This window comes from Seriola lalandi, unplaced genomic scaffold (genome assembly GCF_002814215.2).
Source record: "Seriola lalandi dorsalis isolate HSWRI2012SDOR001 ecotype SW California unplaced genomic scaffold, Sedor1 jcf7180002054544, whole genome shotgun sequence".
Taxonomy (NCBI): domain Eukaryota; kingdom Metazoa; phylum Chordata; class Actinopteri; order Carangiformes; family Carangidae; genus Seriola; species Seriola lalandi.
Genome location: NW_019525097.1, coordinates 2,930,276 through 3,000,074, shown reverse-complemented (window position 1 = coordinate 3,000,074; position 69,799 = coordinate 2,930,276). Strand labels below are relative to the sequence as shown.

General features: G+C 40.5%; 6 protein-coding genes across 7 annotated transcripts in view; 2 read left to right on the top strand and 4 right to left on the bottom strand.

Moving 5' to 3' along the window:
* fmn1 (formin 1) overlaps window positions 1-26,395 on the top strand; it is a 27,625-nt gene extending 1,230 nt beyond the window's left edge. Inside the window, exons 1-20 of one of the 2 annotated variants that reach the window (XM_087176263.1) lie at window positions 1-646; window positions 3,214-3,248; window positions 3,753-3,765; window positions 4,126-4,304; window positions 10,514-10,622; window positions 12,832-12,893; window positions 13,345-14,057; window positions 14,938-15,079; window positions 16,020-16,107; window positions 17,350-17,411; window positions 17,504-17,592; window positions 17,725-17,854; window positions 18,035-18,181; window positions 18,729-18,788; window positions 19,548-19,668; window positions 22,539-22,631; window positions 24,023-24,074; window positions 24,489-24,638; window positions 25,579-25,660; window positions 25,937-26,395. The exon at window positions 1-646 is cut by the window's left edge and continues 1,230 nt beyond it. In XM_087176263.1, coding sequence (XP_087032389.1) covers window positions 1-646; window positions 3,214-3,248; window positions 3,753-3,765; window positions 4,126-4,304; window positions 10,514-10,622; window positions 12,832-12,893; window positions 13,345-14,057; window positions 14,938-15,079; window positions 16,020-16,107; window positions 17,350-17,411; window positions 17,504-17,592; window positions 17,725-17,854; window positions 18,035-18,181; window positions 18,729-18,788; window positions 19,548-19,668; window positions 22,539-22,631; window positions 24,023-24,074; window positions 24,489-24,638; window positions 25,579-25,660; window positions 25,937-25,981 — 3,018 coding nt within the window. In that variant the 3' untranslated portion in view covers window positions 25,982-26,395. Of the gene's footprint in view, window positions 647-3,213; window positions 3,249-3,752; window positions 3,766-4,125; window positions 4,305-7,521; window positions 9,920-10,513; window positions 10,623-12,831; window positions 12,894-13,344; window positions 14,058-14,937; window positions 15,080-16,019; window positions 16,108-17,349; window positions 17,412-17,503; window positions 17,593-17,724; window positions 17,855-18,034; window positions 18,182-18,728; window positions 18,789-19,547; window positions 19,669-22,538; window positions 22,632-24,022; window positions 24,075-24,488; window positions 24,639-25,578; window positions 25,661-25,936 lie in introns of those variants that run through there. The other variant, XM_023414881.2, reaches the window with a different exon arrangement.
* Window positions 26,396-26,397: 2 nt separating this feature from the next.
* grem1a (gremlin 1a, DAN family BMP antagonist) lies at window positions 26,398-27,979 on the bottom strand. The gene is made up of 2 exons (XM_023415200.2): window positions 27,873-27,979; window positions 26,398-27,708 (listed from the first exon to the last, which is right to left on the bottom strand). The coding sequence occupies exon 2, from the start codon at window positions 27,698-27,700 to the stop codon at window positions 27,161-27,163; it is 540 nt and encodes a 179-aa protein (XP_023270968.1). The 5' UTR covers window positions 27,701-27,708; window positions 27,873-27,979; the 3' UTR covers window positions 26,398-27,160.
* A 117-nt stretch (window positions 27,980-28,096) lies between these two features.
* Window positions 28,097-32,489, bottom strand: scg5 (secretogranin V). Its single transcript, XM_023415199.2, has 6 exons — window positions 32,412-32,489; window positions 31,774-31,999; window positions 31,023-31,172; window positions 30,680-30,792; window positions 30,171-30,224; window positions 28,097-29,904 (listed from the first exon to the last, which is right to left on the bottom strand). The coding sequence occupies exons 2-6, from the start codon at window positions 31,997-31,999 to the stop codon at window positions 29,773-29,775; spliced, it is 675 nt and encodes a 224-aa protein (XP_023270967.1). The 5' UTR covers window positions 32,412-32,489; the 3' UTR covers window positions 28,097-29,772.
* A 731-nt stretch (window positions 32,490-33,220) lies between these two features.
* LOC111661347 (inactive Rho GTPase-activating protein 11B) lies at window positions 33,221-35,847 on the bottom strand. Its single transcript, XM_023414870.2, has 8 exons — window positions 35,556-35,847; window positions 35,365-35,461; window positions 34,845-35,101; window positions 34,332-34,483; window positions 34,145-34,237; window positions 33,841-34,014; window positions 33,652-33,742; window positions 33,221-33,551 (listed from the first exon to the last, which is right to left on the bottom strand). Exons 1-8 carry the CDS (start codon window positions 35,729-35,731, stop codon window positions 33,431-33,433), a joined length of 1,161 nt encoding a protein of 386 aa, XP_023270638.1. The 5' UTR covers window positions 35,732-35,847; the 3' UTR covers window positions 33,221-33,430.
* An 882-nt stretch (window positions 35,848-36,729) lies between these two features.
* actc1a (actin alpha cardiac muscle 1a) lies at window positions 36,730-41,237 on the bottom strand. The gene is made up of 8 exons (XM_023415031.2): window positions 41,152-41,237; window positions 39,189-39,342; window positions 38,946-39,074; window positions 38,626-38,821; window positions 38,343-38,504; window positions 37,939-38,130; window positions 37,107-37,288; window positions 36,730-37,001 (listed from the first exon to the last, which is right to left on the bottom strand). The coding sequence occupies exons 2-8, from the start codon at window positions 39,315-39,317 to the stop codon at window positions 36,858-36,860; spliced, it is 1,134 nt and encodes a 377-aa protein (XP_023270799.1). The 5' UTR covers window positions 39,318-39,342; window positions 41,152-41,237; the 3' UTR covers window positions 36,730-36,857.
* Window positions 41,238-45,605: 4,368 nt separating this feature from the next.
* LOC111661436 (adenylate kinase 7-like) lies at window positions 45,606-52,354 on the top strand. Its single transcript, XM_023414998.2, has 18 exons — window positions 45,606-45,752; window positions 45,843-45,983; window positions 46,610-46,724; window positions 46,905-46,999; window positions 47,085-47,195; window positions 47,454-47,537; window positions 47,650-47,738; window positions 47,897-47,987; window positions 48,152-48,229; window positions 48,902-49,051; window positions 49,394-49,522; window positions 49,668-49,773; window positions 50,231-50,359; window positions 50,446-50,511; window positions 50,625-50,822; window positions 51,043-51,260; window positions 51,741-51,899; window positions 51,990-52,354. The coding sequence occupies exons 1-18, from the start codon at window positions 45,669-45,671 to the stop codon at window positions 52,023-52,025; spliced, it is 2,079 nt and encodes a 692-aa protein (XP_023270766.1). The 5' UTR covers window positions 45,606-45,668; the 3' UTR covers window positions 52,026-52,354.
* The last annotated feature ends 17,445 nt before the right edge of the window (window positions 52,355-69,799 follow it).

The following is a 69,799-nucleotide window of genomic DNA, read 5'->3' as shown; positions in this document are numbered from 1 at the left end:
TTACTGGTTGAAGAACTTCGTGTCCTGGGTGAAGCTCTGAGCCAGAGCCTCCATCAGGCCCTGATGATGGAGGGAGCAAAAGCAGAGATTGAAGTCTTCGAAGAGGATAAACAGACTTTTTGTGAGCAGAGCCCAGTAGGATCAAAAAGGAGTCTACCGTCACATCCTTACCACTTCATCTTTAACTCTTCAACGCTGTCAAACAATTCGTCACCCTCTCTCTCAGCTGGTGGAGACACCTCCCCCGTACCCTCGCCGTCTCTGTCTGCAATCCTGGATGCTTCTCCGAGAACATCTAGCAGCTTTGAAGGCATGTCCCCGATTCTGTCGCCTTTATTCACGTCCACGCTGTCCAGCCCCAGGCCCAGCCAGCACTCTCTGCCTCTGAACTTGACTGATCAGTATGAAGAAGATGTCTCTGGGAGTCACAAAGAGTGGACAGGCTCAGCGGAAGACAGTTTATTCTCTTGGGAGGCCGGAGGCTGCGGGAATGCCATCACAGTCACTGGTGTGACAGAAAAGGATCAGTGGAGTCCAAAAAGGAAGTTGGCGTGGGCGAACTCCGGGCTGAATGAGCAGAATCAGATGCAGACATACAGATGCACCAATGTGACAGAGGCCGGCCAAGATTATCTGCTCTCTTCAGGTAAAAAAATAAAACAATTATGTTGTTCCAAAAGCAGTTGCTAGCAAGTCATATAGGCTCAACTTTCAGCGATATCATATTGTGAATGTTTCTAATAAACCAAAGTTATTGAGATTTGTCTGAGTTAATGCATATCCGTACGCACACATTTGCCATGTGAAAGTTGGCACAATGGACACATTTAGGTTAAAAGATATTGAGCTACTTGAAACCAGGTAGTGTCAACAGTTATGAAAAGGGTAAATAACAGTAAACATACAGAAAAAAGTTACAGCAATATTTTTATTATATCTTATACCAACAGGATGTTGCAAAAGATCTGTTTATGTCCAGAATTCACTGTATCGCTTCATGTCACATTCTGTCCACCGTCATGGAGGAGCATGTGAGATATTTTAAAGAATTTCGTAGCATAGCTGAGACACTAATCAGCAATCTCTCAGCATTGCTTTACAGATGCAGACACGCCTCCACCTTCTTCATCATGCAACACGTGCGTCATAGCCATTTAGCATATGGCGGATTGAAGATGGTGGCGTTGAAATGCCTGTAGAGAGTTCTCAGAGTAGCGGGGTGGAATGTATGTGTGTGTGCACAACAGTGTGACATTGACTTTTAGTGGTTGGTTAGTGAGCAGAGGAGGACGAGCAGACGGCTTCAGAGCTGGTACTGGCTGAGTCCAGACTGTCAGACTGTAGTCTCCCCCGGGTCGATGAACACAGACACACGCTTCCTCTCTCTCTCTCTCTCTCTCTCTCTCTCACCCACCACAGCAGCTGAATCAGATGCGAAGGATGTGTGGTAGTCTGTAAATAATGGCCCCCTCCTGGTTTGACATACCACTATGTTTCAGTGTGTGTATGTGTGTGCATGTGCGTGTGTGTGTGGGCGTGTGCGTGTGTTTGCTCAGGCATGAAGTACTAGGAGCACCTGATGTGGATAACCTTGTAGTCCTGGATTGGCACTCATCTGAGACAAACAGTTTCCCTTTAAGCAACAGAAAAAAAGGATGTGTGTGTGTGTGTGTGTGTGTGTGTGTGTGTGTGTGTAGATGATTGCAAACATAAAACACCACTCTAGCTCAATTAATTCTGTAGTGTTAAAAAGAAAATAAAACGTCTCCTGTGTGTGCTGCAGTTGCACATAACTTGCTATGCTGCTTATTTAATGGTTATGTTAAAGGCTTTATAGAGCCCAGCCAATAAATCCTCCAGGTTGATGTATTGGTCGATATCAGATCCTTTCAGATATATTGGTATCCATCTAAATGACAAAAAACTGAAATGCAGAAAAGATATGTTTTGAAACGGTGTTACCGTTCTTCATTATGCTGATGTAAAAAATATTATGGAATAAAATCTTTTTGCTTGGATTTACTTTTAGAAAAAAACGTTTCCTGTAATCCTTCAGTGACCTGCCGGTGGTTCAGTCATTACAAACTCTTGCTGTGCAGCCAAACTTTGATGAAACCCATGGAGTATTTTATTTATTAGAGATCACAGAATATTGAAACAATTATTTAAGACTGGATTTATTTTTTATATTTTTTTTAAATTATACATAAGGTTGCACAACATTTCATAGAGTCTTGGACTGGAATAGTTTGTTCTGTTCAAACATCATCTAGTTTATATCAAGAGCTGGAAGATAATATCCAATCTACTGTATATGAGACTGTCAGACAGTGTAGAATAAGCAGCTGCGTCAGGGGAAATAAAAAGCGAAAACTATATATGAAATATTTAAACTGGCTGTATTTCCTGATAAATCGTTTTGAAGCAGCAGAATCTGTTTTTCACTTGGATCAGTAGTCTGATGACTCTTCTTGCCTCTCAGTCTGTGCATCCGGACGCCCGCCTGTCCAAACTGGATAAATGCTCTGAGCTTTGTGATATACAACAAATCATTAGAGGATGATGATTAGGGTGAGAGGAAGAAAGACATTCAGAGCCTTCTGAGGGTTATTCTCAAAATCCAATGCTCTGTTCAGTGTGGTCAAACTGAGGACAGATAACACATTTCCATAAGCTCTTTAATCTGGCTTTGAGAGCGGTTATGTGTCCACTGGAAGTTACACAACTGGCATCTCTGCTGGCGCTCCTATCTGAAATGATACTGACAGATTTACTGTAGAGCAGCTCACGAAAGCAGACACACACTTCTCCCCTCAAGGTTGAGCTGCCTTTGTCACCCCATCTGGTGTTAGCTAGATGTTTTTATTTATCTATTTATTTTAAGCAAAGTTTACCCAATTAATTATACATCCAGACACATTTTCAAACATATTCTGTGTGACAATCACATCTACTAGTTTTTCAATTAGCACATTTGGCAGTAGGTGTCACCATTGCAACAGCGTGCATTAATCAATCACCCTTCATCACATATGGGTTGAACAATATATGTAATTGATAAGCATGATAATGATTCAAAATATTATTTAGTTTTATTATTTACTATATGATCTTTGTGTTGTGTCCTTGATAAACTTCAATAGCAGCATATTAATCGCACCAGGACTCCGACCGAACGTTATCATGTATCAGTATCATGGCTAATAACAACAGAGCAGAGCATGTCGGTTACCCATAACCCTTCTGGGGTGCTCCTACTACAGGAGTCATGTAAGCCCAAAAAACACAACACTTTAGATTGTGATATGTGTGTTTTTACTTTAAAGTTAATTGGAATATTTGAAAAAAAAAATCAAATTATTGCAGGATCTCATTCCTGAACATTTGCTCAACCACACTTGATTGAGAATCATTTAGAAGTTGAATAATTTTGGATACTGGAAAACTAATGGCGTCTTGAGAAGGAGTATGATTAAAAGAAAGAGGAAGGCACGGGTGCTAGTAGCAGAATACACTGTGTTTTATTTTGGCTTTCGCACTGTTTCTCTATGACATTATCTTATGTCATATCTTCCATTAGCATGACGTTACATACGCATTAAAAACTCATCACAACAAGCAACAGGTGCCCATTTACTATGACCCAAGACAACTGAGTATTTGTATTCAGAGGACAGGGAAGTGATCATCACCCACAAGTGAAACAATATGACAAAACTAAAAAACAGTCAAATAAATCAACATATGACAAGCAGGATGCTGGAGGTTGTTTTTCTTTTCTTCTTGAACTGAAAAAGCTTAATGGAGAGCTTTAGCTTTTGTTTTTGTGTGTTTGTAGCTAATGTTGTGTCTTATATCCTCACAGCGGTCGTAAAGTGTAACACACAAGATTTACAATGGGGATAAAGAGTCAGTCAGCCTTTTAAAGAACTCTGTTGATTAATTTGGCACTCAGTCTGTTTAAAGGCAAGTTTACAGACACAGCTTTGAGCAGCTCCCTCAGAGGCAGCGTGCACCTGATGCTGCGACACTGCGACATTGAAATGCACTTGCATTTCGCAGTGTTTGATGCCATGGTGACGACGATTCTGCTCTAATTGTGTTTGGACTCTCCTTTTCTCCCAGATGAAGCTCTCCGGAGACAGGAGGAGATCTGGCAGCAGGAGGTCGAAGAGTCTCTCTCCTTCTGTGGGTCACTCTCTCATCCGTCCAGACCCAAGCACGTCGACTTCTTACGCATCACTGCTCCGGAGGATGACATCACTGATACGCCTCCGCTCACACCCCTCCCCCCGGAGTTTAGGGTGAGTAGCATGGAAGACTTGAAGTGAAGGAGAGTGTCTCACTGTCTCATACTGTCTAGACTAGTGGGTTTAAAATATTTACTACCGCGGCCTTAAAAGTCTGTGGTTTTCATTTCATCTCCTGCTGAGCATGATACCTAACCTTTATCTGATGAAGGCTCACTGCCAAACACAGGGCCAACACTAGGAAGAGTGTCATGGCGGCATGATGGTTAGCTCTGTCAACTCACAGCAACTAGGTCCTGGGTTAAAAAAATCAGTTTTGTTTTAATTGTGGGTGGAGTTTGGAGAATTCTGGCTAAAAAAAAATCTCAATAACACAAAAATCTAGATGAAAATCTGAATTTAAAATTTATATTTGCATCGCAGAAACCTTATATTTTAACCATTCATTGATTTTGAGAATGACTCTTATCTGAGGATCATTTGCCTTTCCAAAACTACATGCCATTATCTGAATGTCAACATAACTTTTAAAATCATTTAAAATGAACCTGGAATTTTTATTTGGTAAAATTAGCAACAAAAATAACAAGATGACACATCTTTGCATCCGTCCTTTATTTATAACTTTTCTTTTGCATGTGTGATAATGGAAAAGTTTGAAAGCAGGAAATCGAATGCACTTTTCCTGTGGGAAGACAAACTTCTCCATGGTTCTAATGACAATAACAATACAACAATATTCTTTTAATGGCTGCTGTATATAATCAGGACTGGAAACCATATTGAAGTATCTGAACCTCGTCTGCATTTCCAATAATGCTGCATCATCATCATCATCATCATCACATTGACTTTCATGTATTTTACATCACAGTGGAGTCTGGTCTCTCGGGACCTTTGCGCCACAGTCCTGTAGGCGCAGGTTCAAACAGTGGCCTCATGGCACCGGTGCTGGGCAACAAAGAGCGCTGTGTTCCCTGTGGTTACATAATGGAAAGGATTTAATGCAACTCTGTAGGTGCATTGTATGAGGAATGGTATCTGTATAAGCATGAATTAGTGCTTTATTACTGTTTTTTTTATTGTCCTTTTCCCCTCTGTCTCTGTGTGTGCTTGCATAAATGTAGCTGCTCAAACAAATGACACAAATCAGAGCATTTTATGAGCATTTTGTTTGACACCAAGGCAGCGCAATGCATGAATAATATAGGAGGATAATATAAATGGAAAGAAATAGTGTGATAATAATAACAATAAAATTATATTTTAAAAAAAAAACATCTTTCGTGCATCACAACATGATTTAAAAAGGAAAGCAAAGCAGTGTTTCATAATGATAAGAAAACCCCTATGACCAGGACAGAGTTTAAAGTTTAGATATAACAAACAATAAAAAGAGGAAAACTGAGGATTCATTATGAGCCCCAATTAAAAGATGAAAAAAAGATACTTTCCTTTTTTCTCTTTTAATTTTTTTAAAAGAAATACTCATTTAATTTTTAGATCAATATTTTCAGGGCCAGAAAATACAAAGTTGCATCACCAGATTTCCAAGGTTCAGTTTCAGAGTTTAATCGTAATTTCAACAGAATTTATCAACTTTCACAGTTTAATATGATGGAGAATCAGTTCCAAATCAGTTCGATCAATACAAGTTAACATCTTATGGAGTTGTACCCTTCCCATGTTCCCCATGTGTATGAGACAGGATTGAATGTCCTCTAATGTAGAAGAAGTTTTAGAGATGCAAAGTGACATCAAGCGTCTCTAATGGAGGCAAGTAAGAAATTAAGCTAGATACATTAAATACCGACCATTTTTAATACAGTCACAGTGAATTATATCCTGGTAATCTTTAAATTCAGCTCATGTTGTATTTCTGCTGCCTGGTGCTGGATACAGTCCAGCATGTTTTTTCAGGAGTGTGTGTGCGCTCTGAGTCTAATGCTATTTCATGGGATTATCTGGATTCATTCTTATTACATAAACACAGCTCACATAAAGGCCACAGTGTCCCTCCCTGGGAATGCAAAAGCACTTTATTAGTATTCATAAGATTTAAGTGTCGCCAGTTAAGACGCAGCGACAGGGTGCAGGCATGTCTCATAGGACAAGAATTGTCAGAGAAAGTTACACAATGTAATGCCACACAGTAAAAAATGTTATCTGTCACTTACCTGCTGGCTGTGATAACGTTAGAGCAAACAAGGGTGGAACCTGAGAACTAAGAATAACACATATCTGAAGCAGTGAAGGAGGAAGTTTACGCTAGAGTCTCATTTAGATGTTTTTTTATTTTTTTTTATTCTGAAATCCATAAAAAACACAATGAACAAAGCCTTTGATTCTGGGTCAGTAATACACTTTGAAGTTTGGAGCTGCTCCTCAGGCAGCAGCTTGAAACAGAGCAGAGCAGCTTTCAGTCCAAACCTTTGTCTGTCTTCTGTCTTCTACCTCTGCACATACTCATAAAAAATGTGCTTACTATTTGCATCAAGGAAATTATTTATTTTGCTTATGTTAGAACTTATTTTGTGTGTTTATTTTTGTATAATTGTGTATTTCTGATTTTATACGTATTTTGATTCTGATTTTGTTTTTAACCCTTTTTTTTTTAAAAGACAAAATTCTTCCTGTTTTCATGTTGATCAGTGTCACCAGCTTGACAATGATCCTATTGTCACCTTTTACTTTGAAAAATCTATTTACTTAATAGATTTGTGTATTTATTTTGAAATTATTTTCACATTATTCATCAGATTTTATTGCCAGATTTTACTTTCTTTTGGATTGATGCACATCTTGAACCTGACTTTTTCTTGGCCAGTAGTTGTTTTTTCTTTGTTTCATTGTTACCTTTGCTTACCTTTTCTGCCCAGCATTTCTTACCATATTTTCCCTTCCTTTTTGTTGATCTTTGTCACCAACTCATATGCGATGTAATTTCAAACTTTATACTCAAAATTTATTTATTTATTTATTTGTTTGTTTGATTGTTTGTTGTTTATATTAAGCACAAAAACAAAGGAAAGCATGCCAAGTTTATTTACAGAGCAGGTTTCACACACAAAGGCAATTCAAAGTGCTTTACATGTTACATTAAAAACATTAAAATACAAATTAATTAAGCTAATAAAATTGTCACTAAACCAAGTAAGAGCTTCTCTGTGTATCAGGAGTGTATGTTAGATTGAATGTGAGCTGATCAACAGTGTGGTGTAGGTGGGGTTAGACCTAAGACGCCCAGATTAGCCGGGTGTTGCTCAGTACCTTCAGGGGAGCTGAGTCCTCTCTGTCACTGTGGATTTACAGGCCAAAACGTTTAACAAGTGATCCTTGGCAGGCCTATTTACCCTCCTTCAGCTCTGGGTGTGGTGCCCCTCCATCTGCTCTGGGTGGCTTCCTTCGCCTTATGGCTCACGGATCTGTCAGGGTGTTGTCACAAACAGTGGCTGAAGACGCCATCTGCTTCCAATTACACTGTGACAATCTGCAGGGACGACGTCCAAGGTGCTGTTCCGTAAACTGTAACAGCAGGTTTAGCGGAGCTGTAAGGAAAAGGAGGCTGAATTTGGAAGCTGCAGCCTGGACTTGGATCTGACTTTACTGAGGTTGAGCTGAGTCACTGCAGCCAGCAGCGCCGTGGAGCCAGCCTTGGATTCCTCCACTTTTCCATTACTTTGTGGATTTCTCTCCTGTCATTGGCTGCTCGGAGTGCATAACAGCAGCTTCCAGTTTTAGGTTTGGAAAATTAGTTCTCTGGTAAGACATGAGGGAGCAGTTGAAACAGTGAAAGGATACATTTATTTCTTTTCAACAAACTGGAGCGGAAACAGGTTGGATTTTCAGAAATAATGATATGACTATTTTTTTTTTTTACTTGCATGCATTTATCGATCGTAAGCAGAAGCTGCATTATCCAAATTAGTGCATGCCATACAGATGCCAAAACACCACTTACACCTTTTTACACTGCATTTTTCTGATGCAAGATAACACAATGTTGCACTGAAGTCTCAGATATGAGCAGTATAAACAGCAGCAACAATGCTGACGTTGTGGGAAAAGCCTCTCAAAAACTTTCTGCTCCCTCTAATCTGGATGATTTTACCACTTTCTTCATGAGCAACTGTGACTCGTGGAAAATGGAGGAGCAAAAAGCCATTCTAAGATTTTTCAGGACCTTGTCAGACGAGCAAAATGAGGATATGATGCAGGAAGAGCTGAGTTTTAATCTGAAGAAAAATGGTGATGTGAACTTTAAAGATGCTCTTGAGCATTCTACAGATTCACTTTTTTATGTTATATTGCCTCATGAAGGTGAGAAGACGACCTCTAACTCCATGGCACTCGTAACTGTGAGAGAAGAAGGAAATGACTCAGAGAAAACAGAGCATGAGAGGAATAATTTTAGCCCAACAGAGCCGCAAAGCAAGGCTGTAAACACTGACGATGTCTCCGAGAAACAGACCTCCGCAACAAATCAAGACCAGAATAAGATGTCAGACAAAAACTGTGACAAAGATAATGGTTGTCACATACTAGAGAAGTCACTGGATGAATGTGCCTTGAACACATCTCTGCAATCAAAATGTCAACACATTTCAACTGACTGCACAAACACAGACTGTGACAGTGTCAAGCAGGATGACGATGAAGAAGCCAACCAGGATGTAAAAAAAGCCCATGAAAATGGTCAAATTGCAGATTTTCATGAAGATTTTGTCACAAACACAGACAATTCATACGTGCATTTCGGCCCTGAGGAGTCGGAAAAAACCGAACGTGAACTGATAACAGTGAGTCGGACAGAACCCGATGTTGAGGAAGAGGCTGAACCAACACTGGAGGAAGCTGAAGAGCAAACTGGTGAGCCATGCTCTAAAACTGAAGATGATGAAAAGGAGGTTAAAGGTGCAGAGGAAGATGAGGGAGAAGAAGAGAAAAGAGATTTATTCCCTGACTTCTCCACTGAGCTTCACCAACACCCTCTAAGCCCAAAAAGTAAGTTTGGGCCAAACATTTCCATAACATCAGCAGCCGCAGCCAATAACCCTCCACCTGGATCCACCTTCACCAGAGCCACCTTCTCCCCGGGGTCCCCCACCGACAAGCAGATCCAGCTGCCGGCCCTCTTCAGCGGCCTGAAGGTCCTGAGGAAGACGGTGGTTGGACCCGAGCATGACGCCGCGGCCCAGATCAAACCTCCCTCTCAGGGAGCAAAGAGGGACATTTTCCAAGAGAAGCACGGGGACGCTAAGGTTCATGGGGGTTTCCTGGATCAGATCTCTCAGTTTCTGAGTCGGGAAAAGAAAGAAGATGAGAAAGAGGAGAAGAAGGAGATGGAGGGTGAAGTAGATCAAAATGAAACGGGGGGGATGAATGAAAACGATGAAAGCCAAGAGAGTCCTGAGAAGGAAGACGTTGAGGAGGATGTAGAAGCTTCAGGGTCATTTGACTCTACCAGACCTCCGGTGTCCAGTGCAGAGGCAGCGTTTGATGCCTTCAAGGCTTTTTTCACCCCAAAGCCTTTGAAGAAGGACCCGTCAGATAAGGTGGACCTGGAGGCAGTGAGGAAGAAGATAAGAAGTGAAAAAGATGTGTTAAAAGCCCTTTTTGAGAGAACTTCCAATAAGACGCCCGAGAAGAAAGACTCATCTGATGGCAAAGTATGCACCGTGTTATCGAAAAGGGAGAATCAAAACTTAAATTGTAACAGCATACGTATATTATCTAAGTGATTGATTACAATATTTCACAGTCATTAATTCTTTCTGTGGGAAAACATCCTTTATTTTATTGTTTACTATGATTTATTTGACCTTTTAAAACACATTGACCTACACTCAGGACGTATTGATCTGGGTAGAGGTACCTCAGGTGTGTTTTGGTCTGTACCTGACTCAGTCTTCACACAAGCTTAACAAGTTATACTGACTGCTGATCTGTCTGAAGCATTTTCAGAGAAAAAGCAAAACAACTTACATTTTGATAATGTTTGTGTCTCTGTGAGTTACTTTTTAAAGGACATTACAGCTGTAATCAAACGGGGTGAAGAACAGTTACCTTTTTATTTTGGGTGAATTACTTGGAGACTATAATGGGCAATGGACAATAATGTGGGTGTATAGAAAAATCAAACAAAAGGTGTGGAGCAAGTCTTTAGGTAAACAGTAATTATTGGTGTGATGTAAATATCTAGAAATGTACAAGCTGTGTTTTGGAAGTCAAAAATCTCTGTTGTCCACCTTCTCTCACTCTAGTCTGAAGCTTCCACGCCAGGGGAGGGAGAGGAACGAACTCCTGGTCGTTTACAAGCCGTCTGGCCGCCACTCAAGGAGGAAAAAGTCGGGCTCAAGTATACAGAAGCAGGTACTGGTTCATTCATGCATATTGATATTTTGTCAGAAGACATTGGCTTTTCTAACCTCGTAGTTTGGTGCCCCACAGACCCTGCTGCTATATGTGTAAAACAATACAAATAATAATTGCAAAAATGAACCAGTTTTCCCCTTCAAATATGATTTTTATTTGCTTCTGATCTTATTAAAATCCAATGTCAGGACAGGAAAGTAAACAAAGCCCAAAGTATTGAAGTTGTAACCATTTCCTTTGTCACAAACTCAAACTCCAGTGATGTTACTCACATTATTCGGGATTTGGGAGTGGAAATACTACTACATACTACAGATAAAAAAATCATGTGAAAATCCATTGCATTTTACAATGTTTCAAAAAGTCTGTGACACCCAAACAGAAGTAACATTTCATTTACTGCAGCAGACTACTGACACATGTCATCAGGTAGTCTTAATGAGCTGCAGTGGGTTGTTAAAGTGGGGCTGGGGTCTCCAGGATGAGAGGAAGTTGTTCTAAAATAAATGCAGTCTATGACTTACAGTAGATATCACCACCCTACTCATTATGTCTGATTATTCATGTTAGACAGGAGGAGAGTTTGCTCTGTGATATCATGCGGTGGATGTTAAATAGAAGCTCCACTGCTAAAGCAAACACAACTCCACCCTGTGTGTGTCCACAGGCTGTAAGACTCCGCCTGCAGTGTGTTAAAGCGTCTACTGCACACTGCACTGTGGCACTGCCTCTTGTTCATCTGTTCTGTTGAGAAAGTGATTTTGAAACTTTTGTGGTTGAAACCACTTTGTTTATGATTTAAAATCTTTCAACTTTGGTGCCACCTAGTGGTAAAAAAAAATAATGCAAGTGATACAAAAAAATCTTTTGCCAACAGGATAGTGTATGTAAGTCAAGGTTATATGAAAACACAAGCATATTTAAGTCATTTTTTACTTATATAGCCCAATATCATAAATCACAAATTTGCACATGACTGACTGATTCAACATCTTGAACCACTCAGTTTATATACTGCAGCAGAACATTTTTGTCATTTGGTGCTACTGCTTATTTATTCTTACCATGTGTTTGTTACCATGACAACATCGGCCTCAGAACAGAGTAAATCTGAGAGTAGAGCGGCAAATGTTTTAGGCTTAAAATAAGTTTTTATATTTTGCGAAATTGCTTAATTAGTGTTAGACTAATCAAAGAGCAAAGTTGAGACAGACATAACACATTTTGAATTGTGGTCTGTGCTTATTCTGACTTGCATAAAACTACTTTTTAAAAAGAAACACATGGTCAAACACTCGGTGAGTCATAGCTAATAACACGTTGTTCATCGCACTTTACTCATCACTTTTTAAAGCCATGAAAGTGGTCCTGCTTCCTTTGGCATTTAAATGGATGAGTGCTCAAAAATAAAAATAATTACGCCTCACTTGTAAAACATTTCCGGCTGTTCATCATCAGGATTGTCAAAGGTTGGACTGTTTGAACATGGATTGAAACTGTGCTCCATGTGTACACACCTACTTCCCTGACAACACAGCGCTTGTAAATACTGTCGAGAAGGTGACAGTAAATACACTTTGTACTGGACCATTCAAAACATTCAGGCATCCATTAGTCATATATTTCTTATTTTATTTCCATAGGACATTTCATACACAGGATGAAACAACGTGCTTTACATAAGAAATTAACACAACATCAACAAGATGCACAAGAAATACATACAAGAAATCACATACACACAAATATATAAAATAAATACATAAAATGGACAAGATGTACAACACAAGCACTAAAACAACCCTACAGAAATGTTTGCTTAAATAGTTTGTTCAAGATGGCACCTGCAGGCAGTGCGCTGTCAGTCAAGGTGTGTGTGTTTTTGTGACACGTGAGGCTCTACTGCCCTCACCTGATGGCGTTTTACACTGTTTTTGACCCAGTCTGTCCCACAACATATCCTCAAACACCCCTCACCCTCAGCCACAATGGCAAAACATTTGATTTGTTCTGCAAAATTAGTTCCAGCTCTCACGTGTCTCACTGTTGTAATTTGTTTGTCTGCGGCTTGCACCCAGCCACATCATTAACGTGTCCATCGAGGTAAAGAAAGCACTCTCTGGCACCACAGCTGTAGTAATGAACATCTGTTGTGGTGCAGGAAACAACACAAAGCCATTGTTTTTTCTGCTCTGTTTCCTCTCAGAGCATCAGGCCGCGCTGCTGCAGCTGAAGAGAGAATGCAAAGAGGAGCTGGAGAAGTTACAGGTCAGTATGACGGATCGAGATGAAGTGTTGAACCAGGTGTTGTCAAATTCATGTATGATTATTTAAAAATTAGCATCTTTTAAGCAGGGCGTAATCCAAAAATGTGAACAGGCAAGCATACAATTCAGCACAGAGAATACATTTTCCAATTATACACTGTAAATTAATCATGACTGAACATTTACATATTTCATTTGAGCTTTTCTCCTGAGAACATGCCTATTTCCCTATAATTACTACCAATGTACATCATAACTCATCTGACATTAATCTAAGATTACACACACACATTATATTATTTTTTTCCTGAATAACAGAAGAGCCCTCGAGGATTTTTGAAATATCTTAAAAACTGCATATTAGTGATGTTAAATGATTTTCTGGATGATTTTTTTTCAGATAAACAGATACTTTTTAGCTCTATGGTTTTAAAGTAAGGCATTATTTTCAGGAGGACTACTGTCAGCAACTCTCCAGACTGCGGGTGGAAAACGAGGACAATGTCGCCTGTCTGGAGTTCACTCTGACTGAGCTGCAGGCCAAACTCTCCCAGGTTGGGACCCACCGCCGAGGGGAACTCCGAGATGTCGCTGTATCCACCGGAGATGACTCTTTGCAAAAATATTTCCGCAATGTCTGCATCCAGACGGACAGAGAGACCTTTGTCAAATCTCCGGAGGATGGAGAGGGGACAGGGAGGACATGTATGAGTCCCCAGCAGCAGAGGGTGACCCCCAAAAAGCTGGACCTGGCTTCTATCAGCCTCAGCCTGGCCGGTCAGAGGGATGATACAGTGTCCTCCTCTTCATCGCTTGCCCCCCCATCCCAAACAACTCCTCTTGGAGCCTCACTACCTCTAACAGAACAACCACCAGCTCCTCTTCAGGCACTTCCAAGCAAAACAGACAATCTCCCTCCTCCACCACCACCTCCGCCCTGTTTGCCATTATCCACAAATCACATGCAGACATCAAATGGCCCTCCACCACCTCCACCACCACCGCCGCTGCCACCTCCCCCATCCATGCCAGGCTTAGCTCCCCCACCTCCTCCTCCTCCAGGTGGGGGTTTCTTGTTGGATAAACCTCCCAGGAAATCAGCAGTAGAACCTTCCCAACCCATGAAGCCTCTTTACTGGACCAGAATCCAGATCCAGGACAACAAGTAGGTTCACATCTAAAGGACAACTACTCACTAACTAACAACCTCAACAAGTAGATCTTTTTATGCGAAATCTAATACTGCTTTCGCACAGTGTGATGCCATTTTCTTTTTAAGTTTTATTATCGAAAAATGTCTGTGACTATAAATTTTATGGATCTCCAAAATGGCCATTAAATTGTCCGTGTGCTCACTTGAAAAATGTTGAAAAAACAAGTTTATACAAGTCAAAATGTCATAAAATGTGAAACGTTTGAGGTATTGAATGAGAATGTCATTGAAGAGCCAAAAGCATTTAAAAGTTTAAAATATAATTAATAATATTTAGATTACATTTACATTATGAAATGAATGATCATATATTTGTAAACAAAACAATTAGGAAATTGTTAGTTTATTGAAGCAGACACTTGAAAAAGGGAATTTAAAATGAAAAATAAAATAATAATAAAAAGAAATGTTATAAAAATAAATTTGAATTAATTCCACTGAAACTCAATAATAACAATATTTTATAATAAATAACATTGTAAAGTAATTAGCTGAGTTGAAATGTATTAAATGATTTTATTTATTAATTTCATAATCTTTTTTATCACTATATCAGTGAGGGTAGGCTGAATAACAGTAACACCTCTCTGTATAACACAACTGAACTGATGAAGGTAGAATTTATTATTATTTGATAAACTTGCAACTGTGTATATTGATTCAAACAAACAGCAATTACATTGAAAGATGGTTCAATATCCAGTTTTTGTTCAGTTGTATTAATCGGCCTCCTATCAAAATGATGCATATTTAAAACCCCTACTGTTACTGTTTTGAATTGTTCTGAATTGAAACAGAGGCTGAGACAAACTGATGCTTTTCTCTCCCTCAGCAACAACACACTGTGGAACATTTTAGAGGAACCAAATATAATAAATGCCTGCGAGTTTGAGGATCTCTTCGCCAAAACCACCACAAAGACCAAGAGGAAGCCGCTGTCAGAGGCTTATGAGAAGAGAGCCAAGGTCAAGAAGGTAACATGGAAAATGAACTATAGTGTCAATCAAAACTCTCCTCAGCTTTTGGGAATATTTTTCTGAAGCAGCAGATTATTATTTATTGAAGAGGATGGAGGTTGTGACAGTTTGTAGTGCAGGAGATTGCAATATGAGTATTGTCCACTTGAGGGCGTGGAAGCCATTGCGTTTACAGATGCCAGGTCATTGCAGACCTCTCAGCAGGAGCTTTATAAACCCAGAACTAGACATAAGTATTAGATTTAAAAATAAGTATTTGGAAGGGCAAGGACCCAAAAGAATCGGTGCATGTTTCAGCTTATGTCTTCCTCTTAGTTTACAGTTCGGTTCATATGTCTTTGCCCTCCTGTCTCTTTGAGTTAGAAGTATATTTTTCCTCTGTTCTGTTTCTGATCAGTCATTTTCTCCCAAATCCAGAATTGCTGATGGACTCTAGTCCCTCACCTAGAATATGATTTATGTTTGCTGCTTTTTCCTGCAGTAAGAACACAAATGCCACAAGATTATTCCTTTAGCATCTCTAAATCACAAAGGAAATTCTAAGTACATTACATAACACATTAGGATGCATTAAAACATTAAAGAGACACTGAGTAGGAACAGAAAATACAATGCAATGAAAAAAAAAGACAAAGACAAACTTATTTATTCAAACATGAGTAGATCATTTACAGTAACTTAGTGTCTTTTCTCAGTAATGTGAGGGGTGTAGATAAATCAGTCCTTCATTCCTGACAACTCTGGTCACTAATGCATGAAGCCCTAATGCATCACGGTGAAGCCTGTTATGACCTTGGTTTGTTTTGCTCCATCTTTGCACAATAGACTCTCTACTAATGACCCAGTAATGGTTTCCAGGGGCAAGGTGGCCATGGTAACTGTGTGTGTGTGTGTGTGTGTGTGTGTGTGTGTGTGTGTGTGTGTGTGTGTGTTTTAGATCATTAAACTGCTGGACGGTAAGCGCTCCCAGGCTGTGGGCATCCTCATATCGAGCCTCCACCTGGAGATGAAAGATATACAGCAAGGTGAGTTTCATTCATTCAGTTGTGTTGCATAGAAACCACTTGGGTCAAAGTTCATTTCCTGTCAGCTACTGATATTAGGAATGACTGCAACTGGACCCAAACGTGGACTCACTCAAAATGTCCATGTACACGGACTATAGGATACAATATGATAATGCAGGACCTCAGATTTTATATGTATATATATAGACTGTGTAATTGTCATTTGAACCATAAAAAACAGCTGAATGAAATGTTTTTCTCAGGTACATGTCATAAACAACCCAACACATCTAAAGTGTATGAGTACAGTTGTCAAAATAAAAGTCTTTTGTAGTCCATTGTTTTTGAGCACAATAGCCTACAAATATAGGTAACCCGTTTCCATCCTCAAAATATACAAAACTTATAACTTATATATAATATAATTTTCTTAATTAATTGATTAATCATTTGGTCAAATTGTGAAAAATGCCCCTTACAATTCCCTAAAGCCCAAGGTGCAGTCTTCAGATTCAGAAGTAGCAGTGCAATATATTTAGTTTACTTTCACCACTTACTGTCTGACATAAAATTTAAGGATGGCAGCTGCTCAAGCTATTGCTAGCTATGAAGCTGTATTCATTTTTTCCATTTCAAACCCCACTTTTTTTCCCTCATATTTACTTTCAACACTTGGACTATCATGAGAATGACCATTGAAACCTCAGTGTGTATGTAATCAAACATACATCATCTAAACTAGCTGTATCCCCAGCCAGTCTGGGGGTTTGAACCTGCAGCCTTCATCTGTAAACGTTCAGGTAACCGCGGCTCCCTGAACATCACCCTTGTTTAACCTTAACCCCGACACCACACTGAACTTACCCTGTATTTCACTCTGAATATGAGCTGCTGGTGAATTTAAAGTAGGATTAAAGGCTAAAACACTCACCACAATATCAGCAAGACCGTTACAGAGAGGCAATCTGCATTGCTAATCCCAAACACAGAAATCTTTGTGGCTAACGGTGGACTGTGTTCCCCAGTGATAGGGCTGCGTTGGTGCTCTATGTTCATGCTTCTCTGGGATCTGCAGTTTTCTGTTTGATAAACTACAGCCCGACCAGATTGTTTTTTCCAGGAGAAAGCCAACAAACATTCATATTTAGAACCAGTTGAAAGGTTCTGGTGAACATGTAGCATGTAGGCTAAATCGCTCCTGTGTTGTTTAGAGCACACAATAAAGGCCTAATGTGTGCTCTGTTACCATCCCACTTCAAGCTGTACTGACTGTGGACCACACTGTGGTGGACCTGGAGACCATTGAGGCACTGTATGAAAATGTACGTATTACAGCACACTTTATTGCACTTTAATCATAACTTTCACAATTATGAATGAACCCCTTATTGACATTTTGTCGTCAATGTGTCAGAGAGCGCAGCCCGAGGAGCTGGAGAGGATCAAGAAACACTACGAGACGTCAGAGGAGGAGGAAGTTAAACACCTGGACAAACCCGAACAGTCAGTATCTCCTCTGCTAATGGAAAAGAGAGTGCATCCTTTCTAGACTTGTGTGCTTGTGTGTGTAGACTTCGCCTCTGTTAGCAGCTCTAAGAGGGATGTATGCTTACTGTTTATGTGGTTGCGCTCCAGGTTTCTGTATGAACTGTCTCAGATCCCGGACTTCGCAGGAAGAGCTCACTGCATCATCTTCCAGTCAGCGTTCATCGATGGCATCGCGTCCATCCAACGCAAGCTCAACACGGTCTCTTCTGTCTGTAAGGTAAGAAGAGCAGCTGACAGCTAACCCACTCATTACCTCATTAACTCCCTTTATATAGGGTGATATTAGGGCGATATTAGATTTGAGATGTTGAATATGAAGCATGTCGGAGTGAGCAACCAGCTCTCTGTTTGCAACCTGAAAAAAGCAGATTACCCTGCATTTGTGTTCTGTTCTGAGGCTCTGCTGGAGAGCGACGGTGTGAGGGAGGTGATGGGACTGGTGTTGGCTCTGGGGAACCACATGAACGGAGGCAACAGGACCAGAGGTCAGGCCGACGGCTTTGGCCTGGAGATTCTCCCTAAACTCAAGGACGTCAAGAGCAGGGTGAGGACTCGATCAATGTGGTAGCTCACTGAGAAGTTCTTTTTTTCTTTTCCCTGCCTTTCATCATGCTTTAGTTCAGCAAAGTTGACTTTTCTTAGGGAATGCCCATGAGTCTAATGTGATGGTTGACTGGTTAAGATGTGCAAAGGAGAAAGCCGTGCCAGGTAAATAAAAAACTTACAGTAGTTGGAGGCAGAGGAGGAAGCAGTCTGGTTTGAATATCCAGGAAGGAAGGATGTGTTCATGTGGGAAAAGCGATTTAGCAGCCCTCTCTCTCTCCATGAGTAAAGAAGAGTAGAAGACTGTGTTTGTACCAGTCAGCTCTCAGGTAGGAATCTGTGACACAGTTCAGTCGTGCGAGCGCTCACCGGTCTGAGTGTTCCCGTACTTATTTGTGATGCAGCCGTGTCTTTGATTGGAGCTGATTGCACCCTAAATATGTTCAGAAAATGCACTACAAAGGCAGGTAGCAGCTCTCGTTCCTTACTTTGTTAAAAAAAGGTGATTTAATTTACACCATGCAAATAATCTGTTTCTTTTTTTTCAGGACAATCGTATCAGCCTGGTGGACTATGTGGTGTCGTATTACCTGCACAATGTGGACAAGGTATTGATAAAAAAATGTGAAAGCTCATTGTTGACTTTGGAAATAGCAGTTTAACAAAATGATCTTAATTCAAGAGTCACTTACTAGCTTTTTAACTGCATTTCATGGTCTCAAACAGCAGATGGAGTTTGCTCAGTTATACTGATGAAGACCGAGAGACACAGTTGAAATCTGTGGGAAAAGCAAGAAAGTCCTGTTACTGAAATAATACTCTTATTGTTTGCTTCATGTACAGGAAGTTGATCCGTTATATTGTTTTTTCTCATGAATTTAAAAGACAGGTTTTTCAAGTCTTAACTTGACTTAGAATACTAGTCAAAACAACATCAACACACAAAATATTTTATTTGAGTCTAATATGAAGTTTCAGCAATCTGAGTTAGACAAATAAAATGAGTATCATCCAAAGTTACAGTGTTTTTAATTTTCCCTTGTAGTGTTACTGGCCCTGCACCTCAGTCCAACAGGGAAACACAAAACAAGCACTGTGTAGGAATGGATCTCAGTATAAAGAAGAGGAATGATTATGGATTTAAAGTCCATATGTGCACCTGACCACAAAATTAGGACAGACTTGAAAATTTCCTATCTATCTTTTAATATTGGAAAGCGCTCTAGTTAACTCTATAATAGTTGCAACATAAAATGAGTTTTAATCTTTCTTCACTCTACCTGCATCCAAAGACACAGTACGTGATTTCTTATCTCCCTGGTTTAACGGTGATGTTTTGTTGTTGTGCCGCGGCTGTATCCCACCAGGACGCCGGCACAGAGAAGAGTATGTTCCCCCTTCCTGAACCTCAGGACGTCTTCCTGGCAGCGCAGGTCAAGTTTGATGACCTCAGCAGAGACCTGAGACAGCTGGGACGAGATCTAACAAGTACGTGACGTCTACACTGAAACCTTTATCTATTCCGGCTCTCTGAAGCCTCGCAAAAAAAAAAACCCTCCAGAGAAATTAATACCAATACCCTGGGCCCACTGTTGCTGCAGATGGTTACACACACATTCCCCAAACCATTAGCTGCGCTCTGAGCAGACCGACATCCATGTGACTGGGTGACCGGAATAGCCTCGCCTTGTGGTCAGTTTGTTGTGTGTTTCTGTTTGAAAACCTCAGCCATGCCTGTGTAACTCTAGCACTGTGATTTTGTGTTGCTCTCGAGAGGCACCCACAGACCAGACCAAAACCCCGGCCCAGTCTGGCATCGTTTTTCCTCAGACACCCCTCCAACCCCTCCCCCAGCAACTCACCACCCCGGTTTCCCATCACTGGCCCCAGCCATTGAGGAACTGTTTATACTTAGGGGCTAAAGGCCTGCTTCTTTGACCAGACTCGAGTTAGCTAAAGCCCCAGAACAAAAGATTTCCTCTCGTCTTTCTTATTCTTCTTGACTGCACTCTTCTCTCCCTAAGTGTGCCCATATGACGCCATTCAGCATGCCAGCCAGTTAAACCAGCAAGTCAGACTGAGGACAATGCTGACATGTATATGATTGTGACCGAGTACATTGTCGTATCCTTATGTACACATGTGTTTTTGCCTGCCTTGTGCACTGTATGTGCGTGTGCTCAGAGACTAGCAGGAGTCTTGCAGCTGATACTGGCCTGGCGCCTCTCAGATCCAGCTTCTAATCCTCATGCCCATCAGATCTCCCATCGTTGTGCCTTTGTGCCCATGTCGCCAGCACAGGGAGACCATAGCTTCCCACTTATGTAATCTCCAGACCTGCGGTATCTGCGGTATCTCTGCATGGACTTCTGCAGAGATGCATGGATCCTTAACCTGTTTGGCTGTATCACCTGGGCTCCAGTGTGGCCCCCAGATGTGTGCCACAGATAGCTTTCTTTACCTCTCAACACAGCTTCGTCTTATCAGGCTGTCTACCCAAACCACCGTGCAATCTGGATCGCCCGTCGCAGGTTCCTTTTGTTCTGCCTGTTTGAACCGCCCTCATGCCTGGTTTGAAGCTCTGCTGCTGTCGTTCTTCACTCTCCCTGTGTTTTCTGTTTGGTCGGTATGAAACGTCTCCCAACACAGTTAAAGGGAGATAAGTTTCATCCATGTTGGCTGTTCAGGGAAATGACATCCAAAGACCGTATCACATTAAAAAAGACTTCAAATTAGCTTATTCACTGTAGAGACTTTAAAGTTAATATTCTCCACAGAATGAACTGTAATAACCTCAGTGCTCCTTTAACTTCTGGAGCATTTAGCCTAAAGACTTCTTCTTGACTTTATTGGTTAGCCCTCAAGTTAGATTCTTTTATTTCTCTCCGCAATTTTAAAAATGTTATTATCTGATATTTTATATTCATATTCAGAACCTCTGCCTATGAAATATTTCTTTATTTCCATGACCATATATGAACTAAATAAGCTGGAGCAGGTTTTTAATTAGCTTAAATGAGGAGCTTTCATTATTTTCTTAGCACGTTTATGTTATTCTAACATGAAATGTGTTTTATAAAGACATAGTGTTTCCACTCGGTATATCATCATGGATTCTGACTGTAGTAATGCTGTGATTTAAGATGTGCCTGATTCCAAACGCACCATCACAAAATCCTTTAAAAATCTCTTGAAGAAAAGCATTGATCCATCGCCGTGAGACCGAATCACCGCCTGACTGCAGTTTTGTGTAATTTCAGCACCACACTCCTCATCAGCCGGCTCTGTTTATGTGCCGCTCCAAAACCCTCTTCAGTCTGAAGTAAGCAAACTTTCGTCAGGCACAAAAGGCAGACAAAAGAAAGAGAGGCTGGCCACACAATGCAGAGGGAGAGAGAGAGATACCCGCCTCCACAGTTTACACAAATCCCGAATGAAAACAGTATTCTTTTGTAATCTTATCTGGGAGATGTTGATCGAGCGTCGGGGGGTAGGGGGTGGGGGTCAGAGGGGGGCCTCTATTATGACTGGCTCCGCAGACTGGCTCCTCTGATCCACTGATTGGACGCAGAGCAACATGGAGCCGAAGACTGGCAGAGGAAGAGAGGGAGAGGGAGAGGGAGAGGGAAAGGGAGAGGGAGAGGGAGCAGGGTTAGCAGTCGCCATCTCTGGGTGAATCTCAATAAGTGATATCTGAAGAGGAAGTTGTGCTGATAACCTGCTGCTCAGGCACAGGTGGAGATAGTTTAATCCAGAACTCTCTCGTCATGGGTTGAATTTCTAAAATTCATGGTAAAAAAAACCCAAAATGCCTCAACTAATGAATTAAAATCTCAAATATTGTCTGCACACAGAAGTGATGAATAAAAAATATAGGATAGAAATCATAAAGTGTGGATGCAGAGAACAAGCAGTTCAGATTCAAAGTTGTGAGTTTAAAATTGTTGAATCCTTTGAGAGAACGCAGGGGTTTTCTTTAAGAGGCAGTGATGCATCCATATATTGTCCATCCATCCAGTCTTCTTTTATTCTGTGTGGATTTATAATGACTCAGAATGAGACAGGATCATGCAGGTTGTGTTGTTTTGTTTCATTTTTTTTTTTGTTCTTTGAGACTTTTTGTTGCTGTGGTGCCTCTGCACTTCATTTCCCAGGTATCACTCATCCGGTACTGTAATAATATCTTCCTTCCTGGGATTTACTAGTTGTTCAATGTTTAGCTCTTTGCCTCTGCAAACGGTTCATAATATCATGCATCACATCCTGAACAGAGACTGAGTCCTAACGGTGAATATTAAAACATTTCTCATGATCAAAGTAGTTAAATAGTCGATCATTGCGTTGCCTCTGTCTTTCAGGATGTGAGAAAGATGTACAGAGGGTTTGCTCGGAGTCTCCTGAAGAACACCTGCAGCCGTTCAAAGACAAGATGGAGGCTTTTGTTCTCAGTGGTGAGTTTGACAGTCACATACTGTCGTGTCACTAAACTTCTGTGTGACTTTTAGCATGTCGGTAGTTTGGGAAGATTAGGGTTCAGAATGACTTTTTCTCCGGGTTACATTTAAGATTGTGATGTTTTTTTTGGCGATCTATTTCAACTAAAGAGATTCAATTATTATTTATTATCTTTTTGTAATATGACAGAAGAGCATGAAGACAGTTCTGGCGTCAGAGTTTACTTCAGTTCAATTATGAAAAACTCTCCTGGAAAAAAAACCCCTAAATTTTAAGACTTTTTAAGAGTTTTTAGTGGCTGAACTGAAGATTTTTAAGATCTTTTAAACACCCTTCTGAAAACGTAGTTCACTTGTGCTCTCCTTCACTTTTACTTTCTCCACTAAAGTCTCTCTAAATTGTTCCATAGTCTGATAAATGTGCTCGTCATCCTCTTACTGGCCTGAAAATGCCCCTTTTCCTTTCTCATGCAGTGTCTTTGGTATCTCTCTCTCTCTCTCGCTCTCTGTGTGTGTGTGTGTGTGTGTGTGTGTGTGTGTGTGTACACACGAGAGATAGGGTGGATTCGGAGTAAAGGCTAGACACTCAGATAAGGATCAGGCAGATTTGGCAGTGACTGAGCCTCCTGCCTGAGACACACAGGCACTGGGACTTCTCAGAGACTCTTTCATTGCAAAATATATTCTTTCAACCAACTCAGGCACATCATGTTGTAAGATTTTTATATTTACGACTCATCTCAACGTAACTCACAACACATCCTGCAGCAGAGGAGAGCCTCATACGCCCAGCCTTTGAAATGACAAAGATTCGTTTGTAATTCAAAAACCCAAAAATGTGTCTTAAAGAGCAGTGAGACTGCAGTCCGTCCAGATGACCCTGGATCTATTAAAGTTAGAGCTTTTGTCTCTTGTATCCTATTTGTTCCATTTGGTATAAAAACATTAAAGACATACAGACGTTTTTTCAAGCCTTTATGCGTCATTGGGAACATGTGAAGTTAGTCTGATTTGAGTTCTTCCTCTTAAAATGAGAATCCCACAACATTACAGGGAGACAGACGCAGGTGGTAATGTACCTGTTATTTTGTCGTAATGGCATTGCAATTTGAAAGTGGCAGCAAGAATGGCTCCATTGTTGAATAACTGACTGTGTAATTGCCGCCCTGAAGAAGCCTGATGGTTGTCTGGCTCCATCAGACAAGGTCATCATCACATAAGAGGTTCTCATTGTGTCCCTACTAGTATTTACATCCACAGACTCTACATAGGGATTATGACTCTTTAAAGTATAATCTGTCTATTTTATTTATTTTTTTAGTGGGGGGGTGGGGGGTGGGGGGGTTCTGGCTACAACTAAACTATTTCTTTGTTTTGTTTCTTTGCAGCACGAAAAGAACACGCAGAAGCTTCCTATCAGCTGATGACTGTGCAGAAAAGGTCGGAGACTCGCATCATGTTGACACTTTGAGGGCAACATACTGGCCTTCTTCTGAAATTTAAAAATGATTTCTTATATTAAAGCCTCAGCAGAAATCACTTGATAGATGGAAATATTTTCTAAACTCAATTTAACAAAATCAAGGAAGCAGCGGCCACGAACGCGTAGTAACAGCAACTGTGTTGCGGAGAAGTTTTCAGTCTTGGATCAGGCTGTTGTAATAATACTGTGTTTTTTAAATGAGCCACTGATTCTTCTCGTCCTGAAATGTCATCACATCCTGCCTAACAAGACATAACATAGCATCTAATGGTTCTAGATGAAAGTCAGATTTAACTGAAATAAATGAACATCTCCAGCTTGGTTAATGGTGTTTTTTATTCTCTCTCTTTTTTTTTATACTTGCTGTTCAGTTTTCACGACTTGGTTCTGTACTTTGGACTGAAGCCCAAGACGGGAGAGAAGGAGGTGACTGCTGGTCATTTCTTCATGCTCTGGTTTGAGTTTTGTGCCGACTTCAAAGCCAGGTGGAAGAAGGAGAACAAGAACATCTCCAAAGAGAGGTAAATGTTGTCTGTGTACACTCAGCGGGCACTTTATTAGGAACACCTGTACATCTACTCGGTCATGCAGTTATCAGATCAGATCGTGTAGCAGCAGTGCAGTTTACGAAATCCTGCAGATACAGGTCGGGAGAAAATGTGGTTTCACTGACTTTAACTGTGGCGTGATGGTTGGTGCTGGTTCGACGATTTCTGATCTCTAGAGTTTTTACTCAGAATTAGAGTCAAAAACAAAAAGCATCCAGTGAGCAGCAGTTCTGCAGGTGGAAACGTCTTGTTGATGAGAGGTCACAGGAGAACCTTGAGGTGGATGAGCTACAGCAGAAAAAGTGGCGGTGTAATGGTGTCGAGAATGTTTTCTTTGTACATCTTGGGCCCCTTAATACCAATCACTCATGGTTTGAATGCTACAGCCTATCTGAGTATTGTTGCTGACCATGTGCTTCCCTTTATGGCCACAGTTTACCATTTTCTAATGGCTACTTCCAGCACGATAAAGCACCATGTCACAAAAGTCGTCTCAAACTGGTTTCATGACCATGACAGTGAGTGGCCTCCCCAGTCTCCAGATCTGAATCCAGTGGAACATCACTGGGATGTGGTAGAACAGGAGAGTGGCAGCATGAACTGAACGTGCAGCGGATAAATCTGCAGAAATGATGCGATGCAATCATGTCAACATGGAGCAGAGTCTCAAATAAATCAACATCTTGTGGAATCAATGAAAAAGGGAGGCCCTACCCAGTGTTAGTATGGTGTTCCTAATAAATTGCTCAGTGAGTCTTAAGTCACCACTGTTTGTGAAATGTGAATTCATAAGTGAACTCACAAAGCAGGATTGATCAGCTGATCCTCTGATGTAATAAAGAGTGTAAAGAGTGAGTTTGAATGCACATATCAGAAACTGCAGCATTAATAAACTGAGTGTTTGCTGTTGCAGGTTGAAGGAGGCTCAGCTGTCAGTGAAGAGAATCACAGGGGAGAAGAAAGTGGAAACGAGAAAGATCAACCCCAACAGCCTGGTGAGACAGGATTTATAGTAACACACAAACACATCGGTAGATAAAACGCCTTAAAGAAGTAATCAGTGTGTTCAAAGGGTCTAAATCAGCGCCTCAACATCCTAATCCAAGCTGGTGCCAAGTCCAGTGTGTCAGGAGAAAAGACTCCTTTATACTGACAGCATAAACTGAACAACTATTTTCTGTCGCCGTGGTTTGGAAGAATTTGCAAAAAGAAAAAAAAAAGAAATTCTGCGGCAAGCTTATCTAATTCTGATCATGTTTTGCTCCCAACAGAAAGAGCGACTGCGTCAGAAAGAAGCCAATATGTCTGCAACTTAACCGATTTACGAGAGGAAGAATAAAATCTCTAACTTCTGGGTCATTTCAGTCACACAACCACCTTCTCCTGCGTCGCTCTCTGTTCGGATCAGTTTGAAACCTGATACCAAACCAACATTTACATGGTAAACTTTTTACCATTTTTTTTAACAAGTTTATTTGCCTGTTGTTCTTTCATTTCCATGAAATACTCATACTTCAACCGACAGCTTCATGTCATATAATTTACTTCCTTAAATGTATTTAAATTTAAAAGATTGAAAGAATCTCATGTGCAATGTGTAAACATCAGAGATAGCTTCAGCTGTGTAGAAATTCTTACATTGCTCTTACATTTTGCATTGATTCTGATGTATAGTCGATAATCTTTTACCATATTTTTCCACAAATAAAAATCACTGATCAGAAAAAAAAGGTGATGTAAAAGCTTGAAAAATGTTTTATTTACAAGCATCATTACAATACATGATACACATATTATACACAGTCGTAAAATGAAGTGGCATTTAGCAGTGCAGGTCGTAGAAAAAAAAGAAAAAAAGAAAATCTTTTATATCATGAAAGACCTCGACTTTTACATCCCACACAGTGGAAACAATCAAAGCATCCAAGTCCTTTGAAGATGTGTCCTCTTACATTTCCTGCTAAGTCTTGCACGTCCACCAGCCTGTTTGTCTACAAGAAATAAGACACGATGAAGAATTTAGCTTAAACCCAAGCGCTTTGGCACTCAAGGTCATGAGAAACTTTGGCAAAGTCCCTGCATCTAAAACCCACTGCCAACAAAACCTCTCACTCACACACACACACACACACACACACACACACACACACACACACACACACACACACACACACAAAGACTGTGAAGTAATGACTGAGAAGTGACTAGATATTTTTTCAGTGTGATAAATTAATAGTTGCAGGTCAAAATATCACCATAAAGGGAACCTGACACCTCAATCAACCACCTATGTTTATTATCTATCAGCAAATGTAGTGGTGTATTGCTGAATATCCTCTTTCAGTAATAACCATAACAAAGGCTCAGGTATGTTCCTCACCACTTTATTCTCATGTGTCCAAGCAACTTCTCCCTTTTTTATTTTTCTATTTTTGCAAAGCTGCATTTTTCCTCCCTCGGAAGAGAATACTATCTGCCAGCATGTGTGTTTCCGTCTAGTCCGTATCTATGGTTGTGCAGCGGCACTGCTTTACGCGCTGCACCCGTTTCTTCCTGGTGCTCGGCGTTTGTCCCGGGCAAAAGAGGGTGTACGTGACGGTGCTGAAGGTTTTGGGTTTGCAGGCAGAGCAGGACTCAAAGGCGTTTCCGTCCTGGTAAATGTGCCGCGGGATGTAGAAGGAGTTGCACTGTCCGTAGCAAAACCGGTTGATGATGGTGCGGCTCAGGCAGCCCTCCTCGCGGATGGTTTGCTTGAGCGGCTGCGTCTTGCACCAGTCCAGCCGCAGGTACCGACGCTCCGTGACGTGCAGCGCCTCCTGACTGGACTCCAGCACTTCGTCCGTTGAGGTTACGGGCCCAGACCCGCGGGAAATTAATCCGCCGATGGGGGGTTGTAGACATCTCTCCGATTCATTTGGATTGTATTTGTTTGGATGTGGCAAAGCGCTTTGAAAGGTCGCAGCATCTGTTCTCCTCAGCGGGCAGAGCAGCAGCACCAGAACCACTGCACAGATCAGCACTGATGATGTCCTCATCGTTGAAGCTGAAAGGAAAACAAAATACAAATCAAGTCATTGATGGAGAGCTTTTACGCACAGCTTTTACGCATGAATTACGCACCAGCATTTCCACCCAAAACACCATCTGAACACGATGGATTGTTAATTAAATCGAAAAAACAAAATCAGTAAAACTAAGTTGAGTTACCTGCTGTTTATTTGAGCTCTTCACAAGAAAACTGTATCAAGTCAGACAGTTAACAGCATGTGTTTCTTCTTCAGCTCCTGCGTCCTCTCTAGTGGCCTCAAGAATGACGCACAGGGCTTTTGTAAACTGTCTTGAGTTTCAGAGCTTCAGCAGAACACGCCCCCAAACCCTGATCCTCACTTAATCTGTCTGAAGAAGGGGGAAAATAAATCCTCCTCCAAACGTTTTCAATGCAGATAAATCGTTTATTTGACTTTACAGAACAAAAACAGAACACAAACATATTTGGCAAGATGAAGTGAACCGAGAGAGATTCCTGCGCCTGTGGAGACTCATGTTTACTGCAGTACAGTGAAGTGAACAGATACAAGTCAGAGTAATCTCTAAAATATTTCCCATGCTACAGTGAAGTCACTGACAATTCTCCCTTACATGACAAAAGCAAAGCTACTCTTATTTATTTATTTATTTATAATTAAGGTTTAAGAATATGATCTGTATTGAATCTTCGCTTCAAGACACAGAGGTGATTAACTGCTCATATCAAGACATAAAAAAATTAAACATCAGTGTGAGTAAACTGATCTTTTTACAGTCATGAATAATAACTTTCTGATTCAACATTCCTCCAAAGTAATATATCTTTATACAACTCCTTCTTATAATACAGCTGTAGATATACTGTCAGGGAAGAATTTAACACCATATATTCTTGTATTTTGGGTTGAATGGTTGAATCTAAGGCAAAGTGACTTTTTTATATTCCTTAAAAATCTGAAAAAGTAAAATATATTTGCTTCAATCTTGGGTTATTCTAATCAGATACCTACAGGAGAACTGAAGTTAGCACTCTACTGTACAGCTGCTCTTTGATCAGAGTGATCACAGTTTCCTTTTAGCGCTTTAAGGTTCGTTCTTGACCCTCATAAGAGCAGCTATCCAATGAAATCTAAACACAAAGTCCAACCTACTTGTTGTTTGCAAAGCTTTGATCTTCAGAAACAACAAGATGAGAGAGATAATTACCTGGCAGCAATGTTGATAACCGATTAATTGTTTAGGTCACTTTTTAAGCAAAAATGCCAAAAACTCACTGACAGCAGCTTCTAAATTATTAATATTTGATAGTTTCCCAGTTTTCTATGATAGTAAACTCGACATTTTGGCCATTTGGGAAATAATGATAATTTTTCACAATTTTTGTCATTTTTTACTGAACAATCAGAAAAAAAGGTAAATTCCACTAATAGTGACGGTATATGTTGGTTGCTCCTATCTTTGAATAATACGACCTTACTCAAGGTTTTTCTGTGTATTAATTACTTAACATAGGAAAAACTAACTAGATGACAGCTTTACAAGAAATGGATACAACAGAACCTAAAACTAGATTTGTACACAGAGTCTCTCTTTAAGACTTAAAAGATGGAGGACTGTCACAGTGGCTGATGGTGAACTTCAGTGGTGCAAATTTTGATCTTCCCAGGGGCTCTTGGGGCTCTTGGGGCTCTTGGGGCACATGGGCAGTTGCCCACTTTGCCTGTTTGGTGATCAAGCTTTGCCCATGATGACAGCTGGGTGTCACTGTTTCAACAAAACCCACGAATTTTGTTTCCATGGGTCTTGCATTGTAATGCCTATTTGTTAAAAATAAGGACAGAGATACAATATGTTGTGCCAATTACTAAATAAGATCTGCGCTAATTAATATCTTAGCAATATCATAAAAACATTTCATACTTCCCATCTTTTCTCTACTTTACCATTTCTTATTTCACAGTACCTGTGCTGAAGTCTCTTTTCCATTGCTTGTTAACCCAAATGCTCAAATATGTGGTGTTAAAAACTTTTATCTGAGAGTATAGTTTAATATTACAGTGAGTGTTGCAGATGCAGGAGTTTAGGTTGTGGATTTGGTGGCAGCAGAGACGGTCGGTGCTTCCTCCTCCTCCTCTTCCTCAGAGAAGTGAGGAACAGATTTCTTGGCGACCACATTGTCCAGCCTCTGGCCCATTAAATATGGGTTGACACTCTGCGGACGGGTGGAGACAGAAATATGAGTGTAAACATGAAGACAAACAAAATCTGAGGGAAAACAGTGAGAGAGAGAAACGTCTTAACTTAAGAAATCCTCAGTGAGATTCTTAGCTCGTTCAGAAAATATCACTTCACATCTAGATCAGTGAGTTTAAGAGGACATCAGTCTCTTCAGGGGGTAAACATCAGTGCTGGTGATGTGGTTTCTAAGACTTAATCCTACACAGCAAAAATGAAAAAGACAACCATGAAACACTATACCCTTTTTCTTCTTTTCGGTCCTCCCTTCAGTTTTTGGTACAAAAGCTCCTTGTTCTGAGAGGAAACACAGAAAAACAAAAAGTTTACAGACATAAAATCATGTATCTGTTTTACAGCCACTCTCTTTGTTCCTAAATTATATTCAAATTGCCTCTTAAAGGAATAAAAATTCTCAAAAGGGTGACTTGATGCAAGCTTGTCTTCATTTCATCTTTAAGCAAGTAAGTTGCTTTAGACAAAAACATCTGCCAAATGGAGTGATATTAATGCTGTAGGAGTCTTGCTGTACGTGTTTTAACTGGTACATGTGCGCCTGAAATGGTGTCTCAGGTATTCCAGTGGGTAAAAGCAAGCGTACTTAATTTGCAGGTGAAGGAAAATGGGACAACTCTGTGTTAATGAGGTATTTGTGCGTTTGATAATAAGTCAACCATTTAAACATTTGCAAGTTCCAACTTTTAAAATATGAGGATGTGCTGCTTTTTGAGGCAGTCCTACTCTGTACTCACCCACTTCGCCAGGGCTGGGTAGTCATGCTCTGGGTCAAAGAGGTGCTGGTGTTTCTGAAACTCTCTGCTGAACTCGGCCGTGTCCGGAGCGTTTTCCAAACACCCGTCTGCTACTGTAAAATGTGAGAAGGCACAGACGGAACGCACAGAGGATGCATTATCTTAAATGTTCATAGTGTAAATAAATACAATAAAAAAGCAAACAGACAGAAAAGCAACTCTGCCAGCATTAATAGCAACATTTGCCCCTATTTCAGTTTCAAAGTAGCAGGTATGCTGCAAGTAATTCACTTTATCCTGCTGGTTTTACAGATGCTAGTATGTTAAAATAAAGACTTTCCACCTGTCTTTCCCAGGGGGCAGGGGTTTGGAGGGTCTGGGTATCCGTGGTCATCACTGAAGTCTTTGGGAACATTGTCGCCCGTCAACTCAGCCACAATGTTTGGGATGTTTCCATAAGGGCCGAGGTGCTGCAGTCCCTCATGAGCACCACCTTGTGGAAGAAAACAAACACTACAATCACTACAAATACAACTGCACCATCAGCTACGTTAACAGGCATCATGTAGCCTACCTATTTTCCAACAGCATTTCACATATATACCATTTTATGAGTTGGTTCAGCACAGGATTAAACTTGATATAAAGAAAATGTAGAGCAGTATCTCTATAATGATTGATAAGTAATTATATTGATATTACTTGAAAACAACATTTTAATTTGTGTTGAAAAACGTTAACTCAGGTAGGATGTGGGGGGTCTAGAAAATATAAGAACACTGTGCTGAAATGTAATTAAAAGAGCCACATAATGCACATTTTAAACCCATTTTAGGTTCATCACCACATGACGTAATAGAAAAAAAGCACAAAACAACTAATAAATCAGCAGCAATAAATACAAGGCATGGAATAGGCACATCCCCAATAACAATAAGCTCATTGCTTCCCTATCATATCAGTGTTTCAGAGCGTCATAGAGTCAGAGAGTTAAAAGGAGGGAAAAAGGCATAAAATAAGAAGAAGAATTCCTGTTGCTTTGAAAATATACTTTACTAGACTCTATACTTCATTATAAATCCATCCCAACTCACCCTGTATGCTCTGAGGCCCGACGATGTTGGTGGCCTGATGTGCGGGATACTCCACCCTGGGCCGAGCGATGCCCAGCTGTTCCATGACACCGTGCAGGAGACGCTGGATGTCGGCCTCGGACACCTGGTCCGCCGTGCGGGGGCTGCGGGCCGGAGCTCTGCCGAGCTGCAGCCACAAGAGGAGGCCGAGCAACGATAACCGCACCGCCGAAGCCATTTGTGTCATCTGCGGGGAGAAAAACACACATCAGACCGTACCGTGCAGAAGATGGACAGGCGTGTGATCATGTGCAAACACAGCTGCATTTTTACTGTTAAACACATGACAGGATAATTAGACAATATAAATGGAAAGGGTGGTTCTGTCATTATGGTTAATAGAAACCATAAACGGCAGCCTATTGTCTGTAAACTGAATAGCCTAAAGCCTTGGTGCGACACTTGCTCTGTAAACAGAGCCATTAATGCTGATGGAAACAGTCTATAAATAGCCTGCATGGTCTATCTATCAAACAGTGAAAACACCATAGTTCACTATAAAAGCTGCGTTTAAAGACATTTATTTGATGATATACTTGATTTCATTCCTAGTAAACTTCACAAGTGATCAAAATAGAGATTTGTTTATTTGTTCTTACCGTGATGATGGAGGGACCTGCCGTTTGCACGAGACCCTATCAAGACCCTATCAAGCTGGACATACGGCCCATTTCCGGTTTCCAAAATAAAAATGTAGATAAATAAAAACTTCACAAACAATAAAAAACGACTTAAAATTTAATTTCACTCCACTTCACAGCCAAATTAAACCTGGCCTACTTTAATTCAGCATTATTATTCAAATTGTCATCTATGTATTTTCTTGTTTAAAAATATTTGCCTCCATGAGACATTTTTATGACTTTATTTTGAAGGATAATACTGAGTTTCCGGTGTTATTGATGTCATTATGCAACCTTGTTAGAAAAAGCTATTAGTCTTGCTTCACGGTTCAGATGCAGTTGCTAGGAAACCCCCTATCATTGGCTCCAGTGCCAGTTGCTGGTTCAGCCCACACAGCAGCACTGCACGACCAGGAGGAAGTCCCAGCATCAGACACCATCAAAACAGTTTGTTTATGTTATAAATCTGTTTCAGACAAGAACAACTTCTCTGTGATTATCTTCAACTACCTTCAAGGGCATCTCGGTGTTTAGCTACTCATTATGCAAAGAAGCCGTTGGCTATTTGTTCTTAATTCTCCATATGCATTTTAAAAAGTAGGCTACTAATATATAATCTATTCCTGGCATTTTGAGTTTGGATCTTTGTTTTCCATTAAAGATAAACTGATGAGAGACACGGCACAGTTTACCTCCTGACCTGCAGTATGTTTAACATGCAGAGGTAAGAGATACACTTGAGAAAAAGTTGAAGTATTTATTCACTTGATATAAAACTATGGCGCATCTTTAGCCAAACAATGGCATGTTGTGAAATAAATAGTCAAATATAGAAAAATGTAGAATGCTAAAATACAACTTCGGTGATCTGATGGAAGACGATGAAACACTCTAAGCCACCGTCTGAATATAAAACTTGTCTATTAGAGATCATAACCTAAAATACTGAATGAATGTGAAGCCGCTGACATGGCTACTTCTTAATACTTTATATGTCAGAGTAAAGATCGTCTTCTCCAGGGCGTGAACTGCAGTTTCCCCAAACCAGTGAGCACAGGCGAGCTGTCTGCATCTTGCCTCCTGGTCAGTCTGGGGAAAAATCCCAAATGCAGATCTCTGCAAACAAAAAAGGATGGATCAGATGGTGTGTGTTAATTTATTGCCATAGGCCTACCACAAAGTAATCTGAAATTGATTCCATAAGCTTATAATTTACCTTCTTTGTCTTTCTTGTGGTGTCTTGCATGCCTCTTTGCCAAGGGGACTGGAGCCATCCAAGGAATCTGTTTCAGGTTTGAAGTCTTGTTCTGTAAATTATTTGAATTTAAAAATCTATATTTGGAACCACGTTCATGTAAAATGTCCTGCCCGTTACAAAACGTTTCTTTCTTCATATTAGATTCACCTGCACAAGGCGCACACGTCCTAAACATCAGGACACTGGGGAAAGTTTCCAAACCGAGGCTTCTCCTGAGGGTTGGTCTGCGTCCTGATGTGGACTCCTGGCTCTGCTCACAGACACCAGGTGTGACCTTTGACCTCCCCTGAATCCAGGGCACCGTCTTCACAGGCCGAATCACTGCATGTGTGAGAAAATAAAGAGCACACAGGAGGTGGACACGGTTCCATTTTGAATTTTAGTGATTAGAGAAGCGGTTCACTTTGACCAAGTGCAATGAAGTCCATGCTTTTTTTTTTTTTTTTTTAACCTTTGAAACTGTGTCTTTTTCTGTGTCCCTTCTTCTGAAAATTGAAGTTCATCAGAAACTCCATACTGTCCATTACAGCCTTGGGAATCACGCCTGGTAAATACAGTGAAGGTCATAACAGATATCCTGTTCACACAAATACATTTAATGAGAGTACAGGGTCAACACAGAATGACTGGCTTATTACCGAATAAATTAGGATTTTCAATGAAGGTGCGCAGGACAAGAACTCGGAGTTCAAGTCTGCCCTCAGACATCTCAGTCTTGTTAGGAGGAGGTAAAAGACACGGAGCGAAGACCGTAGCAAGGTTGGAGCTGGTCATCAGGTTTTCTGAACACCTGACAGCGGTACATCGAATGAGGAGAAGAACACGTGAAATCATTGGTACATGAACTCATGTCTGGAAAATCTGTAGAACCCTGGCTGAAGAAGATCCAACACTTTAACAGAGAAAGACAAATGAAAAATAGTGGAAATAGCCAATAATTTCAAGGCAAACTTGCTATTGTAGATCAGTGGTACCCAGTGTGGGGTCATGACCCCCAATGAAGGGGTGTCAAGAGAAATCTGAGGAGTCCAAAAATGAAAAAAATGATATTTTTCAGATTTTTTTCAATTTTTGCTTTTTATTTTTCTTGCAAAAATACTAGATACTTTAATCTCTTTCTGTATTAGGCTTTAATGATCCCATGTTCATACCTCTTGGAAATTTTGGAGAGGAAGTTGAACAGGTAGTGCAGACAGGAGGAGTTTCTGGCAGGTAACAGACAGGACAGCAGCTGCAGGGCTGATGTCCTGTCCTGCAGGTTGGACAGTGCCTGGGCCTTGAGCAGAGCTGCATGGAGCTCAGAGGGAAACAACGGCTCCGGCAGCTCCCTGCAAAACTGTTTGATGAGAGTGGCCACATCGTAGGGGAGGGCTATGGACAGACACCCCTCCCCTCTGTTCAGCTTGGCCTGAAACAGACACACAGTAATTCATAGATGGCAAGATTGTATTTGAAATAAAGGAGGTTGACAAAACACCTTTTTAAAGCAGTTTCAACAAAAACTGAACATTATAAATCAGGATTTATTGCAGGAATCTTGTATTTGGCTGCTTCCGTTTTAGCAAGATGTACCTAATAAACTGACAGCTGAGTGTATTTGTTCAAACCACCATCTGAAATTGCTTGAGTAGAGATTATATTAGAATAACCTAACAAAAAAGCTCAAGTTACCCTGAGGGTCTTAATGCGAGGAAGAGAGCCTGGTTTTCTGAACAGGCCCACAGTCCCAGCACGCTCCAGAAGAAATGAGCAAGCATCCACCAAGAAACTGAGACAAAAACAAAATTCAAAACAACGGTTTATCTCTGCCTTTTTGTCCTAAATCCTTTAAAAAGTTTTCCAGACTTGTTGGTTCCACTCACCAGGGTACAAGTCCAAACTCAGGGATGTATTGCCTGGCTAAATTTTCCAGAGGCACACCAAAGATCTTGGCACCACCGATGAACAGTCTGTCCTTTTTCTTCTCTAAGCTCTTTGCAGTTATCCCATAAAGGACTTGAAGGTGAAACCGAATCACATTACTGTCTGTGGCCTTCATGATTTAAAAACAACGTAGTTCAACAGCCTTTCACTGACAACGTAATCTGTTAGAATCACTGATGAATGAAGGAGGCGGACTTCATTATGCTCATCCGTATCACCTGTGGCACAGGAAGTGAGTTCTGAGGGAAAAGTGGTGCATTCAGGTGACACGGGGAAGGTGGTAGATAACGAGCTTTCAGCTCGCCTCAGGTGGCATAACATCAATTTCTCAGATTTTGCTAATTACTGGCATCACTCTGTTTGACCTTTGCAAAAAAGCCTGTTAATAGCTGCCACTTACTGTGAGATCATGTCCACTATATCCATCCTAAAAACTACAAGCACACCATTTTCTTTCCAATTTAGCCTTTAATCCACACCAAACAACAAAACCCCAGCAACACACGTCGTATTAGGAACAAGGTCAAATTGTTCTTAATACTCTAAGTGCTTCTGAAGGTTTTGACCCTTTAATTAAGCTTTAATTCCATCACCTGATTTCATGATACTTTCATTTAGAATTGCTGGCAAAACATGCACTATTGTTTGGTGGAAATATATTTTTCTATTTCCTAATCTCTGGTATTAGGGAGAAATTAAACCTTATATAGCAGTTCTATATTTGGGGAAATATGCTTATTGGTTTTTCTTGCTGGGCATTCGATGAGAAGATTGATACCACTTTCATATCTGTGTGGTTGATACAGTATAAAGCTTAACTGAGCACAAAGACTGGAAACAGAGCATGTATATGCACCTCTTAAGTCGACATTATATCTTTTGTTTAATTCATACAAAAGAACGGAGAAGGTGAATGATTTGTGTTCAGCAGATGACTCCGTTTTTGTATAAAGTGCATTCAAACAGTTTGGTTCAGATTTCATATTGGATGTAGAAGTATGACCACCCTTTTACTTACAGTGCAGCCATGGCCTAATAACATGCTGAGCCTATGAGGGCATGTTCATTCAGTGCTTGCTACCTGTATACTGACACAGACTCCAACACTCCAGATTACTGTTAAAAGCAACTATTTTTATTACAACAGTACATGTATATACAGCAAAAGGTACAGTAGAAATCGAGATATGGAGGGAGAGCTGGTGTGGTTGTTGTGTGGGTTTGTGTTGCGGGTTGGAGATTTAGAAGCACTTCCTGTGGACGATGGAGGGGCCAGCCTCATCGTACTCCTGCTTGCTGATCCACATCTGCTGGAAGGTGGACAGAGAGGCCAGGATGGAGCCGCCGATCCAGACGGAGTATTTCCTCTCGGGGGGAGCGATGATCTGGAGAAAAGGGAGAGGAGGAGCAGAGGCACAGGTTGGTACGAGAACATTTTACAACATATTTAAATGGATTTAACCGGTCAGTGCTGGTGAGTGAGGGCTCACCTTGATCTTCATGGTGCTGGGGGCCAGGGCGGTGATCTCCTTCTGCATACGGTCAGCAATACCAGGGTACATGGTGGTACCACCGGACAGCACGTTGTTGGCGTACAGGTCCTTACGGATATCAATGTCGCACTTCATGATGCTGTTGTAGGCAGTCTCATGGATACCAGCAGACTCCATACCTGGGCAGGTAAGATAAGAACAGGTGAGTGATTATACTTCTGACAGTAAAAATGTGCTAATATGAAAATAATTACTGAAATAATGACACTAATAATTATAATGACCTTTTAAAATAAAGTTAAAAAGTGCACATTTATGATCACAACTGAGTTCTAATGTGTTATCATTCTTCATCTGTTTATTTTTCAGCCCACAGGGGTAGTTAAAGTTGCTCACACTTAAAACTACATTATAATGTGTACTATGTAAAGTGCATTCATTAGATGTTTATATATTGATTATAGGCCTAAATGTAAAATATTGAGGGTTAAAGCAAGTGTTGCTGTTAAACTTACTTTTAAGTATAAGATGATAATAAGATTGAAGAAGACAACAATGATGTGCTTTTTCCCAAAAACACAATATAATAAGAGAAAAATATGAAGAAATATAATATAAATAAATGATTTTACTCCCTATGAGTTAACACTTTTCAGTCAAACGATTGGCTCTTTGTTTGAGCTTTAACCACTAGGTGGAGTAAATGCACACGGTCTCTATTCTCTGTATAAATGAAACTTAATCACCTATAAATATGACTTGCAGGATGAGTGGTGTTTACATGGAGTAACAGTGTCTGCTAAGCGTCGGGTCAGCTGTCATGACTCACCGATGAAAGAGGGCTGGAACAGGGTCTCGGGGCAGCGGAAACGCTCGTTGCCGATGGTGATGACCTGACCGTCGGGCAGCTCGTAGCTCTTCTCCAGGGAGGAGGAGGAGGCGGCGGTGGCCATCTCGTTCTCAAAGTCCAGAGCAACATAGCACAGCTTCTCCTTAATGTCGCGCACGATCTCACGCTCAGCTGCAGGGAGGAAATTTCACAGTTCAGTCGACCAGTGTCACATGACCTAACTGGCTGATCCACAATGTACATGCGTATGGGCCACACTGTGTTCATGTCTGGAAGTAAATGTGGCTCAGCACTTTAACATGTTTCATATTCAAAATCTGACTATGTGAGTTTTGTTTTGCACTTTTTGTTTCCAGCTAGTTGTTGGGGACTTTCTTTCTTACCAGTGGTGACGAAGGAGTAGCCACGCTCAGTCAGGATCTTCATCAGGTAGTCAGTCAGGTCGCGACCGGCCAGATCCAGACGCATGATGGCGTGGGGGAGAGCGTAACCCTCATAGATGGGCACGTTGTGGGTCACACCATCACCAGAGTCCAGCACAATACCTGTCCAGGAAAAACACAGCAGTTTGTTAGAAGACAACACATATACAGTAAACTGCTTTTTCTTTAAATCGGCTTGCAGTGTTGCACGGTGAAGGAGTTGAAGGCCTCGGTGGAGACTCACCAGTGGTACGACCGGAGGCATACAGGGACAGCACAGCCTGAATGGCCACATACATGGCAGGGACGTTGAAGGTCTCAAACATGATCTGGGTCATCTTCTCCCTGTTTGCCTTGGGGTTGAGGGGGGCCTCAGTCAGCAGGGTGGGGTGCTCCTCTGGGGCCACGCGGAGCTCGTTGTAGAAGGTGTGGTGCCAGATCTGTAAAGGATGAGGAATTTTACTGAGTGGATGTAACATTTCACAGCACAAGGCTCTCTCATTATTTGTTTTCATTTCACAGTATATACAGTATATGTATATGCACAGTATCTCCAATTCTCACCTTCTCCATGTCGTCCCAGTTGGTGATGATGCCGTGCTCGATGGGGTACTTCAGAGTAAGGATACCCCTCTTGCTCTGGGCCTCGTCTCCCACGTAGCTGTCCTTCTGACCCATACCCACCATCACACCCTGAGAACAAAACAAGCACATGTCAGAATCTCATAAAACAAGACTGACAGCCTGTGATAAAGCTTCAAAAATTTGAATCTTTTAGAAAACTCATGGCCCTTTCAGTATTCCTACCTGGTGACGGGGGCGTCCAACAATGGATGGGAAGACGGCACGGGGAGCGTCATCACCGGCAAACCCAGCCTTGACCAGGCCGGAGCCGTTGTCGCACACCAGGGCGGTGGTCTCGTCGTCGTCGCACATGTTTGGTCTTTTCTGGGCTGGCCTTCTACACGAGACAAGAAATGGAAACAAATGCAAAAGTTTAGTCTGTGATGTTGTTTTATTCAGTCCGGATCAGGAGCTTCTATTCAACAGTGTTCACATCAAAACACTGAGAATTGAACGCTCTTTTCAAGGTTCTTAACAAGGTGTCAGTTATACGTTGTAAGATTAAGCTGATTATTTGAAAGGATATAAGATCCTTAACGCGTTTAAGTGTGTATATTTTCATTTAATTGAAGTCAACACGGAGGATCATTTCACCTGAAAAAACAAAGCCATGCAATGCTGAGAAACAATCTAGCACTATGTTCAGTATGGAGACACCTCTGAGTGCTCTAATCTCCTCTCTGAGTGTCACAGCTGCCCGAGAAGCCAAAACGGGACATGGCTCGACGCCCCCCTACACACACACTCACATGTCTATTTTCAGCCTCGGGACCCTTGTCAACCCCCACAACCCCTCCTCTGCATCTCGTCGTTAAGCTGGAGCCGGTTAACAGCTGAGCTGTGTCTTTTGACAAGTGGTCTGGGTCTCTCCTCAGCTGTCGCCACATAGAGGAGTCCTCTGTTTGGAGCCAGACCATGTGCTCGGATCCTTCCAGGATCTCTGGCCACAGCCTGCATCCCAGGTGGCAGCACCCCCCCCCCCCCCCCCCCCCCCAAGCCCTCGTTTCAAACAGGCTTCCCCATTCAAATCATCATCTGTAAGTACAACTTAAATGGCTGCTGTGGCATTCAGTATCAGCTACTGTTTTCATGGCGATCAGCCTCATTACTGCAGATGAGATTTATGAAACAGTAAAATTTGGCTCTTACAAAATGCACCATTGCAATCAGAGTTATCTGAGAGCTTTATCAAAACTCTAAATGACCCAGCTGTGATGTTACTGGAAAGGTTGAGCCAATATGAGGGAAGTTCTACTGTGACCAGAGCTCAAGTATAAGAAACATGTATTTAAATATGACTTTCTAGGCATATCTTATTATTCATTAACTTCAAGTCAACTTGTCATTCTAGCATAGTCCAACAAGCTTAAAAACGATTCTTTAAAAAAGGTTTAAAATAAATTACTATGGGCAGTCCATCTGTATCCTAGGCTTTCCATCCTGCATTTTAATAGCTGCTTCTGATGCAGAAAAATGACTCTAATTATTCTTTAAATTTATATCCAACTTTTATTTAATCAGGAAAAGCTCAATGAGATTAAAAATCTTTCTCAGGAGTCTCCTGACCAAGATCGGCTTTCATTAGTTTCAGCATCTTGGCTTTCCTCAGTGCTATAAATGCTTCTACAGAGGGTTTTCATCCCTGCCAAGCAAATCATCTTGTCAAGTGTTTGTTCTTGGTATTTAAATTGTCAAATGTATCTATCTGTATTGGTATTGACTTTTAATTTACATAAGCTTCCTCAGGTTGTATCTAACCTGGTTTAGAGCTACGTTGCTGCCACTCCACAGGAAGCATCCTCACACCCCCAAAGACTATGTCCTAATCTGTGTAGTATAGGTCACTGTTAATGGACCCAGACGACATATCCATATAATGCAATAGTCTGATCAGTTCAACACCACCAAGTACCACTTTTCTCCCTCTCTTACGCTCAGATTTCATCCTTCTCACAACAACATATGACCTACTCTGATCACAGAAACACAACCAACTCCAAACTGTGAAGAAAATACATCCACGTTGCAGCAGTGATATGTCCTATAGCAGCAGCAGCAGCAGCATCTACTCATCCTCCCTATTCCCTGAGCACCACAAACCAATGGCCGAAACGCAGACAAGCACAAGCACTGCAGAGGAACTCACCAAGTTGTAACCGCAAGACTGGAATTTCCACTGGGACAAAGGGCGAGGGTGCGAGGGGGTTCTTAAATATGTCCCGGTGTCCTGAGGCTGGGGGCTGGTGGGCGGGCCCAGGAGTTCACACAAGCCCAAATTAAGTGCTGCTCAGCAAAATGGTTCAGTAAAGTGGATCCTGTGTCAGGGGACACCACCAAACTGGATAAAAGTTGCCTTGGAGATGAAAGGTAACAGACAGAAATGGGAAGACTTTTGCTTGGATGAATGAAAAAAGGATTGTGAAATGTGTTATAAGTGACAATCATGTTTACAATTTGATGTTAATTTAATTGATCCAGGAGCTTAATAATATCTTCAAGTTGCAATATTGACTTTAGACACACATACATGGTTTGTGCTTTAAAATGCTTGATCTTAATTGTATTTTACATGCCAAATCACTAGACTACAGTATGTTAATGGTATATTAGTTGTCAAATGATTCATGTGGATCAACAACAATAAACTTATGACCTTTAAAGCAACTTATGCCCTTTGAATTCAAAGCTACAGAGAGTTTAGGACAGTTATGGAAACCCTGTACTGCAATATCATCAATTATAAGTTTAGATTCCTGCTTCATACATAGCAGCATCTTTCTTCCACTCATACTTTGTGGAGCTGCCCTTCAAGTCTCTAAGGATGAGTTAATATGACTAAGCTCAAACAGGGCACTGGGGATGTGGATGATCACAGGGTAGGATGGAAATCTGAGATCTTGTCTGAGCAATCTGGTTAAGGAGCCGTCTAAGGGGATCCTGCCAGTGTCGTCGCATGAGACAGCTGAGAGGCAATGTTGTAAAAAGGGGGTGGGAGGGAGCCAGAGCCAGTGCCCAGACCTCCAGCAGACGACAGATCCCCGGGACAGCCTGTGCAGGGAGCGACAAGCGACCGTTCTCAGCTCTGATTGGCTCCAGTTTTTCCTTTTAGGGAAATGGAGTGTAACAGGTGCCAGTGGCTGCGTGTCGCTGCAGACTGAGGGTAGGATGACGAGAGCTCAGGCTCCTTATTCGTCACCTTGCACTGCCCCCACAGCACCTACATCCCCATGCTGGAGCCCTATCAGGCCACTGTGAGTGCAGTGAGAATGTAAATACCCCCCAACACCATCAACACTTTGAAATATTCCATTTGTAGCCATGTGCTGTAATGTACCTCAGAGAGAGACGCTACTAACCTACTTGTCTGTTTCTATTCCAAGCCTTTACATAACAGAGACCTGAGTTACCTTCAAATCATGTCTCTTAGTCATTTGATAATCTTTCATAGCATTATTGTTTCCAATATTTCCTTGCTGACCTAATGAAGAGGAATAGTAATCTGATACAAACTGGAAATTTCATGCTAAAAAGATTGTAATCTTTCTAACTCAGACAGCTAAAGATTGCCTAAACTTTCTGAGGCTTTTGCACAGATCTCTTTCAGCATTGCCAGGAGGAACCATTTTCAAATCTAATTTCTATCTAATCTATCCTTTAAGGGTTTTAGATATTAAAAAGAGAGTAAAATATATGGCCAGTGATCTCTGCCAAACAGAAGTTTGTATGATCAGCCCAGTGAGAGCAAGAAAAATGGGCACGTGACAAACCTGTGCTGATGTTTGGCGGTCTGAACTCACTGTTGTTCTTCTGACCACAGCAGAGCTTCTATATACTTTTGTAAAGCAGCAGTAGAGATAGTGAGTGAACACAGTCCTTCAGGTTTCCTCTGGCCTCGGATGCTCTGCAGAAACAGTCCATACAGGCCACAGACACATAATCATCATCCTCACTTCCTTGTCATTACAGCTTGAATTATTGATTTTTACCTTACTTGGTGATGCTTTGAATCTTCAAATTTTCACACCATTCACCTACCAAGTTTGGTGGGATTTACACCATTGAACTAATTAACTCGATAAGTGTTGAAATTGTGGCCACGTTCAGTAAAAGTACAACCTCTGCACATTGTGGGGCATAAAGTATGAGGCAGGAACATCCCGTTAGTTTTTGGGTGAAGCTGGTGCTGTGTTTTGTCAACAGCTCCTTTCAAGCCAAAGAATCACTTTTTGGCAGAGTGCTATCTTTATCACCAGGTCTTTATCAGGATAAAGCAGATTGGTCTTAAATGGGTCATGGTTTTGAGGGACATTCATCCTTATAAGGGCATGTAGGAAGCACACGGTTTGTCTGTCTTGACAGCTGCCCCCTCTCCATCCCCCCTCGCCCCCTCCAACACACACACATGCACACACTTCAGCAGCTGTTAGCAACAACTGCTTCTTTACAGTCAGTCCACCTTAGACAGAGTCTTGTTTACCATTTGCAGGACATGTTTTTGCAGAAGCATAAGGTTGAGGTTGCATGTAAGAAAGAAGTGCACAAGAAAAACAAGCTGGTGCCTCTTCTGCCACAGTTTCTGTAAAGAAGTTACATAACATCTGCGCCTGAATGACCCTTGTTTCCAACTTTGTGCAAAAGCTGAAGAAATTATATTTTTTTCAAATAAAATTGGATTATTTGTATTTAAACCAAAGCAAATAATATTTCTAGGGGTGTAAGTGCTATTTGTTTAAGTACTGTAGCGCACCTGTTCAAGTTTATAATTTTCTATGGTAATTTAACCACTATTCCTACAGTGGCAGGTGTACATACAATAGTCAATCATAACTGACCACATGCTCAAATATTAATCTGACTGCATGAATAATACAGAAAGTCATCATGTTGCAAATAATTTATGTAGATAAAAAACAGGTCACAGTTATTCTGCCATAGTGGATGATGTTTGTATGTTTTTAACAGCTAGCAGCTACATTGTTATTTTGTAAATTAAGAAAATGAAATGAGTCCAAAAATGACAACAGTGGATGATATCTGATACCAAAACTTTGGCACTGCAGAGGAGTGAATTATGGAAAACAGCCCCTGACAATGAACAATATCCTATTCTGGGTTCCGCAACACTGCCCTGGCACCAACAGCCGTTATCATAATGTGCCACATGCCAGCTGTAAACAGCTGATGGCTCTGCAGTGTTCGAGGAACTACATGTTGGAAGACATGTTAATCAGAGCAATCACATCAGGAGCTATTTTCTTAACGTTTACGCATGAGGTTGAGAGAGAAAATAGGATGTGACAGCAGAGATACGAAGTTCCATGACAAATTCAAATGTTACCATCACCTAAGAATGTTATTATTATAAGAACATGACTAATACTGACTTTTTGAGACCAGTACCAATGTTGATATTGAAAACGTAACAAATATAGCAAAAATGCAAAACAAAAGAAATATGAATGATAAGGATCCTTTAAATTAGGTTATTAAAGAATTGTGACCCAGAAATGTATTACGTGGGACATTTTACAGCTGAAAAATACATTTTTAAGTGCTATATGGCCGACAAACCATGCAATGGGGACACAGTGACTAAATTAAACATTCTTGGCATTTCTGGCTGACATACTGTATGTGACAATACAGTAAATCTCTGATAAATTAACATGGGTGATATCGGCAAATTTATAAGCCAGGCTTCCTTTTTTTTTCTGGATGAACTACTGTATATGCTACAGTTAAAAGTGTCACTGTAAAATATGTTCTGCTAAATCAGTTGGCTGAATGAAGCACACTGATTGAAAAACAACAGGTTAATTTAAATTTAGGGGTTTACTATACATGGCAAGAACCAAACAATCATCCCTGGAGCAGCTCTCTGGTATCACTCTGCTGTGAATATCAGGGTGTGTTTCACTGATTGCTGGGACCTGTGTGAAGCAGACAATGTCAAGTACTGCGAGCAGTTTCTCAGATAATGTCAGCTCTATAAATATATGGGGTGCTTTGAAAGTTTCCATGTCAGTGCTCCATTGTTCTGTGCCATGAGGGGTTCTACAGACCCATAGGTGTGTGTGGTTTGTATGATTTATCCCTGTGTAAGAGGACATTACATTATAATTGCAGTAGTATTAGAGGAATCTTATTTTAACACCATATACAAAAAAAGTACAAGAGATATAGCAAGACCCCATAAGTAGTAGACAATATATTTGGTATTTCTATATCTCTTGATGTAGGCCTCTCTTAAGCCTCTACATCATGGGAATATTGATTTAGAAGGTATTTGATGATAGGCTGGAAGTAGTGTGTCGGCGGTTTTGGGAACATCACATCATAGACCCTAATGTTTCTGCAGAAAAATGTACATAAAGTGTTCCTGCACTTAACTGTGTAACTGAACCATGGCTACATATATAATTTATGAAAGCTCAAACTAATCCAACTATTGTTTACGGCAGTGCAACCAATATGAACGGAAGACGTAACGGGCCGTTTCGAGGCATTCTATTGGCTGAGCCATAGCAACCGAGTGAGTCCACAGCAACGGGCAAGTTCTTTTTGTCAACAATGCAGCTAGACTACTAGTAAAAACGCTAACATACATATTTAACTAATAAAGTTAACCTTGTTAGCACTACAAGAGCGCATAGCATTTTTAAAATGGGGGACATAAAGCAACAGACTCGTCCCAAACGTATTTTTATCAGCGACGTCGACAAGTATTCCTCCAAGCACATCGCTAAGGTATAGTAAAGTAAGTTTGTGCTATATGTAGATGACCTTTCATTAGCCAGTTTACAGTAATTTTATTTTGTTTCTGACCTGCTTCAACAGTTTTTATCGACATGCGTAGCCGGGGAGACCTCAGAGGATGACGAGGCAGAGGGCAATCGAGGTGAACCTGCTTTCCAGATAGTGGGAACTGTATCTTCACCCAACGATGAGGAGACAGCCTTTCTACTGGAACAATATACAGTGAGTCATTTAGTAAAAGGTATAAAACACTGCAATTCTTCCGTTTGTATACACACATTTGGTGCTTCAAGCCAGTGGCCAGTAACTTAAGTACAGTACTTGAGTTACTATTACCATTTGATGTTACTTTATACTTATACTCCACCTCATTTAAAAACCAAACATTGTACAAACATTATATTTCACAATTTATTTCTTCATGCAAAGCATATGATCAGGTTGTACAATATGATTTTATTACTATAGATTAAATTATCCAGCAGTATACTGTATAATGTAGTTAAACTGGGTCCAAACATTAAAATGCTGCTTTAGTTAGGCATTAGTAATCTAATCATAAAATATCTAACATACAGTAAGATTGTTTAGAGACCATTCAACAGAGTGAGTACTTTTACTTTTGAATTCTTGACTATATTTTACTTAAGTAAATTTGAATGCAGGACTTTAACTTGAAATGTATTATACCTATTTTTTTTTTTTTTTTATACTGTCACAATATTATCTTTTCTGAAGTACGGGATCTGAATACTTGTACATATACTACAACTGCAAACAGGAACTTTAACAGCTCAAAATTATGTCAATTTCTGGGTGATACAATTAAAAGACATCTTCTTTGGTAGTCACCCACTCGAGATGAGCTTCTTGAGCGCCTGCTGGAGTGTGATGTGGTGGTGTACAACATCTCAGAAAATGCAACACAACAGCTGGTTGAAGAGGCAACATGGGCAATCACAGGTAAAGGACTAAGGTAGTCTTATTATTTGGTGGAATGGCTCTATTATAACCTGGTCTCTTACAGTTAAAAGAAATTGTTTAACCCAATATAATCCAATAATGTGGCTAAAATGTAGGATTGATTCTGTTTGCTTTGTTATGCCTGTACCCCCCCCCCCCTTCCCTGTTTTTTACAAACAGCTCTTCATGCTGAGTTGGAAAACTTCAAGTCTCGGAAAATGTTCATCTTAGTCTCGACAGTGATGACCTGGGCCATGTCCAAGCCACAGAATTCGGTGAGCCTGAAGAAAATTAAAGCAAGCTTTTGTCTTGTCCTGTCTGTAAAAACAACCAGTATGATAATAATTTCTCTCCGTTCAGGAGGAAACAGATGTTCTGCTAACAGAAGATGAGTTCAGAAGAAGAAGGCCTCATCCCACTTTCAAAAACCACAACAATCTGGAGAAACTTGTGCTCAAATTGGGTAGAGGGGTAAGTTAATTATGGTGCTGAAAATGTCAGTGTCCTCCAAAAAGATATTTCAACACAATAGTAGTGATTTATGGCATCATTAAGAAACTAAGACTGTACTAAAATTAGTGTAGTCTTAGTTTCATAATTACTTATATTTAACTGTTGCGCGCCAGGAATATTTAAAGTTTAAAAGTTTAACTGTAAATAGACAAAGACTGGAAAATGTTTGTGACCCACATTGATTCAACTGTTGACTCTGATTTCACAATTTTACAGAAAAAGTCCAAATTTACTGGTTATGTTGTTGCTAGTGGTCTTCAGTACGGAAAGGGAGAGAACCTCTTTCACTACTTTTTCAAGGTAGATATGAACATAATAATAATAATAATAATAATGATGATAATAATGTTACACAATATACTTTATGTTTCTGTTTGTACTGCACAATTTTCAGTGTCATTATTTTTAACAGGTGTCTTGGTTGATGCACTTTCCAAAAGTTCCTGTATTTGGACAGGGCACAAATAGCATCCCCATGATTCATGTATATGACCTTGCAGGGTAATTTTTCTATTAACTGTTCTTCAGAAAGTATTCAGACTGCTTCACTTTTTTCACATTTTGTTATGTTGTAGTTTTAATGCTAAAATCGTTTAAACTCATTCTCCCCCTCACCAAGCTACACTCAATACCCTATAAACTGGCTGTTCCTTTTTCAGAGTGATCCAAAACATCACTGAACTCAGGCCAAAGTCAAAGTACATCCTTGCTGTTGATGATTCCAAGAACACTTTGGAGGATATTGTGAAGGTAACCTTTCTATAAACAAGATTGTGGCATGTACATCATGTACAGCAAGTGGGTTTTGGTGACCCACTGCTTCGAGACTAATTTGAATCCTGCTTTGGACCCGACAAGAAAAGATAAAAAGGTTAAAAAATGATACAAAAATCTCTCTCTTGACTCTTAACTAGATGATAAGTGATACACTGGGGCCAGGAAAAATCGACAAAGTACCAGAGCAGGAAGCCATCACCATGAGGGCTTTTAAGGTAAAGCGTGTCATTTCTTTTATTTTGTTAAGAAAGTTATATTCTAGTCTGGATTATTGCTGTTCATGATCTCCTTCATCTCCATTCACAAGTTTGTTTTTTACATGCCCAGTTAAAATCTCTCCCAAAGTGAGAATCCAGCTAATTATTCAGTTAAATATGGAACAAATGCTCCATGGAAAATGGCTGGGATGCCGATTTTGCACACTCTTTTTTTCAATTGAAATACCTGACCATGTTTTAGCATAGTATAAGTATATCTAGAATTATTATCAGTTAAAGATTGTTGCTTTATGCCTTAAAAATATTTACTATCTGACACAGTTAAAGCAGGGTCAGATTTATGTCCACAACTATGACACAGGCTCAAGAGTCAGTTTTTCTCTAACTTCTGTCTCTGGGTGAGAGTTGGTCATGGTCACTAATATAAATTTAAAACTGGGTAAAGAAACAGATTTGAATTAGTATCTGAGTTGTTTCTACAGTAGTTGCAGTGGTTATTGAGACAGGCTCAAATAAACCACCAGCTGTTGTTTATGCATGTCATGAAAATCTGCTCAATCCTTTCCCTTTGCTCTACAAATTTTTTATATTTGCAAATTTTGTTTGTGACTATTCAGTATAAAAGAAAATTGTGCTCTTAGTAATTGAAGTTTGTGTTTGTCATTTCAGCCAGAGGAGCTGGAGTACCTAAGTATCAACCTCCAACTGGACGCTTTAACTATAAAAGACTCCTTCAGCCTCCGATGGACGTCTGAATCTGGGATGGTTGAGAACATGGAAAGCATTGTGGAGGAATACAAAGACACCAGGCAGCTACTTGTGAGTGTTCAAGTCATTCAGATGAGGGGAACTATATTTGTTTTTGACTCTTATTAGTACTAGATATACACAAGGCTTAAAAGGCTACCACTTCATACACTGGAAAATGTTCAGCAACACTGAAGGGCAAGAGTGTTCGAGAGATCTCATTGTTTTGTTATGTACAGAATCTCTGTTACTCTGATCTACAGTATGCATGGACTCAATGTTCCAGTAAAATCACCGACAACAATAAACCCTGGTGGGGTATTTCGGGTGTAAAGGGCAATTTTGATACCAGATGATAACCAGCTGCCATGATTCATTCGTGAACCAGATTTTCCTTTTTTTCCATTTTTGTAGCCCATCAGAATCTGCCTGGTTGGACCTCCATCTGTGGGTAAAACCACTGTTTCAGAGAAGCTCTGCAATCATTACCAGATACACCACATCAAGATCAAAGAGGTCATTGAGGAAAAGATTACACAGTTGGTCAGTAGAAGCTAAGAATTGAATTCAGTCAACCAGACAGACATGCAACTAAAGGAAATATACTGCCCTCTTGTGGAAGTTCTTCTTTGAAGATGCAATTTGAAGGGTTTTTAGAAAATGTCATGTTTCTTTCTGCATGTTACAGAAGGAGATCGTGAACGAAGGTGACCTTGAATATGTCAGTGAAGAGGTAGCAGCTGCTGCGCACACACAACTGGACAATATTAACAAAAGCATGGAAATGAATACAGGTTAGTAATAACAGCACAGAGTAGTGCTACCAGCCTCTCTCAGTGTCTGTTAGTGGAGCAACAAAATACCACATTGTTGTTTCATTTTGGTTTATTAACATCATTTAGATACTTTGGATTGCACAGTGTCATACGATGTAAAAGTGAGAGAGACATGTTGTTACACCAGAACGCAACCTGAAACAAGTCTAATCAGAGGGAACACCAGATATGTTCATTAGAACAATATTTAATATTTAATTTTGTTCTTTTAAGTTTAACAGAAATTATTCTCTTCTTTTGCACATTTGTCACATCATACTGTAAGAAAGTAAATTTCACATTCCAATCTACAACAACATTATGTGGGACTTGATAAAGCTGTTTTTTGGACAGTTTATAGATTGATATTGGTTATAATAGGTGTCTGAGTGCCTGTTAGTTTCTTACTTTTTAATCCAGTCTCCTGATCCATCAGGTCGACTGGCTGACCATCTGGTTTTTGACATTTTGCAAGAAAAGTTGAATTCAAAGCCGTGTAGGAACCAAGGATTTGTTCTTGATGGCTTTCCTAAGACCTACGAGCAAGCAAAGATGATTTTTATAGGTAAGTTTCAGCCATTGATTTTGATACTGTTTTACTATTAATAGTATTTATTGCTCACATGTGTATGGTGTGCTTTTATTATTCAGATGAGGACACAGAGAACCAGGATACGATGGTTAAAACACCTGTGTACAACACAAAGATCACTCCAGGTCAATAGAATACTCCACTACAAACTAATAATAAGAATTGGATCTTAGTTTCAGAACCAACTTGCTAAACCGACTAAAGCACTGTATTATCCCACATGTTTAATGTTTTGCAGAGCATGTTATTGCCTTAGAAGCATCTGATGATTTCCTGACGAAAAGAGTTCAAGGACTTCCAGAACGTGTTGCAGAGAAAACGCGTTGCACCCAGGATGAATTCCTCCCTCGCCTGATGAGATACAGACAACTCAGCACTGCTGAGGAAACCCTGCTGGACTACTTTGATGAGCTGGAGATTCACCCAGAACAAATCGGTACTGTCCTCAAAGCAGCATCGTGTATGTCAGGGGATGCCGGGATTTAAACCACAAACAAGACAGAAAGATTATTGCAGAATTCATAAATGACAAGCCATAAAGAATATTTAAAAATACCTCAGATGTAGGAAATGAAAATGTTGAAAAGATGAGGCTTTTGGGTTTGTGAACCAACAGTTCTGTTTCTTTACACTAAGTGTGTCTTGTTCCTCTCCAGAGGTTAATACAGATGATCCAGACTACACAGATGTTATGAAGAAAATCACTGAGATGGTTGGGATTCCCAAAAACTATGGCCCGAGCCCAGAGGAGCAGGAGGAGGAGGACAGAGAGAAAGAAGAAGAGAGGAAGCAGAAACTGGCTGCAGACGCTGCTGAGAAGAAACGCAGGAATGAGGCTGCGCTGGCTGAGATGGCTGCTCAGTATGAGGAGTGGGTAAGATGAGAAAAGCTGTGTTGTTCACAGATGACAATGATGAGCTCTGATTGTCATGCTACACTGGGTTAAGCAAGGTGTAACGGTGCAGTAGTTTTAGAGTAAATAAAACCAGTGCGTACTTAAAGCTGCTGGCTGGCAATTCCCTTAATCACAAATCAGCCAAGCAGACTTTTAGAAGATGCAAGAAATATTCATTAATTATTCATTTATTATTGGAAACTTTTCTATCTACTGCACATATACTGAATTGTTTCCCTGGCTTAAGATACATACATGCAGACACACTATGTAGCGCGAGCATTTAATTATAACTGGAAGTGTGCCAATTGAACACTGTCTCTATTCTCACTGACTAGTACCAAATTTCATGGTTCTTTCCAGGAAACAACCAAAATTAAATCCAATGTGTTGATTTTTATGGGAGCAAATGTGTATAAATGATGTAACCATCAATTCAATTAGTTCATCATTTATTAGCAGAAGAATTTGTCCGAGGTGAAGAGACAGGAGCACGAGCTGCTGGAAGCTCACTGTCTTCCTCTGAGGAACTACCTGATGAAGTATGTGATGCCCTCGCTCACTGAGGCCATGATAGAGTGCAGCAAGATCAAACCAGAGGACCCCGTCGACTTCTTGGTACTCCTCAGTATTTATATTGAACAGAACGGTATTTATTGAACATCACAGAAGGTGTCACTTCCTGTATCTTGTGTTTTGTTTTTGCAGGCTGAACATCTTCAGCGGAGCAACCAACAAGAATAAAAATCTATTTCACAAGGAGATATATTCATTTCTAACATCTGAGGCTGTGTTTATTCTACAGTAATTAACATAATCAAATGATAGTAGTACCAGACATTGTGATGTAAATGATTTGTGAATCATTGATGTTACAGGCTTAAAATAAATATGACGATGTTTGAAAACTGTCATTCAAGCAATTGATCTGTCTGATAATTCCCTACAGTAATTACCGGAATGTCACAGATCTCATTCATAAAACCACCAACATGTTCATACTTGGTTGTGCCTTTGTTGTCAGATACTTTGTCATGTAAGGTCTTTCTTTACTAAACAACAACAAAATACTACGATTTTTCCGCAGTGTCTCATTTCAGTTATTTATGTGCTACAGCACTGAGATGTATAATGATCCCTGGTTGGCACCTTTTTCTCATACAATGAGTTACCATTTATAAAGGCTGGGTTTAGCAATGTTCTTTTCTTTATCATCTATAAGCCATTAATGAGAGCAACCTTTGGGTTGTCATGTTGTAGAAAAAAATCTATTGTGAAATTAATAGTCAAATAACTGAAAATGCTCATGAACTTCTCACCTCTTCACCCATCAGATCTGCAGGAATAAATGTAAATAAGTCACTAATAAAGGGTCATAAATTTCTCACTTTCTAATAAGCATCAGTAAAAATTAGTAAGTCATTTGCATGCAATTATAAATGACAATTGATGAATGATCTATAAAATTTGCAGCTGTAAGTATCAGTAAATACATGGGTCGTTGTCTTGATGCCCTCCAGCCCTTTTCAGAGGGTCAGAGGTTAAATGCGCCATTGGAGGCTCCAAAATAAACTACAGAGCTAAAAAAGGACAAAGTGTCCTGCTGGAGGATGAAGACTGGCTACAGTGACTTGTTAAAGCTTTGCAACCCAAACTTAGTTCTCAACAATGGATTAAAATCATAAAACAGCAGTAAAACATTTAGTAACTATTAAGGAGGAGGCTGGAGTGCAAGGGTCACAACTATAAAAGCCAAAGTGGAAAATAAATCTTTTTATTGGCCCTTTTGCCAAGTCAGGAAAGTCTGCTGCAAAGTGAAGCAAAACTATGAATACTTTCATCCAGTTAAATGGCTGCATTTCTCTTTCGAAATACATTATTATTATTCCGTTTGAATTAACTAAATGAACTACATTACAGCACATTAAATGTCCAACACATTACTACATTTTCAGTTTAAAAACTACTTAGCTTAGGACTTGGCTCAGTGTTTGTGAGCTATGTCTATAGTTTAGCCAGGTTTCCACTCATTACAGATCAGAGCCTCCATCTGGTCTGTGACTCAGCTCCCACTGTGCTGTACAGTCAGCGCTTACTGGAAGTAGCATGCCGACAATGGTCCTAATCCAGTAAAGATGTAAACACTGCGATCTTCAGAAAGACTTTTTGGTTGCAGGTGATAGAAAGGGTTTGAAAACAGTATGTCTTTCATGGATTAGATGAAAATTCACTGTATTCTATTTCCGTTTTTTACTCAAACGTAGATCACAAAAAGAGAAGCTGATATCTTGTGCAATTTATATTTATGAGATTTACCACTAAAAAGACATTCAACAATTTTTCACTCACAAAAAAGTCACATAATGAAAACAAAACTTATTATTTTTTATTGAAGTTCTGATTCTTGGATGGTAATTGTGCAAAGGTTAAATTAGGCAACAAGAGTTCATTGTACATGCAGTTAAACAGAACGTCTCAGGTGTTTCAACACTAGGTGGCGCAGGAATTCTTTCTAGAAGCTTCACAGAGATACAAGAGAGACAAGGGCTTGGACTGAAGGCTTTCAGTGTCTTTTAAATTTGCATATTTTTTCTTAATTTCTCATGATATTTAATGCACTGAAATGCATCTGTACAAAGCAAATTAGTCTGGCTGTGGTGAGAGCCTTTGTTCTAATATGATTGTAAAATGCATTGTAAAAGAAGAATGTGTCGCTACCGTTTGTTGTGGATTATTGAAGTTATTCAAGTCAAAACTGGTGTCTGGAGTTTGCTTTGAAGTTTGTTTGCGGCTGAAGAACTGTTGAATCCACCACCTAAACAGAAGCTGTCTGCAGACTCGCTTACAGTATGTGGAAAATAAATCATGAGATTATAGAAACGCCTGCTTTTTCTATGTACTCTTCTGTACCATGATATACAGTTGTTATAATAGTAAATTAACATTACAGCTGTACTGCAAGACTTTACAATAGCCCCTAAAGTTTTAGTAATTCACACTGTGAAACCACATCTATACAAACCTTTAATTCAATCTTAAGAGATTCATGTCTTTTTTTCTTAGAGAATGACACTGGACTGTAAAAGAGAAGTGTCATTATCTTTTCCTTTGTTGAGTTATTTCTAGAATACCTGTGCACATCATGCAGAGTAGCAACTACAAACCATCAAAAACCCCACATGGCTCACAGGTGTTTTCAGTTACTCTCACAATATGTCCGCTCTGCTCACAAATGAGTGAAAACACCTGTGTATTAGTGCAGGGCCCTTGAATTTACTCAGTGAGGAAGCTGAACACTGACAGTTAAAGAATTATTTTAATTTATGCTTCATATTATTTATGTTAGAGCAGTTTACATAGTAAGCATGGTTGGATTAACCTCCAAGGGGCCCTGGGGCAGGGGTTTGTTGTTGGGCCCCTATTGACCTTTGCACATGTCAGTTTTAGTATTTCCTCAGGGACCCACAAACCAACCAGTAGGCTACGCTGGACCAGAAATGACAAGTTCATTACTTGACCGAAAATTAATTGGCAACAATTTAAATAATTAATTAATCAAAAAATACCAAAAAATTTATCCGTTCCATCTTCTCAAATGTGAAAAGTTTTCTATGATAGTAAACTCAACATCTTTGGGCAATTTGAAAACACAAAGGCTACAGGATGGAGGATGGAGGGTCACAGCTGATATTCAGTGGTGCAGATTTCTGACAAAATTGCAATCAAGTAACTCATACAGACCTGAATGATATGGAGTAAATTTATCTTTCTGGGCTCCTGGGCTTTACCCATTTGCTAATCCAGCCTTAACAGTAACAGTTTTATTGTAGAGAAAATTATTGCCAGAGAAAATAGTCACAGCATTTACTGTGTTGTAAAAACACAATTTATACTAGAAACCCTTACTTGAACTCCTTCATGAGTGTACAACTTGGATTGCTGTTAATTTTATCGTTCATTATTTGGATTTTGGCCACTTGGAAACAGTGCAACAAACTGTAACCATAACATAATACATGTTAACAGCTCATATTGCTCATGTTGGCAAAGATTTGATGATTATCCAGCAGGCACAGAGCAACTTCAGCATTTATTTCACCTGGCATATAATATCTGCTTTCCTTTTTAATCTGCTCTGGTTTCCACCAGCTGATAAATGCTCCACTGTGTTCACCAGCATCTTGTAAACAATGGGAAACTATGTGTTCATCACTATGAGTTACACTTCTGGTAGAACATTTTTAATGTAAGAAATATTGATAAGAGCAGCTTTAAGTTTACTTACTTTGTTGAAAGGTGTGGAAACTCATTAAAATCCCTCAATAAAACAGGCAGTGGACTCACTCACAACTCATTGACAGACTGTCATTGTTCAAAGCAGGGATCAGCAACAAAAACCAAAAGGACCAAACAGGCAAGCAAGAAATCCAAAAAGGCAGGCGGAAACAAGACGACAAAAGGATGGAGTGTTGCAGCTGGGTTGGCACAATAGACGAAACTTCAGAGAATGATTGCTAAAGACTATAGGTACAGTATATCTATCTACTGGGGATCTAATGAGGGAACTGGGAGCAGGTGTGCACACTGAAAGAGGGAACGCAGGTTGTGATATGACAATTGGCTGTCACTCACTGTATTTGAGGTCAATTATTTATATGTTTGTTGTTTGTGTATCTATCATTATGTTTTTGTGTGGTCCAAAGTGTAGGGTGAAAGAAGTACTGTCAATATGCTTTCCTGAAATGTGGGTGACCGTGTTGGGGGAGTAAAACATTGGCGTGGGACACTGTAATTTGCAGGAGGTCAAAAGGTCGCCCCAATCAACCACAATAAAAGTGTTGGCAGTGACTGTGAGAGCCACAGCGGTCTGGCAGAACAAGTTACTTCCCCTGCAGGGAGCGGGTCCAGCTCTGTCACTGACATTTAATTTCATATTTATGTGGGGAGAAATGACGAGATGTTCTGGCCAAACACCGACGGTTCTCCTAATTCATATATCCTCAATGCATGTATGTGTCAATTTTGTTTTTTACTGGCCCCGAAAGTCAGCCAGCCCCTTCCTTGTTTCCAGTATTTTACTGCTGTGAGAGGAGGATATTATTCTGCCTATTAAGAGTTATTTTTCACACTACGCACTGGTGCAGCTTAGACGTTAGAAAACTGTAGAAGAAGCACTGATGTAGCCTATGGTCTATATTTCGGTAGCTGTAGAAGATTGTTGTTATTGCAAACTGATTATTCATATCAGCACATTTATTTCTTTACTTGTTTATGACTGAAAGGCACCAATTTGAACCGTTGTATCCTGAAGCGGAAACTAATATCCTAAAGCAGTAAACTCCATCCAGCTGGCACCACAAAAAGGTTGCTGCGGTTTTGTTGTAAATAGCTGGCCCTGTATTTGTATCTGTTTGGAAAGCGTGAGTCATCATCCCAAATGGTTCAGCTGCTTCCTCTGTACTGAAACTTCTCACCTGGTTCAAAGTTTGCTGAAAAAAAAGACAACTTTTCAGGTGTAAGGCTGTAAACGTCCCAGAGGGTGCTCCTCTTGCAAGACACTGAGCCACAGATTTACATTACAGAAAGGAAATTGAACAGCTAATGAATTTCATCCATCGTCTATTTGACAATACAGTTTCTTCTCATCACATTATGACCTCAGCAACCTTCCACTCCAAAATAAATTAAACAGTAAATAATAAATTAAAAAACCCTCCAATAATGGTCTCTAAATCCCTCATTGGTGACAGCCAGAGGTCACTGTCTGGTCTAGCATAGTGGCTGCTGTCCAATGGAAAACCTCTAATCCAGGATGCCAGAAATAGTAAAGTAGTGAAGACTTTCACCTGAACAAGCGAAGAAGAAAGGTCTCATTCTGTGGTGCAGGGCGTCGTCTCGACCAGCTGAAGTACAGAACATTTATGGTAGAAATAAAGTCCTCTGTCCTTGACCCTTCTTTAACTGCCTGTTTTAAATAATTCATCTTTATATTCAGCACTTTTCCCTCTGTGTGCGTCATGATGTTACCCCCTCTTATGTATTTTACATTTTGTAGCGTTCAGTTTTGCTTTTTTCATTCTCATTGATGTGTTCCTCTGTATAGGAAACATGCTGTCACCCTCTCAATACTGCAGTCCATCCTCCACCTACAACAAACAGAGAGGAGTTATGCAAAAGAAATGGGAAGCGTTAAAACAGTAAAATTACCCATGGTGCCAAATAGTCTGCACACAGCTAGTGTGTGTGTTTGTGAGAGAGAGAGAGAGAGAGAGAGTAGTCAGTGTGAGGTCTGTGGTGGTCTCAGTTAGCCATTTGTTGTTTTATTCACAATAACCTCTACCACCCTTGCAGTGGTCTCTCTCTCTCTGTCTCACACACACACACACACACACACACACACACACACGATGGAAATAGCATGCACTGGTGGTAACCCCACATCTGCTGGTGGTTGCAAATGTTAGAGCAGGACCACACACACATCTACATGCCCTTCATGGCCCTAAGTGGACAGGTATGTGTAATGAACCATGCCAGTGTTTCTCATTGTGATAACCCCCCCCCCCACACACACACACACACACACACACACACACACACACACACACACACACACATGCACACACTTTACCAGCCTGTGTTTGACAGCAGTGTTTGCTTTTGTTGGATCATGAAACGGACATGGCAGCCTAAAGTGTGTATGTTTGTGTGTGTGACATGTTTTCATTGTGCGTGCAAACCAGTCACACATCTGGAGCCCAAAAGGTCAACCCTCATTTGTTTCAACCAACATGTTGTATCTATGTGTTTCTACAGAAGATTTCTTCTTTTTTTTACCCAGTTCTCCAAGTGATGTTGTTCACATCGAGTCAGATTAAAGGTCTGACAACAATTACAGTGATACCTCGTAAACAGCCCAGGAGGAGACACTGTGTCATGGACTGTATATTATATATAAATATACATAGTCTGCTTGAGGCTAGCAGCTTGTTGCTACATTAGCCGCTACTAGCATAACACAGCTGAATCTCCGACCCAACTGTCAGTAATTGAATTGCATTATGGGTAATGCAGGTGCCAAGTTATGACAAGGAAGAAGAGAAATTTGATCCTTTCCTTTTCCATTGTAAGTCAGACGGTGGTATAGATGTGCAGTGTTAAATCGGTGGAGCACTCCCTTTAAGGCTTGACAGCCAGAAACGACTATGACGACTAAAGAGTATCATTACTGTCATGTCATCAAGCAACACTCGATATTCAACGAAAGCACAAACTCTTGCCTGTTCCCTGCATTAAAGCTGAAAACCAAAGCAGTTCAGCTGAGATGTGGCCCTGCAACAAAACCTGATGAACTGGGCAGTAAAATACTGAACCCTTGTTTTTCTAACCTTTTAGTTTGTTGTTCTTGGTCTAGTTTTTAAACATGATTATAGTGCAGTCCAGTCAAAAATCACATTTTTAAAATACTCTTACACTGAATGGTGGGCAGTGGCTGGGTCAGAAGACATGCACAATCAGTAAACACCTCTGATTTTATCTCCCTGCTGCACAAACTGACCCAGAAGTGAAGATTAGTCCAAAGAGTTTTTGGTAAGTGTAACAGCCTTAAAGAGGATATAACAATAAAATAGATCTGGCGAGTCGAATGGTTAAGGCTCATCCTTGGTTCAAATCTTTGTTGCATATCATATCTACAATATCAAGTGTTTGAATGACAAAAATGTTGAAATAAAATAAACAGTAATACAGGCATGAGATTCTTTTTAGATTGGCAATAATAGAGAAATAAATCTCATCTTTGTCGTGTAGAAAACACATGCAATATCCTGGATATAAACTCAGCCCCTCCCATTCTATATCAATCAATACTGATTTATTACAATAAAGCTACTTTAAGGAATTATTATTTCCTCCAGCATCTTGGTGTTGAGTTGAGTGAGAATGACTTGAAACAAAAACAAAAACTGTCGTCTATGTTTCCATTCAAATTTCATAAACGGCACATTTCTGTTTATTCTGCAATTAGAAGTTAATCAGTTCACTGCGGTGGCTCTGCCTGGCCACTGGCATGTCCCAGTAATCCCAAATTTATGATGGGACGACAGAGTAATTAAGAATGCACAGCTAACACATACCAGGTGATGTTCAGCCACGAAGCTCTTTGAGATAATTTGTCTTTCCAGCATGTGCACTCCTGCTGTTCAGTCTGGCAGGCGCTTGTGTATTTGTGTGTGTTGGTCTGGATGTGTGACTTTTGTATAACATATTTATGAATTTACCGTAAGAGTGGTGGAGGATGTTGTGCATAAAACGGCTCTGACCCTCTGACCTTCCCGGCAGCCTAATAAAACTTATCTGGGCCAGGCGGGGGCTGAAAAATGTGGCCAATATTTGCTTTAATCCTCTCGGAGCATCAGTGCGAGTAGAGGAAGTGTCAGCAGTTTAACTCGCGACTTCTCCAGGGTAAACAGACCCTTTCAATCAATCACAGATACAAATATCTGAACAGTTTCCAAATGCTAATGGGAGCCAGGTCCTGCGAGTCTGTACGAGGAATGTTTAGACGGCAAGGACGAAGTTCAAATATGAAGGAAAATGTGATGTGTGACGCAGCACAGAAAGAATTTCCTGCAGAAAAAGGTGCAGTTTAGCTTTTTATCTGTCATTCTGCACAGTACACCTTCAGTGGATATCCATCATCCGGAGGAATCAGGGTCTACTGGATAAGAATACTTTGAGCTCTTAAGATTCAACACGACTTAGGCCTAAATACCCTCCAAAACCATTTCCCAAATAAGAGGGATCTGACTGCATCCAGAGGACGACCGCGTGTCTTTAACCGTGTTTACACGAGTGTAAGAATGTGTTGTGTAGGTGGGTGGCTGCGTGAGCGTGCATGTTTGTGACATTATGAACATCCCATAATTATCTCTGATTGCCTTGGGGACCCCTGACTCTTACACGCCCACAGTCATAGAGCTGCTATCACGACACACTAGGCACTGTTTCATTTCCAACTTCGCCATAATCTGCTCCCCATGGAAATAATTATCTGTGTTGGAATGGATTTGTTTACACTGAAAGACTCTTGTTTGTCTCAATTCATGGTGTCTTCTTTGCACCCAAAAATAAATTTACCCTGTGTTGTAGTCCACATAGCAAACATCACATCTGGTTCTACTATAGATTATATAGGTCACTGCACACAAATAAACACACATTTATGAAAATACGGCATCTCTCATGAGCAAAAGACCAGAGGCGGAAAACACCAGCGCAAAAATTCTCAATTCCTGGTTCATATTAGTGACAGAGGGGAAAACTTGTTTGATCAGCCAACATGAGGAAGACAAACTGCCACAAAATCACCACTAACACAATTTTAAAAGATGTTCCAAGAGGACATTAGTGTGACAGCACATTAAAAACACCACAATCCATTCTGAATCATTCTGTGGAGCATCTCGGACACACACACACACACATACACACACACGAACACACACACACACACACACACACACACACACTTTTTAGACACTAAAAACGCCAAATCAAGGATGACCTTCGAAGTTGAGTTGAGTTCTCCCCTTCAGACCCAACTCTAATGAACCAGAAGTCAAGCCAACTCTAGAGACTCATGACACAGTTTTAACAGGTTCATATTGGTATGAAAGTGTTTGGCTAGTTTGTTATTTTTAGTCTTTCAGCAAGAATTTGTGATTAACAACATAGTACATGTTGGTGGTTAGGTAGCCATCATTAGATGTATCCATTGATGTTTGCTATCCTGAACAGTGAGTCCACTGTCTGACTCTGGTACACGGACAAATCTGGCGAGCCCTGAAGCTACAAGTAAGTCTCTTTGACATTCTGCAGGATACAAGCTGCACTTCTGCATGTACAGGAAGCGTGAAGGGCAGCCAGTCTGTTCGAGTCTCTGTCTGGTGTCAGCAGCAGCCAAGTGGAGTCTGTAGTGCTGAACGGCCTCGGCAGTGAGCGTACACAGGCATCGGGAAGCCTTGAAGAGTATAATCGATTCTTTCAGTCACTACCCCACTGCTTAAAGCAAACTAAACTTTGTCACGCAGCACTCAAGTCAGTTTGTAACACAATTTAAGGTTGCAATGCTTTCACTCACATGGCAGTTTGGTAACATGTAAGAGCAGAGAGAGGTGATGGAAGTATTTGATCATTTTGTTACTTATGTGCATAAAGTGTCCTGAACCCATGTCTGGTTCAGAGCTGCTGCTTGATAAGTTATGCTGAACTCATTACATCACATTATAAATTCAGTTTTTATATTCCCTGCTTGTGCAAATGAAACCAAGGGAAGTATTACAGCATGGAGGAACAGGGATGTAAGGCAGGGTATACACTTGATGTAAAACAGAGAGCAGAGAGAAAGCAGACTGAGAGCAGAGTGAACTGTCTGAAAGCAGCAGTTTCCACTTGGAGCAGCTGGACGTCTGTTATTCTAAACACAGGGAGGGAAATGAAGAGAGGATTTTATACTGCAGCTCCTCCCAAAAACACTGAGTGAGGGTTAACCAAGGGTCTGACTCTGTGTCTGTGCAGGCTCATGTGCTGAATGCAAGAATTTATAAGAAACATTTCTTTTGTCAGCATTGAATGATGGCTGGTCCCTGTTTATCAGAGTTTCTTTTTCTGACACATGGGGCAACATAACAAGCCTGTTTCAAGTCCAATATTCAGCAACAAGTCCTCCAACCTAAATGATGCAACCCCCTGACACGACTCGTAGGTGCACCAGACCTTCATCACCATGGTTGCAATACTGAACACATAGTCGAGGGGAATTACAGTGTCAGTGGATAATTATCTGTAGGTTTGTCACACATAATCAACTGTTAACATCAACTTATTAATTAGTGAAGCTTTAAAGACAAAATCTCTGTTGGAACTCATGACTCACTATTGATTTGCTGCCTTTGCTACAGATATTGAAATGATTATTTTCTGTGGCGACAATGGGTGCATTGACAGGACTTGGATACACAAGCTTGAACACAAACATCGCGCATCATAAAAAACATTTTTATTGCTAGAAAGTGTAATGAAATGATGAAATATACTGGTATTGTTGCATAATCTCAATAAGACCAGAAATCCCTGATTTGTGGTAAATCTTCACCAAACTGCTTTTGACTGTTGGTTAATGTGCAGTGGAGTTTGCAGTCTGTCAAAATTTTATGGCTAAAATTTACAGATGATGGCAAAGTTGAAGAGAAATATATTTAACCTCAATAACTGAATTACTGGTTTTTAATGTTGAGAAACTGTCGTGACTCATCCTCTAAGTTACCACAGCTGTCTTCCATGTGGGTCCTGCATGACTCGTACACAATTTGGCCTGTCTTACCAAACAGGAAAAAGCAATAAGAGAAAACCCACCAACCCACAACAAGACCACCATCGTGTTGCTGCTTAATTGCGATGATGATATCCAGGACCCGGACTTTTAGCTATTTGATTCATATTGGGTTGTTTGGAAGAAGAAAGACAAATGGCAAATGTGGTTCATAAACAAAAACATCTCCAATTGCAAAAGAGGGGATCAGAAGACCGACTTCCACCTTTAGGACAAAATCCCAAGAGTATACAGAAAAGCAGCCCTTCCACAGATAATCCAAACACTATGTGGGAAATTTGATCCACCCCTAAACCTATTTATGGCGTTGCTGATCCAGAATTGGACATGAGTTTTGCAAAATGAAGCTTTGGATTGTTGGACTTTTATTTTGCTGTTTGTGAAATAACTGCAAAACTAAAATAACAAAGTTAATTGCAATTTATTACAATATTCTGTCTAGAATTGCTGTAATTTCTCCGTTGTTTATATGAGAAACATTTTTATTTGTATCCAGAAGAAAACTGTACAGTTGTTGTGTAAAGTTCTGATTTATGCTTCTGAGTCATTGCTCATTAGGTTTTCTCGCCAGGCTTCAGAACTAGGAAGAAGCATTTATTGGAATTAGCTAAAACAAAATAGTCATTTAACTGAACCATTTTATATGAGCCAATACGTGACGTGTTGGATCAATGTGCCAGAAATAGAATGAAGGAAAACAAATCAGCCAATGTTCTGCAACGGGTGACTGCAGACTAATCTTCCTCCTTTGGCTGCAGATTCACTCCAAACTCCAAACACGTGGTTGTGATGATAGAAGACCTCATTATTTCCCTCCTTCTGCTGCCGTGCAAAGCAAACAAACATCTAATACTTTAATTTGGTCTCTGTGTTAAATGTAAGGTTACTTATTGAAGTGACTTGACTTCAGAGCAGCGTCTGGAGGAAGTTGTTCTGCAGGTGAGTCATTTTCCTCTGGTGGAGCAAAACAGTCCTAGAGAGAGGATTAGGAACTGGGCTGATGGTCAAAGTAAACAGGTGTGTGATGTGAAAACTGCAAGTCTTTATATTCATGTGTATTATGAATGATGTTTATTGCACATTTATGTCGTTTTTTCTTTCACCACGTCTCCATCATATCAATCTTTCCACACAGATGTGTACATATGGTATACTGTATATTCTATTATATATGGAGGCTTCAGTCAAACAGACACTCAGCCTGTGAAATCTGGCAAAAGTAAACAGGCCTGACCGAAGCAGCAGCTCTCAAGCAGGAAGGCGTCCCACCACACAGGTTTCAATGTGGTGTGGAGTGTGGCAGCAGGCCGGGGAACACTGGTCCTCCTTGCTGTTGCTGCACTTTCACAATTCAGTGAGACGTTAAAGTCATAGATCAGGACAGCAGGAATACGTATTTTAGCCTCTTAAAAACATGCCCATGGAAAAAAAAGCTAATATCAGTTTAAGTTTACGGATTATTTTGAATTTTTTCACTGCTTCATCTTGTCATCAAACAGCCCTTTCCTTTGAAACTGCCTTTTTTCAGCCACTGACCTAACATATACTGTAATACACTGACTATATAGTAGCAGTACCTCTCACAACCCCACGTTAAAAATAACCCAAACTATCACTTAAAGTGACAGTGAAAATTTTCTGGTTCAAACACAACTAGTCCAACAGTTTTGGACATACACATAATTGCTTTCTTTCTAAGAGTTAGATTGAGACCGCTCTCATGTCTGTGCGGAGCTAGTGCTTAGAGGCAATTAGCTTAGCTTAGCATAAAGACTGGAAATGGTGGGAAACCACTAGCCTGGCTCTCTTCAAAGCTTGCGTACCTGCACCTCTAAGACTCACTAGTAAACATGTATCTCAAATTCATACACAGAAATGTTAACTCAAGGGTTAGCTTTACTAAGCTAGGCTAATCGCTAACTGAGCTCTATAGCTAATGCACAGACATGAGAGTCATATCAATCTAACTCAAAGCGACTAAGCATATTTCCAAAAATGTGGGACTATTCCTTTAAAACAACCAGTTGATATGCCCTCTTGTGATCTCATGCATAGCTCATGCATTTGTATTGCGCTAACATGATAATAACATGATGATAAATTGATGACCAGACCCACTCCATTTTCCCCAACTTTGAGGAGAAACCTGGCGAGTACCTCAGCAGAGACGATGGCAGGGTTCAGGCTGCTCCTCCCTTGTCTGTCGTGATTCTGCAGAAGCTCTCGTGCCTTGAGCGAGCCTGCAGCTCTCCCACCCTCCTCACTGCAGTCGCTGCCAAAAGAAATAGTGCCTCCAGCTGGATGACTCAGGAGGTTCGAAAGGTCTGTGCAGGACTTTCTTCAAGTTCAGGGCAGAACTGCTTGTAGCTTTAGACAGTACAGACCCTCATAACACGACAATGCACAAAAGGCCAGTGTGCATTCAGCCTGCATTCCACTCTTCTAACTTTGGACTACTGTATCTCGAGCACCGCACGCACCTAAATGACTGTGGAGAGAGATCAAAAGCATGATTTATATAAATCTGTGAGATGATTTTTGAGTAAATGAATACGAAATACAACCCAATCCACACGTCAGGTGATTAACAATCTGTTACTAAATGCAAAAAGACGTATAACAATCTGTTTATTTTCAGAGTTCCTTGCTGACTCACCACGCACCGTGCAGCAGGTGTGATCCCTGTCCTCACACATACAGAATAATAGTTACCTGAGCCAGAGTGAAAGGCCAAGTGTGTTTTTACAGCTGTCTACGTAATGAGCTCTTTGGGGGCCTGTCAAGTCAACAGTTAGCTAACGTCTCAAATTGTGTGTGTGTATATATGTGCATGTATGTATGCGTGTGTGGGTGGGTGTTGGCGCAGGTTAGGTAATGTCTCCCTGTGCCACCTTCCACTCCAGGCAGATTTAATGTCATTATGACTGAAATTACACAACCTGACCTGAGAATTAAAGAGACAGAGCGCCAGGAGAAAGCATGTCATTTAAAAGAGGAATATATAAAGAAGTCATCTATTTTTTTCTTCGCTGAATCTGGTTTTCCTCCCGAGGTCAGTAAATTTTAAAAAGGGAGAAGCTGTAAAAGAAGACGATCTCTATCACAAAGTAGTTATAGTAATTAGTGGCACAGACATTTCAAAGATAAAGGGTTCAACTATTAAGACTGGGCATATCCATCAAAAAGCATTGCCAAGGTCGTATGTCTTTGTAAAATATATCATTAAAGGTTGTGAGATGGGGAGAAAAGTCTTTAAAGTGACACTGTTGTTCGCTTTCTGTTGAACAGGTAACCAAGCAACATAATCATTTCACAAGTCATTGCAGCAATACGTAGGTGTCGCAGAGAAAATTCAGTCATTTTGTTATTTTCATTGGCTTGGAAGAACCTGTCGGGAAAATGTTCCTTTAAGGTGATGCACTCAATTCATCTACATAGAGTGTTAAGAGTGATGACAATGTGGTAATGTTACTTCAGTTAATTTTAATCTTGACAAGGCCCACTTCCTGTTTCTGGAGTTGTTTTTGGCGTGTAGATTGGAACCATTGTCCCTGTTCAGTGATTGTTTTAGACATTGCACTTGTGCATGTATGAGGATGTAAAAGCTATTTTCATTCTGGCAAAATTCTGCATGAAAAATACTTAACTTTTCTTGGCCTGCATCCAAAAGTTGTTGAGTTATTTCACTCAAAACTGCAAATATCGACCTCGGGGTCCGGTTATGTTTGAGACGGAACTAGTTTGTATGACGTCTAAATGGCCACAGTCAGAGTAGAGGCAGTAAAAAGAGAGAGTAAAAAGCTGGCTGTCATAGAGACGAGGGAGATGCGATAATTGTTTAATCGTTAAAATATGCGGATAATGATGCACATCTTCTCTCCTGGAAGGTTTTCATAGTGTTACACTTGTTTGTACACACAACAAGTGACTGAAAAAGTTGCGCAAAGAATGAAAAAACAGCCCAGCAGTCGGGTGACTATAATTCAATATCAGGAAAACAACGTCAAGTTGATGTAGAAAACAGACGACAGCCGATACGATAGTCATGAGCAAAACCCAACATTTGCTAAACATCTGCTAAATGTATTCTAAACGTCACATTGTCACTTCGCCAACGCTGGGTTTTGACGTCAACCTGACTTTCATTTCCAAACAAAATTTAACGTCTGTGCGATGTTAAGAGTCGTTAGAGTCTAGCGGCTTTCTGATGTTACATATGTCCGGCGTCAGCTGGGTGATATGAGACAGACAAAGTCCTAACACCATTTACTTTCTCACCTCCGCACAGCTGGACAATCACATTAAGTGGGTGTGATTTTCGGTTTGCAAAAAGTTACAAAAATTATCGGATGCAGCCCCCCCCTCTATTCTGACATCCGGAAGGTGTTGAAGGAGGGGGTTTATGAAGCCATTCGACCATCTGACAAGCAGTTCTGATGATTATAGTGGCAACTGGAAATCACCAAAGTGAGTGTGATTTATTATCTGGAAACCATGGAATGTCTGTGCAAGATTTTGGTGCCAGTCTGTTTAGTAGATGCAGATGAAGCGAAGTAAAGTTAGAGGATCTTCATTCTGGACCACAGTGGTGGACTGACGGACTGACACACCAACATTTCCATCCAACTGTCTAAACAAAACCCCTCTGCGATGAAATCTGAATTATAGCCTGAGGGACAATTGTTTTTTAATTGCAGACACCCATCGCTCCATCTGCTCACATTTAAGCCATGTGCAGTCATGACATCACGCTACTGAGTCAGCAGATAGCACCGGTCCTGTGTGGCACGTTAGGCAACAAACCATTACTCTGTCACAGTACATCACAGCTACTCAATCCACTTCACAGCCAATCAGCCCTGAAGTGTTCATGAGGAGAGAGGGAGAGAGTGTTACATCCCATCATTAATGACTTACAGACAGAGAATAACAGGTAAATTATGGAGTTAGAGCTTTCAGCCTGTTGCTTTACACGTATATGAAACGGTGAAATATATTCCACCAGGGGAAAGTCAGACCTGGCAGAGGCTGCCGCAAGCACATCTGGCTGCGGGGTTTATGCTGGCTGGACCTGGTGTTTTTCACCACAGCTATAGCACGACTTGCCCTCCTCTCACACTTCACACCTCACTTCCTTTTACCATAGCAAAGAGCTGCTCTTTGTCCATGTTGGAGACCTTTATGTTCTAACTTCATTCGCTCCTGCAGTTTCACAAAATCATACGAAACTACTGGTTAAACTCAAGGCTGCAAAGAAAAGCCACTGCTGCTCTTCTCAGTCACCAAAAAAGGTTTTCATCTCTCATCTCTCAACTCTTGATGAGCATTTGTGGTGTTTTTTTGTCAAGGCAGTATGTTTACAGGAGTCTAGGATTAGAGATGCTGAGCCACTATAATAAGTAGGAAAACAATAATTAAGCTCTTACAAAAAAAAAACCCTCCAGTGACCTCTGGCAGTATTAAAGTTCTCAAATATACCTTGCAAGTAAACATGGGGTGTACAGGGCAAACCAAAATTAACAAGTGCTTCCTGCCAGTTTAAACAGGCCACAGTCCCCTGCCCCTTTTCCCACATTACTCAAGTGAACCTCAGTACGATTGTGTCCGAGCTGAAACATGAATCACTGGATGTTGCTGTTACTGATCTGAAGGTCTAGATAGTGCTGAGACTGACAGGCGTTAAAAGATTAAATAATAATGTAGGTTATGTATCTCATTTCAATCCACTGTAACGGTAAGGCATCTGTAGCGTTTCTGTGACTAACATTTTTTGCCAGCAGACACAGATCAAGATCTTCCCAAGAAGAACGACAGCATCAGTCCTAGAAGCAAAACAACATCTGTTTAAGTTCAAGTGACAAAGCCTTCTAGCAGCTGCAGTAACTATGATGGGAGCAAAGAAGGAAGTCAGATGATGGTATTACAGAGCAACAGAGTCAGAGCAGGGAGTAGGTCTATGGAGTTATAGTAGTGCCATAAAAAAAAGAATATGGGAAAAATTTGAAGTTATCTGTTATTTCATTTTTTTCTCCGGATGTCATGTCTGGGGCTCCACACTTGCCTTTTCAAGGTTGCCCCACACAACCTCATCATTGCTGTATCGGTCAGCACAGATATTTGCTATCATATAGTTTTACAGTTACTTCTCAGTTAAATATTCAAAGGTCTACTCCTGTCTTCAAGCTTTCATGGCTGTGTTTAGCTAGTTGCATACCTGTGCATCTATGTGCATAGCGAGGACGGATGAATATATCAGACCAAAAATGTTTCAGTAAATTGGTCCAAGACTCCTCCTTTCCCTTCCCCTCTCTTTCGCACTCATTCTGTTATTTTCTCTCACTGTGTTTCTGTTTGTTGGATGTGGTGACATCTGTGGTACCGTGCCCTGCAAATTTGTCCTCCAACAGTTTAACAACAGTGCTGGTGATTTATGGCCCCGCATGTGGAAATATTTGTCTGCTGGAGGTCTCCCTTGCCACAAGAGAAAATCAGAGAAATGGAGCTGGTCAGATTGAAAGATGTCTAAAGGGAGAATACGACATAAGCGAATCAGATGTATGTAAGACTCAGTCATAATTTCTTGCCTCTCAAATCAGAGGCAGCAGCCACTTTATGCATTAACTTCAGGTTTCTGAGGCGAAAACAGCGAGTGATTTAGAGCAAATGTTCCATGCTCATAACTTGCAGCCATAGGGACGGAATAAGGGATTTGGGTGGATTCTTGAAGGAAGTTTTTGTTGGAGATCAGGTTCCAAACATCCCACAAGGCCTGTCATGTTCCAGCACTCAGAAAGAGAGAACTGCTATGAAAGTATCATTCAGCAGGAGATCAGGGCTGTCGCCACAACCTGCTGCAGGGAGGTTATCAGCTGTTTTCTGCAACAACACATCTGCACATATCTGTGTCACATATTAATATCACAGATGGTGATTTTCAGTAAGTCATGCCTCTTAATCTTCATTTTTGTGTACCCTATACTTTTCTAGATTCTACTTTGAACCACAACATGTAAATTATAGGCCACATTTTTGTTGGAGTACCTATATTAAAACAACAGGGTAAACCTAGACAATCGAATATCTTTGAGTCAGTGGTTGCAGACCTCAAATATTTAATGGGAGGGGT

What these genes read in the sequence shown, in the direction of transcription:
- grem1a (XM_023415200.2), bottom strand. Translation starts at nt 27,700, where the DNA reads ATGAGGACATCATCAGTGCTGATCTGTGCAGTGGTTCTGGTGCTGCTG.
- LOC111661436 (XM_023414998.2), top strand. Translation starts at nt 45,669, where the DNA reads ATGGGGGACATAAAGCAACAGACTCGTCCCAAACGTATTTTTATCAGC. An exon ending in TCTTTCACTACTTTTTCAAG is followed by an intron (nt 47,538 to 47,649) that starts GTAGATATGAAC and finishes TATTTTTAACAG; the next exon opens with GTGTCTTGGTTGATGCACTT. An exon ending in AGCAAAGATGATTTTTATAG is followed by an intron (nt 50,360 to 50,445) that starts GTAAGTTTCAGC and finishes TTTATTATTCAG; the next exon opens with ATGAGGACACAGAGAACCAG.
- scg5 (XM_023415199.2), bottom strand. Translation starts at nt 31,999, where the DNA reads ATGACACAAATGGCTTCGGCGGTGCGGTTATCGTTGCTCGGCCTCCTC. An exon ending in CGGGCCTCAGAGCATACAGG is followed by an intron (nt 31,173 to 31,773) that starts GTGAGTTGGGAT and finishes TTCTTCCACAAG; the next exon opens with GTGGTGCTCATGAGGGACTG. An exon ending in ACCCAGCCCTGGCGAAGTGG is followed by an intron (nt 30,225 to 30,679) that starts GTGAGTACAGAG and finishes GTTTCCTCTCAG; the next exon opens with AACAAGGAGCTTTTGTACCA.
- LOC111661347 (XM_023414870.2), bottom strand. Translation starts at nt 35,731, where the DNA reads ATGAAGGCCACAGACAGTAATGTGATTCGGTTTCACCTTCAAGTCCTT. An exon ending in AAAAAGACACAGTTTCAAAG is followed by an intron (nt 34,015 to 34,144) that starts GTTAAAAAAAAA and finishes TCACACATGCAG; the next exon opens with TGATTCGGCCTGTGAAGACG. An exon ending in CCACAAGAAAGACAAAGAAG is followed by an intron (nt 33,552 to 33,651) that starts GTAAATTATAAG and finishes TTTTGTTTGCAG; the next exon opens with AGATCTGCATTTGGGATTTT.
- actc1a (XM_023415031.2), bottom strand. Translation starts at nt 39,317, where the DNA reads ATGTGCGACGACGACGAGACCACCGCCCTGGTGTGCGACAACGGCTCC. An exon ending in TGCCTCCGGTCGTACCACTG is followed by an intron (nt 38,505 to 38,625) that starts GTGAGTCTCCAC and finishes TTTCCTGGACAG; the next exon opens with GTATTGTGCTGGACTCTGGT. An exon ending in CCAGCACCATGAAGATCAAG is followed by an intron (nt 37,002 to 37,106) that starts GTGAGCCCTCAC and finishes CCTTTTCTCCAG; the next exon opens with ATCATCGCTCCCCCCGAGAG.